This window comes from Chelonia mydas, chromosome 19, assembly GCF_015237465.2.
Source record: "Chelonia mydas isolate rCheMyd1 chromosome 19, rCheMyd1.pri.v2, whole genome shotgun sequence".
Classification (NCBI taxonomy): domain Eukaryota; kingdom Metazoa; phylum Chordata; order Testudines; family Cheloniidae; genus Chelonia; species Chelonia mydas.
Window position 1 is genome coordinate 18,172,324 of NC_051259.2, and position 72,089 is coordinate 18,244,412.

Sequence of the window (72,089 nt, forward strand, 5' to 3'; positions counted from 1 at the left end):
TCAGGGGAGCTGTCAAATCCCCAGGCAGGAATATGTCCTAGAACTCATACGACTCCACCTTCCTTCTGAGATGAGTTACTTACTGACAGCCCCATGGGAACAGTGTTTCACGGCGGCTTTTGCCTGTCTCTTTACCCAGTGGTGGGGGCAGCTCACAGAGAAGGGGAAGCATCCCCAAGCGCATTGCCTAGACACTAGCCAGTGCTCTCACTTCCTGACCCCTGTGAGTGCTCCACAGTTTCCCATTCCAGTACTCTGCACATACATCCCTTTTTCCTGGGGCTCGGGGGGGGGCGGATGCAGCCAGGCGGTCTCTCTCTTGTTGCAAGCTCTGAGGCCTGAGAGGGAACTCTTTGCATTGACTGGGGACGAGATTCGTACACTGCAGCTCTGTCATAGGGCCAGGCTTTCAGACATGCTCTGCTCCCAGGCTGATACTCATGGCTCAACGCCCAATGTCCTGAGTTCATAGGATCATAGAAGATCAGGGTTGGAAGAGACCTCAGGAGGTTCTAGTCCAACCCCCTGCTCAAAGCAGGACCAATCCCCAACTAAATCATCCCAGCCAGGGCTTTGTCTAGCTGGGACTTAAAAGCCTCTAAGGATGGAGATTCCACCACCTCCCTAGATAACCCAGTCCAGTGCTTCACCACCCTCCTAGTGAAATAGCGTTTCCTAATATCCAACCTAGACCTCCCCCACTGCAACTTGAGACCATTACTCCTTGTTCTGTCATCTGCCACCACTGAGAACAGCCGAGCTCCATCCTCTTTGGAACCCCCCTTCAGGTAGTTGAAGACTGCTGTTCCTGCTGTTCAAATCTCCCCTCACTCTTCTCTTCTGCAGACTAAATAACCCCAGTTCCCTCAGCCTCTCCTCGTAAGTCATGTGCCCCAGCCCACTCATCATTTTCATTGCCCTCCACTGGACTCTCTCCAAGTTTTCACATCTTTTCTGTAGTTGGAGGACCTAAACTGGACGCAGTACTCCAGATGTGGCCTCAGCAGTGCCGAATAGAGCGGAATAATCACTTCCCTCCATCTGCTGGCAATGCTCCTACTAATGCAGCCCAATATGCCGTTAGCCTTCTTGGCTACAGGGGCACACTGCTGACTCCTATCCAGCTTCTCATCCACTGTAATCCCCAGGTCCTTTTCTGCAGAACTGCTGCTTAGCCAGTCAGGCCCCAGCCTGTAGCAGTGCATGGGATTCTTCCGTCCTAAGTGCAGGACTCTGCACTTGTCCTTGTTGAACCTCGTCAGATTTCTTTTGGCCCAATCCTCCAATTTTTCCTTAGCCCATTGGCAAAAACATCCAGTGCCTCAGACTGCTCCCTGCCAATCCAGAGCATCAAACCCAGCACCTCCCTGCCTTGTGTTCTGTGTCTGTCCCATCTATGTCACAACTGAGCAGCTGGCTGTGAGGGGCCTGCCGCCTGACAAGTCCATCCCCCAGGAGCCCTTTCAGCTCCCTCGTCTTTCTCACTGTCACCTCTTCAGCCTGTGGTTTGTTTCCTCCCGTGGAGCCAGTAACCAGACTGTCACTCACATGGCCCATCAGGCGCCCGAGGAGACAGGACAGGAGCATTTTTCGGTGGAAGGTGTGAGACAGGACTCTCAAAAATAGACCCCTTCAGTCACTTCGGATTACAATAATAATGCTCAGCACTTGCATGTGCATGGAGCTCTTGGTCGCCAAAGTGCCAGGCAGACATCAGCGTGTTAAACAAATCTCCATTCAATATAAACGAGTGTGAGCAGATAGAGAGAGAGAGAGAGATGGATTGATGTGCAATTGGCATGAGTCTGGCATGACCACAGATCACTAATGAGCACTTTCTCCCATGTCACCCTGGCCTCTCTTCTGTATGTGCAATGCATGTTGCAGAAAGGCTTTTACAAGGGATATTTTATGGAGTTTTTAACTATTTTATTGGGACTGTTTTGTATCCTTCTATCTATAAAGCCAGGCACCTTAGCTTCCACGAGTCCAGCTGCACAGGGCTTAGGGGGACAGGAAAATTATTATTCCAATTTAAAACATGAGAATGTTACCATTTTATAGCCCGATAGCTGTGGTCATTCAAGGGCTGGGGACAAGAGCTGTGCTTCCTGCTGGGAAGATGGGAATCTCCTCTTTCCTAAAGAATCATGCTCCTATTTCTAGCTCCACACTGTCCAGAGATATCAGCCCTTGAACCTGTCACTGGCGCAGTGAAGGGGCCCTATACCCTTGTGTGTGACTAAGGGATTACATCACAATGGGACTGAAATGCAGCCATAGATGGAACTCAGCACCTTGCAGGGGGCCTCAGGACACGTCTCTTGGGCTCAGGCAGTGGGCAGGATCCTGACACACTTGACCAACTGAAATAACACCATTGGCTCCACATCCTCGGTTCCTGGGCTGCAAAATTCATTTCCACAGAAAGGGAAGTGTTTGCGAATTACAGGGTTGCCGTGAGCTTCCTAAATCACACACTCACCATCCATCTCCTCACTGCTCCCAAATCACCTGCTCACCGTCCATCTCCTCACTGGTCCCAATGCACCTGCTCATGATCCATCTCCTCACCGCTTCCAATGCACCCGCTCACCGTCCATCTCCTCACTGCTTCCAATGCACCCGTTCACCGTCCATCTCCTCACTGCTCCCAATTCACCCGCTCACCGTCCATCTCCCCACTGCTCCCAATTCACCCTCTCACCGTCCATCTCCTCATCGCTCCCAATTCACCCGCTCACCGTCCATCTCCTCACTGCTCCCAAATCACCTGCTCACCATCCATCTCCTCACCGCTCCCAATTCACCCTCTCACCATCCATCTCCTCACCGCTCCCAATTCACCCTCTCACCATCCATCTCCTCACTGCTCCCAATTCACCCACTCACCGTCCATCTCCTCACTGCTCCCAAATCACCCGCTCACCGTCCATCTCCTCACTGCTCCCAATTCACCCGCTCACCGTCCATCTCCTCACTGCTCCCAAATCACCCGCTCACCGTCCATCTCCTCACTGCTCCCAATTCACCCGCTCACCGTCCAACTCCTCACCGCTCCCAAATCACCCGCTCACCGTCCATCTCCTCACTGCTCCTAATTCACCCTCTCACCGTCCATCTCCTCACTGCTCCCAAATCACCCGCTCACCGTCCATCTCCTCACTGCTCCCAAATCACCTGCTCACCGTCCATCTCCTCGCCGCTCCCAATTCACCCGCTCATGATCCATCTCCTCACCGCTTCCAATGCACCCGCTCACCGTCCATCTCCTCACCGCTCCCAATTCACCCGCTCACCGTCCATCTCCCCACTGCTCCCAAATCACCTGCTCACCGTCCATCTCCTCACTGCTCCCAAATCACCCGCTCACCGTCCATCTCCTCACTGCTCCCAAATCACCCACTCACTGTCCAACTCCTCACTGCTCCCAAATCACCCGCTCACCATCCATCTCCTCACTGCTCCCAATTCACCCGCACACCGTCCATCTCCTCGCCGCTCCCAATTCACCCGCTCACCGTCCAACTCCTCACCACTCCCAAAACAGCCATACAGCTTTTGAATGTAGCATCTTGTTGATCCAGTCATTGACGAGGAGCTTGCTGTGCTAGACGCCTTCCTTTAAAGCATCTGGTGTTCGCCATTGTCAGAGACAGGCTACTGGACTAGACAGACCTGGGTCTGATGGGTCTGTCATTTCCTCTGGAAATCGTGCTGTTATGCTCTAGGAACAGTACAATATGCTGTTTTCCAGAGCAGGTCTGGCCATCCCTATCATCTGGAAGCAAGGCCGGCTCGGGTTCCAGTGAGCAGCATGAACACCTCAGTTTGTCCTTTTTTCCCAGGATAATGGTTATGGCACAGAACAGGACTAGCACATGGCAGACATGGGGCATCACTTCACAGCTGGCCCAATTGGGAAGCATTGAGTCAATACAGGAGTTTTTGGAGCCTCCACACAAAGAAACTGAAACAATGGTGGCAGTGGCCAATCCAGCACTACATGCCATGTTCATTGAGAACCAGGGAGGCTTTCGCTCCATTTTTTTATAGAATAGTCGTAGATTTATAGGTTTACTTGCTCCTGCCACACCACAGGGGGCTGGGCCTGATGACTTCTCAAGGTCTCTGCCAGCCCAACATTTCTATGATTCTAAGGCCAGAAGGGGTCACCGTGACCAGCCAGTGTGACCTCCTGCACAACACAGGCCTCAGGACTTCCCTAAATTAATTCCCGTTTGAACTAGATCAGGTCTGTTAGAAAAACATCCTATCTTGATTTTAAAATTGCCAGTGATGGAGACTCCACCACAACCCTTGAGGGAGAGTAGCTTCAGTGGTTAATTATCTTCACTGTTAAAATTTGTGCCTTATTTCTCGCTTGAATTTGTCTAGTTTCAACTTCCAGCCATTAGATCTTGTTATACCTTTGTCTGATAGACTGAAGAGCCCTCTCTTATCAAATTTCTGTTCCCCATGTAGGTACTTCTAAACTGTGATCAAATCACCTCCTAACCTTCTCTTTGTTAAGATGAATAGATTGAGCTATTGAGTCTGTTGCTAAGGAATGTTTTCTGTTCCTTTAATCATTCTAATAGCTCTTCTTTGAACCCTCTCCAATTTATCAAGAGCCTTGAATTGTGGACACCAGAGTGCCAAATAGAGAGGTAATATAACCTCCCTCCTCCTACTCAAAGATCCCTTGTTTATATATCCAAGGATTGCATCAGTTCTGTTGTGCAAATGGCATTGTATAATGGAATGCTAAATACACAACTGTTCAGATATTTATCCCAAGACACACTGAACATGAATGGTGTTGCCATGGAAAGCAGATAGCATAGGTGTGTGATGTGAAAACAGGGATCATCCAAACAGCATACACCAGATACAGCCATTGCTATGGAAATCATAGAATCATAGGGTTGGAAGGGACCTCAGGAGGTCATCTAGTCCAACCCGGACCAATCCCCAATTTTTGCCCCTGATCCCTAAATGGCCACCTCAAGGATTGAACTCACAACCCTGGGTTTAGCAGGCCAATGCTCAAACCACTGAGCTATCCCTGCCCCCAAATCAACACTAGAGACAGAGCATCTTAGGCTGTGTCTACACTGACACTTCCAGAGCTAAAACTTTTGTCGTTCAGGGGTGTGAAAAAACACCCCCCTGTGCAACAACAGTTTTAGCGCTGAAAAGCACCAGTGTAGACAGCGCTTTATCGCCAGGAGCTGGGCTCCCACTGCTCGTTTGGGGCGGGTTTTTATGGCTGGGAGAGTCTCCCCCTGTGATAAAGCGTGTCTATACTACCCACGTCACAGCGCTGCCGCGGCCGTGCTGTAACATGGATAGTGTAGACATACCCTTAGACACACACATTGCGCTAAACAGGCTCTTTACGAGGGTGGCTCATCGTCCCTGCAGGAGCTCTTTGAACTGTCCTGTTTAAACAAGATCCCACTACCTGATCCTGTCACCAAATAAGGCCCCGCTGTGACGCCAGCAGACCAGGTGCCAGCTCATGCCAAGGCCCCAAGGCCCCACTGAACACGGACAAATACATGGCTGGAAACCCATCTGGCTAACCTGTGTGTTGGCACTGTAAGAATGTGCCTAAGGTTTAGACATTATGAAAAGCTTGTAATGCATTCTTCTCACTTCTAATATCTGTTGTCCCATGCTATAAGGTAACACTGAAGTGTCACTGCAAATCACCAGACAGGACAGAAGCATTAATGAGAGAGAAATGTGAGTCTCCAAGAAGTAGGTGTTATCTCCAGCCCAGCAAAGCAGGCCCAGGAGAAAAGACTTTGTTAACTGCTCCCTCCCTCCCCTCCCCAAGATGAGTCTTGCAAGTGAATTCCTCCCAACAGCTGAATTTGCCACTCCAAACTGAACAGGGAAAGAGTATAACGCTCTAACGAGGAGGAACTGCATTTTTTATGTTGTATGACGATGAGGGGCCAGGATTACTAGGCATAAGCAAAAGATCCCCAGTGCTTCTCACGGGTTAGCCCTTAAGGACATAAAGAGCTTGCTTAGCACAGACGCTTCTAGTAATTTTTTTAACTGAAGATTGGAACTCATCTGTGTTTATGTATGGTTACCGGCTTGACCCTTGTAAATAACTCACTAACTTCCTTTCCCTAGTTAATAACCCTTTAGATAGTTTATTACAGGATTGGCTACAAGCGTTGTCCTTGGTGTGAGATCTAAAGTGCAATTGACCTGGAGTGACTAGTCCTTTGGGACTGGGCAGGGCCATTCGTAACGGGGTGCGGGGCCCGGGCCAACCCCCACCTCTGCCCCAGGCGCCACCCCCATTCCACCGCTTCCCCCAAGCCACACCCCTGCCCTGCCTCTTCCTGGCCCTGTCCCACCCCCTCCCTGCCCCCATTGCACCCCTTCCTCCAAGCCCCTGCCCCTGCCCCCGCCCTGCCTCTTTTCAGCTTGCACCCCCTCACCTGAGCGACACCAGGAGCTGGAGGGGCAAAGCAGGGTGGAGCAGAGCTGGGTGGAGCGGAGCGGGCTGGGGCCAGGTCGCTCACTGCTGCCCACACCAGGCCCCCCGCTAACCCTCCAGGCCACCCAGGACCCCACATCCCCTGAAGCGCGGGGCCCCCCAAAGCACGGAGCCTGGGGGGTCGCCCCAGTCCGTCCTATGGACAGGACAGCTCTGGGACTGGGAGTAACCTAGACAGTGCTGTGATCCTCAGTGTAAGGGACCATCTATCACAAGGGCTCACCTGAGTGGGGAGACAGAACAGGGTGCCCAAGGGGACTGTCTGTGACTCCATGTCAAGGCTGTTACGGTGCCTGAGGAGTTCAGTCTAAATATAGAACTCAAAATTAGTGTGGGGTTTGTACTCTGCTTCTGCAGAGTCTGCCCTGAGGTTGGCACTCACGCTCGTGAGTCTCTGCAGGACAGTTTGACACCAGCTGTTCAGCTCTTACTCACGTCAGTAGCACTTATTCACAGGAGGAATCCCACTGGTTTCAGTGGCACTCCTGACACATGTGCTCACCAACATAAGGGATGCCAGCTGGGCCCATGGTAATGCAAGAGGAAGCAGGGTCTGGTAGACATTGGGTGTTGCTCAGAGAACAAACTGGTTGGATGTGCACACACAGAGGTCACAGAGGTACCTACTCCCAGCCAGTGTGAGCATGGTGTGGAAATAACTGAGGGACAGCCCTATTCTGAGTCATTGCCCAGGGGGAGCCTGCCTCTTGTTGTCTTTTCAACTCATCTCTTTGTAGCCCCCTCCTCCAATTGTAACCTCTGATTGCACCAATTATCTGTTTGCTGGAACTCCTCTGATTATTTTCCCCCAGGCTGTGGGAAAGTAGCCAAGACTGCATTGCTGCCCAGGCCAGGAGGCCACAGCGGAAACCAGAGGTGGAGAGCTGAGCATGTCTGTGTAGAGCAAATTAACATTTCAAGGGCCCATTAACAAACACTAAATCAGAGTTGGGCCACTTCTGGAAGTGTGTGTGACTCTCACATGAATACAGAGCAATTCATTATCATCAGGGCTGCTGCAATGAATAACAAATGAACTAGTTCACATCCCCTTCTTGGCCAGGTGAGGAAGGGTTTGCAATAGACACTGTGGCAAGACACACAGCATCGCACATGTGCACGCACACACACACCCATTTGTATCAAGAAAGAAAAAAAGCCAGCCATGCATTTACTAAATTAAATCCAAGAGAAATGTCATTTCTCAGCTGCAGGGTTGTGTTGAGGCTGAGAGTAACTTATAGCGCCTACAATCAGGCAGTACAGCTTTGAACTGGAAATGCAAATACACATATAATTTATATTCAGTAATGCAGTTGATGCATTGTGTGGCCAGTAAAGGACCACCTGACTCGACAGAACATTTGCTGAGGATAAATACTGTGTGAGGGGTAATGGAGCTACTTGGAGTGGTGTGTTAATAAAAATGCACACGTAGCTGAATGCAGAGCTCTCACAGCTGGAAGAGACGAGGACATGGCAAGTGCTGGGTTTGCTTTGGAAACATGCCATCAGTCAGGCCCCAGAGTATTGGGAAATCTGATGTAACCCATATCAGCTCCAGTTACTGAATGAACCAGCTCTGCCAGTACCCAAGAGTAAGGAACTTGACAGGACAGAGATTCTGCTCCGTTCAAACCAGTCACCCTGGGAATTAAACAGCTGAGAAACACTGGCACTTTCCCCATGTTCATATGAGCAACGGGTACTGGATCATAGGTGGTGCTGGAAGTTTTCATGGCAATGGGGCCCAAGGTGGTTTTAATTTAAATGGTTCGTGTGCTTTGAAACATGCAGTGAACGGTGTCTGCACAGATTTTTCACACCCCCAACCGAGAAAGTTTCAGCACTGTAAAGTGGAAGTGTAGACAAGGCCTCAGTCTGCCAGAGCTGTATAGAACAGCCATACTGACAGTCAGACAAACATGCAGACCTGATTACTTATCTAGCCATCTCTATAGCACCCATCACTGTAACACGTATACACTGATAAGGATCTAAATAATAGATAGAGATCTACTTTGACATTACCCTGCTGTAACCACAACAGAGAGCTTTCTCCCGGGCGTGCTTAATGGCAAACATTGCATAGAAGATCAGTGACATGAATTAAGGATAAATAAAAGAAACATTTTATGCTGTGTTTGAATTCCAATGAGTCAACAACACAGATCTGAATCAATGGCAAGACACACCGCTGAATACACCCACGGTCACACACAGACATCAGCCCATACCCAGACACACACTAATTCACAAATAAACACATCTTTGCAGCAAACAGTCAGCTCAAATACTGCACTCCCCTTTGTGCACAAGGATGAAGGGCAACCCAGTATATGGCTGCAAAAGTCCATAAATGGCTGACTGATCTAGCTGTTGGGGTGGTGGGCTCTGGCCTCAGCTGGCTGGACAGTCTTCTTCCTGTAAGACGCACCGTGACTTGAGGGGATCAGGAAACTACAGCATTGGGCAGTAGGTGTGCTTGTGACCGCCTGCCCTATGGAGAACTTCAGTAAATGGGATTTGTTGTAGGAAGAGTGAGAGCCCAGGTGCAAGTGCAACTACATACCCAGGTTTCCCTGAGAAGCCAAAATGTTTTTTCAGAAGTTTAATATTCTTCTTCCATCTTCTTCTGATGGCCACTCGGACACTAGGCTTCTTTCTTGTTTGTGCCCTGCACACCAGTAGGCAGCTGCTGTAGTCTCTGCATTGGGGTGTGGGGGTTAAACCGATTGGTCAGCTCAAGGTTTTTAGCCTAGACCAGGTAAAAAACTATTTTAAGGGTGGCCTGCCAAGGGGAGGGGCATGGAGGGTGCTCTGCAGCACCATGCAAGAGGTGGTCAGTAGCTTGCTGGCTTAGGAGCCAGGAGTGGAGGCAAAAGCATTGTGCCCAGCCCGGATGGAGTGTGATCCAGTAAACAGGGTAGAGGAAGAAGACCTGGGTTCTGCTCCCTACTCCTCTACAAACCTTGGCTGTGAGCTTATGCTAATTCTCCCTCTTCTCTTTGCATAGGTTTTCCTAGTTGTAAAATGGGGGGAACTCCTCCTGGGTAACAGGTTTCAGAGTGGTAGCCGTGTTACTCTGTAACAGCAAAAACAATGAGGAGTCCTTGTGGCACCTTAGAGACTAACAAATTTATTTGGGCATAAGCTTTCATGGGCTAAAACCCACTTCATCAGATGCTTGGAGTGGAAAATACAGTAGCAGGTGTATATATAAAAATATATACACAGTACATGAAAAGAGGGAAGTTGCCTTACCAAGTGGGGGGTCAGTGCTAACAAGACAATTAAATTAACAGTAGAATACCAAAGGAAGAAAATCACTTTTGTAGTGATAATGAGGGTGGCGCATTTCAAACAGTTGAAAAGAAGGTGTGAGTAACAGTAGTGGGAAATTAGTTTTTGTAATGACCCATCCACTCCCAGTCTTATTCAGGCCTAATTTGATGGTGTCCAGTTTACAGTTCTGCAGTTTCTCGTTGGAGTCTGTTTTTGAAGTTTTTTTGTTGAAGAATTGCCACTGTTAAGTCTGTTATTGAGTGACCAGGGAGATTGAAGTGTTCTCCGACTGGTTTTTGAATGTTATAATTCCTGATGTCAGATTTGTGTCCCTTTATTCTTGTGCGTAGACTGTCCGGTTTGGCCAGTGTACATGGCGGAGGGGCTCTGCTGGCGCATGACAGCATTAAGCCATAGGAAGGAGTGGTGTGGGCTAAGAGATGAGTGGAGCTATCTATTGTAGCAAAATGGCACTTGAGGCAGTGGAGAAAATTGTCTCACTTTTTTTGGTCCCATGGAAAGCAAAATATCTGGTGTATTTTTCTTAATGTTCTTAATTAATAGACCCGGGATCTGGGGAAGCCAAATCAGGGCCCCGCCAGGCCACCCCCTGCCTTGGGTCGGCACAGAATTCACCCCCATTGTCCATTTCCCAGGGATTTGTAGAACTGGCTCTTTCTTATAAGAGTGGGAGGAGATGCTAGTAAGTAGAAATGGCATGTGCAGGTTACGGAGGGGGCAGCGTACAACTGGGACAATGAGAAGTTCTTGCATGGGGTATATTTTGATTCATTCCGGGCCAGAATTGTGCCAGTTTTTACTGGAAATTGGTCAGAAATGGGGGAAGGGGCTCTGGGCTGGTTGCCGTGCCTGTGGTGGTTGTTTTCTAGGGCTCCATTGCACCGTTCAGACAGCCCAGCATTGGAGGCTACTTGCTCCATTGGCCAGCGTGGCAGAGCCATGGCATCTCTTCTTCCCCCTCTCCCCCGCCCCTGGGGGTGGCACACTGTCTCACTCCCTGTGCTCCCTTGAGGATCTTGTGCGCTCAAGGGGGGATGGGAGGGAGGGTTCCTTGTACCTTTCCCCTGCTGCACACCTGTGAACGGGCCCAGCAGAATTTGATCCTTAGTGACCATTGTACTGGAGAAAGGGGCTGGACCGGCAGCTCTGGGGCTCACTGTTCTCTGCCAGCAACAGAAGCAGAACAGAGGCTGGGGTGCCCCTAGCAATGTGCCCAACACTCACTAGGGTTGAAAGGGGAAGTCATTCCCCTATGGTCCCTAAGCGCTTGGCCTCTTTGCCAACAAGGGGGCCAGTTTGTGCCGGGGATGGTGACAGTCTGTGTGATGTGGGCACTTGTCCCATTTGGAACTTAATGGAGGCTCCCAGCTCCTATCACTCTGGCTCTCAGGGCTGGCCCTGAGTTACAAGGGACCCACACATTATCCAAACAGGGTGCTCTGCCCCCTCCACACTCCTGTGAACGCGATGCCTGCTCTGAGCCCTGCTCTCATCACAGGACCTCTGCAAACTGTCAAAGCCCTGCACATGCCCTGCTGGACATGCGTCAGTTGGCACCAGGCTGGGCCAGTTCACAGTGGCCCGCACCCGTTACCATGTCCGGGACACACATGCACGTTCTTTTGGAAACTCATCTAAATCTTCATTTTCATATATAATAATTGTTAATTTCCTGCAGCTCCATCAGCACCCAGCCCAGATGGCACCTTTCCCAGCCCTTAACTAGAGGGACCCTCTCCTGCTACCAGAAAATAAACCCTCCTTGTAAGAAACCCATGAGGCTGAGCTAAATGAGGGGCAGGCCTGGGACCACTCAGTGTTCAGATCAGCTGGAAACCAAGCTGCCCTAATACAAACCCTTCTTGTGCCCTTGACTGTGGCTCATCTGCTGAGATCCCAGTGTCCTCATTTATATCACTTCAGGACTGCTCATGCACAGCGGGGAGGGAGGAGCAAGCCTGTTGGCCTTGGGAAGATCATGGCACATAGGGGAGGGAATGGACCAAGGGTCTGAATGCTACTTTCTAGGGCTGATTGAGTGTGAACTGGCCATTGAATTTAGCCCTTTTTTTTACCACCTGATCCTAATGTCCATGAATGGATTCCTCAGTCATAAGCACTCATCCAAGAGTCTGGAGAAGCTATTCTCAGCCTAAGGGGTAGCCATAAGCTATTCACTTGGACTACTGACTCTTCAGGGTGTGTGACTGGTCACTGCAGGCTCATGTATGTAGGACAGATATTGAACCCCAGGTAGCCTCTTTGGGGACCACATTGTATTACGTTTGCTGATGGTTTATGTACCACTGTGGGCCAGGGACTGTGTGCAACTTCAGCGGAGAGAGTTACTACAGCTCCTCCGGGAACCAAAAACAGGGTGGGGAGGGGGAGTGTGATCATGGTGAATCACTTAGATTGTAAACACCTCCAGAGGGGTGCCACCCCCTTGAGTGGTTTGCATAGATTGGTTTAAAGTCAGTTGTCCAGAGACCAACAGACAGATAAAGAGCTTCTGATATAAAAAAAGGTTTGAACTGACTCAGGACCTTCTTTCTGGTCCAGCAAATGGACAGGACCTAAACCTTGTGGATGGGTTGGAAAGACTTTGACCTACTAGGGCCCCATAAGGCTGATGGGTGAGCTGTGTGAGCTTTTAGCATGTGTGTAGGCACTTTGATTGTTCTGTTTCTTTGTAATGCTTCTACCTTAAGATAAATGGTGCTTGCTTAGAAAATGCCGTGTGAATCACTTGCAACTTCATAGCCCTTGGGTGCTGGCTTGCTGGGGATATCACAGTGTAAGGCAGGGAGCTGTGTAGCCTTTAAAGCCTTGATGGGAAGGAAGTGGGACAAGGGTGCCTGCCTGGATGGCAGGAGACCTGGGACCTGACTGGGCCTCCTGCAGTGGACCACGAGCAGGGATACAGGTGCAGTTACCCTGAAACTCTGACAGTATAGATTTGCTTCCCTGAGTGGATGGCTGAAACTTTTCAAACAGGAGAATAACAAGTGGTGAATAACAAATAACCAGTAGCAAATGCTCCATCCTTTGTTCCCAGGTGAATACAGTTGTTCATACAAAGAGAATCCCAAGTATTTATATGACTGCTACTCTTCCTAAGAACATCCATACTGGGTCAAATCAATGGCTCATCTAGCCCAGTATCTTGTCTTCCAACAGTGGCCACTGCCAGATGCTTCAGAGGGAATGAACAGCACAGAGCAATTTATCAAGTGATCCATCCCCTGTCTGGCAAACAGAGGCTGAGGGACACCCAGAGCAGTGGGTTACATACCTGACCATCTTGGCTAATAGATTGGCTACCCCTTCCTGCTTTTCCACGTGGGCACCAATGATACTGCCAAGAATGACCTTGAGCGGATCACTGTGGACTACGTGGCTCTGGGAAGGAGGATAAAGGAGTTTGAGGTGCAAGTGATGTTCTCATCCATCTTCCCCGTGAAAGGAAAAGGCCGGCGTAGGGATCGTCAAATCATGGAAGTCAATGAATGGCTACGCAGGTGGTGTCGGAGAGAAGGCGCTGGATTCTTCGACCATGGGATGATGTTCCAAGAAGGAGGAGTGCTAGGCAGAGACGGGCTCCACTTAACGAAGAGAGGGAAGAGCATCTTCGCGAGCAGGCTGGCTAACCTAGTGAGGAACCAACTAGGGGCAGAGCTCTTCTTGACCTGCTGCTCACAAACAGGGAAGAATTAGTAGGGGAAGCAAAAGTGGATGGGAACCTAGGAGGCAGTGACCATGAGATCATCGATTTCAGGATCCTGACACAAGGAAGAAACGAAAGCAGCAGAATACGGACCCTGGACTTCAGAAAAGCAGACTTTGACTCCCTCAGGGAACTGATGGGCAAGATCCCCTGGGAGAATAACATGAGGGGGAAAGGAGTCCAGGAGAGCTGGCTGTATTTTAAAGAATCCTTATTGAGGTTACAGGGACAAACCATCCCGATGTGTAGAAAGAATAGTAAATATGGCAGGCGACCAGCTTGGCTTAACAGTGAAATCCTTGCTGATCTTAAACACAAAAAAGAGGCTTACAAGAAGTGGAAGATTGGACAAATAACCAGGGATGAGTATAAAAATATTGCTTGGGCATGCAGGAATGGAATCAGGAAGGCCAAATCACACCTGGAGTTGCAGCTAGCGAGGGATGTTAAGAGTAACGAGAAGGGTTTCTTCAGGTATGTTGGCAATAAGAAGAAAGCCAAGGAAAGTGTGGGCCCCTTACTAAATGAGGGAGGCAACCGAGTGACACAGGACGTGGAAAAAGCTAACGTACTCAATGCTTTTTTTGCCTCTGTCTTCACAAACAAGGTCAGCTCCCAGACTCCTGCACTGGGCAGCACAGCATGGGGAGGAGGTGGCCAGCCCTCTGTGAAGGAAGAAGTGGTTCGGGACTATTTAGAAAAACTGGACGTGCACAAGTCCATGGGGCTGGATGCGTTGCATCCGAGAGTGCTAAAGGAATTGGCGGATGTGATTGCAGAGCAATTGGCCATTATCTTTGAAAACTCATGGCGATCGGGGGAAGTCCCGGAAGATTGGAAAAAGGCTAATGTAGTGCCCATCTTTAAAAAAGGGAAGAAGGAGGATCCTGGGAACTACAGGCCGGTCAGCCTCACCTCAGTCCCTGGAAAAATCATGGAGCATGTCCTCAAGGAATCAATTCTGAAGCACTTAGACGAGAGGAAAGTGATCAGGAACAGTCAGCATGGATTCACCAAGGGAAAGTCATGCCTGACTAATCTAATTGCCTTCTGTGATGAGATAACTGGTTCTGTGGATGAAGGGAAAGCTGTGGACGTGTTATTCCTCGACTTTAGCAAAGCTTTTGACACGGTCTCCCACAGTATTCTTGCCAGCAAGTTAAAGAAGTATGGGCTGGATGGATGCACTACAAGGTGGGTAGAAAGTTGGCTAGATTGTCGGGCTCAACGGGTAGTGATCAATGGCTCCATGTCTAGTTGGCAGCCGGTATCTAGCGGAGTCCCCAGGGGTCGGTCCTGCGGCCGGTTTTGTTCAATATCTTCATTAATGATCTGGAGGATGGTGTGGATTGCACCCTCAGCAAGTTTGCGGATGACACTAAACTGGGAGGAGTGGTAGATACGCTGGAGGGTAGGGATAGGATACAGAGGGACCTAGACAAATTGGAGGATTGGGCCAAAAGAAATCCGATGAGGTTCAACAAGGACAAGTGCAGAGTCCTGCACTTAGGACGGAAGAATCCCATGCACCGCTACAGACTAGGGATCGAATGGCTCAGCAGCAGTTCTGCAGAAAAGGACCTAGGGGTGACAGTGGACGAGAAGCTGGATATGAGTCAACAGTGTGCCCTTGTTGCCAAGAAGGCAAATGGCATTTTGGGATGTATAAGTAGGGGCATTGCCAGCAGATCGAGGGACGTGATTGTTCCCCTCTATTCGACATTGGTGAGGCCTCATCTGGAGTACTGTGTCCAGTTTTGGGCCCAACACTACAAGAAGGATGTGGAAAAATTGGAGAGAGTCCAGCGAAGGGCAACAAAAATGATTAGGGGACTGGAATACATGACTTATGAGGAGAGGCTGAGGGAACAGGGATTGTTTAGTTTACGGAAGAGAAGAATGAGGGGGGGTTTGATAGCTGCTTTTAACTACCTGAAAGGTGGATCCAAAGAGGATGGATCTAGACTATTCTCAGTGATAGCAGATGACAGGACAAGGAGTAATGGTCTCAAGTTGCAGTGGGGGAGATTTAGGTTGGATATTAGGAAAAACTTTTTCACTAGGAGGGTGGTGAAACACTGGAATGCATTACCTAGGGAGGTGGTGGAATCCCCTTCTGTAGAAGTTTTTAAGGTCAGGCTTGACAATGCCCTGCCTGGGATGATTTAGTTGGGATTGGTCCTGCTCTGGGCAGGGGGTTGGACTAGATGGCCTCCAGAGGTCCCTCCAACTCTGTTATTCTATGATTCTATGATTCTATGACCTGTCCTCTAGGAGCTTATCTCATTCCTTTTAGAACCGAGTTATACTTGTGGCCTTCATGACATCCTCTGGCAATGAGTTCCACAGGTTGACTGTGTGTTGGGTGAAGAAGTACTTCCTTTTGTTAGTTTTAAACCTGCTGCCTGTTAATTTCATTGGGTGACCCTTGGTTTGTTTATTATGTGAAGGGGTAAATAATTTTCCCTATTCACTTTCTCTACACCAGTCATGATTTTATAGCTCTCTCTCACATCCCTCCTCACCCTTCTCTTTTCCAAAATGACCAGTCCCAGTCTTTTTAATCTCTCCTCATATGGAAGCTGTTTCACAGCCTTAATAATTTTTATTGCCCTTCTCTGTACTTTTTCCAGTTCTAATATATCTTTTTTGAGATGGGGCGACCAGGACTGCATGAAGAATTCAAGGTGTGGGTGTACCATGGATTTATAGAGTGGCATTGTGATGTTTTCTGTCTTATTACCTATCCCTTTCCTAATGATTCCCAACATTCTGTTCACTTTTTTGATGGCCGCTGCACATTGAGCAGATGTTTTCAGAGGACCCACAATGACTCCAAGATCTCTTTCTTAAGTGGTAACAGCTAATTTAGATTCCATCGTTTTGTATGTGTCGTTGGGATTATGTTTTACTTTGCATTTATGAACATTAAATTTCATCTGACATTTCTTGCTCAGTTACCCATTTTTGTGAGATCCCTTTGTAATTCAGTCTGCTTTGGACTTAACTATCTTGAGTAATTTTGTATTATCTGCAAACGTTGTCATGTCACTGTTTAACCCCTTTTCCAGATCATTTCTGAATATGTTGAACAGCACTGGTCCCAGTACAGATCCCTGGGGGACCATGATATTTACCTCTCTCCACTGTGAAAACTGACCTTTTATTTCATAGATTCATAGATATTTAGGTCAGAAGGGACCATTATGATCATCTAGTCTGACCTCCTGCACAACGCAGGCCACAGAATTTCACCCACCACTCCTACAAAAAAAAAAACCTCACACCTATATCTGTGCTATTGAAGTCCTCAAATCGTAGTTTAAAGACTTCAAGGAGCAGAGAATCCTCCGGCAAGTGACCCATGCCCCATGCTACAGAGACAAGTGAAAAACCTCCAGGGCCTCTTCCAATCTGCCCTGGAGGAAAATTCCTTCCCGACCCCAAATATGGCGATCAGCTAAACCCTGAGCATATGGGCAAGATTCATCAGCCAGATACTACAGAAAATTCTTTCCTGGGTAACTCGGATCCCACCCCATCTCATATCCCATCACAGGCTATTGGGCCTATTTACCATGAATATTTAATTACCAAAACCATGTTATCCCATCATACCATCTCCTCCATAAACTTATCGAGTTTAATCTTAAAGCCAGATAGATCTTTTGCCCCCACTGCTTCCCTTGGAAGGCTATTCCAAAACTTCACTCCTCTGATGTTTAGAAACCTTCGTCTAATTTCTAGTCTAAATTTCCTGGTGGCCAGTTTATATCCGTTTGTTCTTGTGTCCACATTGGTACTGAGCTTAAATAATTCCTCTCCCTCTCCAGTATTTATCCCTCTGATATATTTATAGAGAGCAATCATATCTCCCCTCAACCTTCTTTTAGTTAGGCTAAACAAGCCAAGCTCCTTGAGTCTCCTTTCATAAGACAAGTTTTCCATTGCTCGGATCATCCTAGTAGCCCTTTTCTGTACCTGTTCCAGTTTGAATTCATCCTTCTTAAACATGGGAGACCAGAACTGCACACAGTATTCCAGGTGAGGTCTCTACCCTTTGTTTCCTATCTTTTAACCAGTTACTGATCCAGGAGAAAACCTTCCCTCTTATCCCATGACAGCTCACTTTCCTTTGGTGAGGGACCTTGTCAAAGGCTTTCTGAAAGTTCAAGTACAGTATATTAACTGGATCACCCTTGTCCACATGTTCATTTACACCCTCAGAGAATTCTAATAGATTGGTCAGGCATGATTTCCCTTTACAGTTGCCATGTTGACTTCCTTCACATATCGTGTTCATCTACGTGTCTGATAAATTCTGTACTTTACTATAGTTTCAGACAATTTGCCTGGTACTGAAGTTAGGCTTACCAGCCTGTAATTTCCAGGTTCTCCTCTGGAAACATTTTTAAAAATTGGTGTTACATTAGCTATCTTCCAGTCATCTGGTACAGAGGCTGATTTAAGTGATAGGTTATATACCACAGTTGGTGGTTCTGCAATTCCATATTTGAGTTCCTTCAGAACTCTTGGGTGAATACCATCTGGTCCTGGTGACTTATTACTGTTTAATTTATCAGTTTGTTCCAAAACCTCCTCTACTGACACCTCAATCTAAGACAGTTCCTTAGATTTGTCACATAAAAAGAACAGCTCAGGTGTGGGAATCTCCTGCCCATCTTATGCAGTGAAGACTGATGTAAAAATTCATTTAATTTCTCTGCAATGGCCTTATCATCCTTGAGTGCTCCTTTAGCATCTTGATCATCCAGTGGCCCCACTGGTTGTTTAGCAGGCTTCCTGATTCTGATGTACTTAAAAAAAATATTTGCTGTTACTTTTTGTGTCTTTTGCTAGTTGCTCTTCATATTCTTTTTTGAGCTGCCTAATTATAATTTTACACTTGACTTGACAGCATTTACATTCCTTTCTATTTTCCTCAGAAGGGTTAGACTTCCAATTTTTAAAGGATGCCCTTTTGTCTCTAACCGCCTCTTTCATTCTGCTGTTTAGCCATGGTGGCAGTTTTCTGGTCCTCTTACCATTTGTTTGTTTGTTTTTTATTTGGGGTATAAAGTTTGTGAGCAGCCGAGAAAAGAGGCACAAACATGGTCAAACCAAAGAGCCCCTTGGGATTCAGAGGAAAGTACCAAACCCTGGTTTGCAGAATTCAAAACTCTGTTAGTTCTTTTGACATCACTGATGGTATCAGCACCTGCTTTGGTGTATGAGAAACAGAAAGGGAACTGGCAACATAATCCCAGAGAGTGTGTTCTAAGCAGCTGATGGGTAAGAAGGCCAGGAGAGCTGGCTGTATTTTAAAGAATCCTTACTGAGGTTATGAGCACAAGTCCATGGGGCCGGATGCGCTGCATCCCAGAGTGCTAAAGGAATTGGCGGATGTGATTGCAGAGCCATTGGCCATTATCTTTGAAAACTCATGGCGATCCGGGGAGATCCCAGATGACTGGGAAAAGGCTAATGTAGTGCCCATCTTTAAAAAAGGGAAGAAGGAGGATCCCGGGAACTACAGGCCAGCCAGCCTCACCTCAGTCCCTGGAAAAATCATGGAGCAGATCCTCAAGGATCAATACTGAAGCACTTAGAGGAGAGGAAAGTGATCAGCAACAGTCAGCATGGATTCACCAAGGGCAAGTCATGCCTGACAAACCTAATTGCCTTCTATGACGAGATAACTGGCTCTGTGGATGAGGGGAAAGCAGTGGACGTGTTATTCCTTGACTTTAGCAAAGCTTTTGACATGGTCTCCCACAGTATTCTTGCCAGCATGTTAAAGATGTATGAGCTGGATGAATGGACTATAAGGTGGACAGAAAACTGGCTAGATCGTCGGGCTCAACGGGTAGTGACCAGTGGCTCCATGTCTAGTTGGCAGCCGGTATCAAGTGGAGTGCCCCAAGGGTCGGTCCTGGGGCCGGTTTTGTCCAATACCTTCATTAATGATCTGGAGGATGGTGTGGATTGCACCCTCAGCAAGTTTGCAGATGACACTGAACTGGGAGGAGCGGTAGATATGCTGGAGGGTAGGGGTAGGATCCAGAGGGACCTAGAGAAATTAGAGGATTGGGCCAAAAGAAATCTGATGAGGTACAACAAGGACAAGTGCAGAGTCCTGCACTTAGGATGGAAGAATCCCATGCACTGCTACAGACTAGGGACCAAATGGCTCAGCAGCAGTTCTGCAAAAAAGGACCTAGGGGTTACAGTGGACGAGAAGCTGGATGTGAGTCAACAAGTGTGCCCTTGTTGCCAAGAAGGCTAACGGCATTTTGGGCTGTATAAGTAGGGGCATTGCCAGCAGATCGAGGGACGCGATCGTTCCCCTCTATTTGACATTGGTGAGGCCTCATCTGGAGTACTGTGTCCAGTTTTGGGCCCCACGCTACAAGAAGGATGTGGAAAAATTGGAAAGAGTCCAGCGGAGGGCAACAAAAATGATTAGGGGACTGGAACACATAACTTATGAGGAGAGGCTGAGGGAACTGGGATTGTTTTGTCTGCAGAAGAGAAGAATGAGGGGGGATTTGATAGCTGCTTTCAACTACCTGAAATGGGGTTCCAAAGAGGATGGATCTAGATTGTTCTCAGTGGTAGCAGATGACAGAATGAGGAGTGATGGTCTCAGGTTGCAGTGGGGGAGGTCTCGGTTGGATATTAGGAAACACAATTTCACTAGGAGGGTGGTGAAGAACTGGAATGCGTTACCTAGGGAGATGGTGGAATCTCCTTCCTTAGAGGTTTTTAAGGTCAGGCTTGACAAAGCCCTGGCTGGGATGATTTAATTGAGGTTGGTCCTGCTTTGAGCTGGGGGTTGGACTAGAACCTCCTGAGGTCCCTTCCAACCCTGATCGTCTCGGGTTCTATGACAGGGAAGTACCAATACTGCTGAGGAATGACCTCAGCAAAGCACAGCAAGGGAAAGTCTGCGGCTCCACAGACAGCTCTGGCACCCAGGGAACAAGGATGCAGGGACCCTATTCTTGAGCTTTCATCACTGTTGATAAAAGCCCCACCACATGACTCTCCCTGCTGGGCCCAAGGCGACAGGGCTCTGCCCCTCCTACTTCCGTGCCACTGGAGCCTCCTAGGTCATCTCCCAGAGATGAATGAGAGATCTTTCGGGACTTGAAGTTCCAGGGCCTGTGTCTGATCTCACACTAGTGCAAGTGCGTGGATTTCAATGGGGTTGGTGTAACTGAGAGGATAATCACATTAGAGAATGCCTGTGAAGTTCGGATCTCTCCCAGTACCAGCTTTGTAGCTCATCTTTCTTCCTCCAGCTCTTTTCTTTTCCAGACACTTGAAGAAGGCTGATAAGTGACCTTCCCAGGAGAATCCATTCATGATTTCCCATCACAGCCCAAAGATGTCACCAAAGCCCAGCCAAAGCCCTCACGCATGGAGTATCTAGCATGCTTGTCTTTATTTCTTGGCCAGTTTATCTCCACACACACACGCAACTTCTCAGCCCGGCTCTCAGAGTAAAGATGGAAAAAACAAGCTGGCAGAGTTAGGACATGACCTTCAGATCCCACTGCAAGATGCAGACCAACCTCCTGCATCGCCTAATCTGTGTGACCCCATGGGAGATCAGGGAGGCTTTCCACTGTGCAGTTTGCTTGCTGAAGGGAGCAAGGCTCTGTGCGTGAATCTTCAGGAGTGCACAAGTTGTTACCATCTTCTAAAGGCTGTGTCCCCCTCTGCTCTGCTTCCTGGTAACACCCTAGATCTCTGGTGCCCCAGGGCACTGGCAGATTCTTGAATCAAAGCATGCCAACCAGATACTAAAGTAAATTACTATCAGCCTTGTTGAACAGGGGTGTGCACTGTGCTATCTATGGGTCTGATGCACGCAGCCAGGGATCACAGAGCTCAGTGTAAAGCCAGGGATGAAGTCTTTGTGGGTATCACTCTCTCTGATTATTCCAAAATTCTGGCCACGAATTTGGCAGGGATTATTCCAGGACAGCTTTCATGCTGGTCCAGCCTAACCTGCCTGTACGCCAGAGAATTCTTCATGTATGAGTTGTTGTGCTCAGAACAGGAATTGCTGAGTGCGGCTCTCTGGCCTGTGTTACACACAAGGTCAAACTTAACGGTCCCTTCTGGCCTTTAAATCTGAGACAATATCAATCAGGATGTTACAGAGCTGTGAGCTCTGCAAAGGGGAGTCACTGATGTAAAGTGGGACGCTGGGATTCCTGCCTGTGCTGTGACTGGGAATGTCTTCTATGATCGTACAGTGACCAGACGAATGGGGTCTAATCTAATTGGGGTCACTGGGGGGGCACTGTAATAAATAATCATGATGATAATATATTGAGATGGAAAATTCTTGTATCTCCCACCTCATCAGTCCCGAAATCTGTCTTGTTCTGGCTGGGATCCTGGGTCTCTCTGCAGGGCTAGGCCTAGTGGGGGGCTGTTACATGATAGCTCAGCTCTCTTCCCACTCAAACTCTGGACATCATGGGAAGCATCATTTTCCTCAGGATCGACTCTCCAGTTTCTGAGGCAGCCCAGTGGAAAAGCACCAGGAGCCGGCAGTGCATTCACAGCATTGTGCTTCCCTTACAGGTCAGGACAGAAACAAGCACAGTCAGAGAGTGTGACCGCCAGTCAGAAGGTTGTAAACCTTGGCCTAGCTCAGTCTTGACACCTTAACTCCACCCATCCCACTGCCATGACGCCCACAGGGACTGCCCACCCTGCATCGCCTCTACCCAGAGAGACAAACCAAATGGAAGAAAGACTCTTTAAAGGCTAATGTGTCCCAGTCCAGAGCTTCCAGACTGGACTGCAGAGCATGCTCCTTGCATCTACTGCTACATTCAGTAAAGGGAAGTTACAAATGCCAGGAGTACTAGCCTACAGTTACCGCTGGGGCAGTTGTGGCAGAGATGTTATTCAGCCACCAATGTGGGGAGGTGGGGCTGGGAGATGGCGAATGGGAGGGGAGGTGGGGCCGGACAATAAGCTACTTAGTGGTTAGAAAAGGAGAAACTGAGGGTCCGGATGCCTGGGTCTTTTTCTTGGCTTTTTCACTGACTTGCTGTGTGACTTTGGGTAAGTCACTTAGGCACAAATTTTCAGAAGTGGCTTCTAATTTGGGGAGCCTCCATTTCTGAGTGTCCAGTGTCAGCTGCCAGGTGGCTCACAAAAATGAAGGGTCTCACAATTAGAGGCGACTTCTGAACATGTGGGCCGAAGGCTTTCTGCACCTCAGTGCCGCCGCTGAGGAGCTGGTGTAATCCTCCCTGCCTTGCCAGGCCGTGACCCTTCACTGAGCACTCGGCCTCAGGCCTGGAATCCGCTTCACGTGGGCTGTCCCTGCCACCCAAGCACAGGGTCAGGGGCTCCCCACCTGGAGCTGATTGTAGGATCGCGGCCTTGGGTCACTGACCCCTTTGAGATCATTGGCTGAGAAGTGCTGTAGCAGCCCAGTGTTCGGATGACATCTTGGCAATCCCTAAGCAGGCCCAAACCAGCAAGCAAGTCGCACCCTCTGTATTTCGGTATCTGCCCCCTGCTCTGTGTGTGACAGAACAATGGGATTTCCCCAGTCACTCACACCTCACCTGTGCCATCCTGCTATTTCAGAATGGACCCTGGACTTCAGGAAAGCAGACTTCGACTCCCTCAGGGAACAGATGGCCAGGATCCCCTGGGGGACTAACATGAAGGGGAAGGGAGTCCAGGAGAGCTGGCTGTATTTCAAGGAATCCCTGTTGAGGTTACAGGGACAAACCATCCCGATGAGTCGAAAGAATAGTAAATATGGCAGGCGACCGGCTTGGCTTAATGGTGAAATCCTAGCGGATCTTAAACATAAAAAAGAAGCTTACAAGAAGTGGAAGGTTGGACATATGACCAGGGAAGAGTATAAAAATATTGCTCGGGCATGTAGGAAAGATATCAGGAGGGCCAAATCGCACCTGGAGCTGCAGCTAGCAAAAGATGTCAAGAGTAACAAGAAGGGTTTCTTCAGGTATGTTGGCAACAAGAAGAAAGCCAAGGAAAGTGTGGGCCCCTTACTGAATGAGGGAGGCAAGCTAGTGACAGAGGATGTGGAAAAAGCTAATGTACTCAATGCTTTTTTTGCCTCTGTTTTCACTAACAAGGTCAGCTCCCAGACTGCTGCGCTGGGCATCACAAAATGGGAGAGATGGCCAGCCCTCTGTGGAGATAGAGGTGGTTAGGGACTATTTAGAAAAGCTGGACGTGCACAAGTCCATGGGGCCGGACGAGTTGCATCCAAGAGTGCTGAAGGAATTGCGGCTGTGATTGCAGAGCCCTTGGCCATTATCTTTGAAAACTCGTGGCGAACGGGGGAAGTCCCGGATGACTGGAAAAAGGCTAATGTAGTGCCAATCTTTAAAAAAGGGAAGAAGGAGGATCCTGGGAACTACAGGCCAGTCAGCCTCACCTCAGTCCCTGGAAAAATCATGGAGCAGGTCCTCAAAGAATCAATCCTGAAGCACTTACATGAGAGGAAAGTGATCAGGAACAGTCAGCATGGATTCACAAAGGGAAGGTCATGCCTGACTAATCTAATCGCCTTTTATGATGAGATTACTGGTTCTGTGGATGAAGGGAAAGCAGTGGATGTATTGTTTCTTGACTTTAGCAAAGCTTTTGACACGGTCTCCCACAGTATTCTTGTCAGCAAGTTAAGGAAGTATGGGCTGGATGAATGCACTATAAGGTGGGTAGAAAGCTGGCTAGATTGTCGGGCTCAACGGGTAGTGATCAATGGCTCCATGTCTAGTTGGCAGCCGGTGTCAAGTGGAGTGCCCCAGGGGTCGGTCCTGGGGCCGGTTTTGTTCAATATCTTCATAAATGATCTGGAGGATGGTGTGGATTGCACTCTCAGCAAATTTGCGGATGATACTAAACTGGGAGGAGTGGTAGATACGCTGGAGGGGAGGGATAGGATACAGAAGGACCTAGACAAATTGGAGGATTGGGCCAAAAGAAATCTGATGAGGTTCAATAAGGATAAGTGCAGGGTCCTGCACTTAGGACGGAAGAATCCAATGCACCGCTACAGACTAGGGACCGAATGGCTCGGCAGCAGTTCTGCGGAAAAGGACCTAGGGGTGACAGTGGACGAGAAGCTGGATATGAGTCAGCAGTGTGCCCTTGTTGCCAAGAAGGCCAATGGCATTTTGGGATGTATAAGTAGGGGCATAGCGAGCAGATCGAGGGACGTGATCGTCCCCCTCTATTCGACACTGGTGAGGCCTCATCTGGAGTATTGTGTCCAGTTTTGGGCCCCACACTACAAGAAGGATGTGGATAAATTGGAGAGAGTCCAGCAAAGGGCAACAAAAATGATTAGGGGTCTAGAGCACATGACTTATGAGGAGAGGCTGAGGGAGCTGGGATTGTTTAGTCTGCAGAAGAGAAGAATGAGGGGGGATTTGATAGCTGCTTTCAGCTACCTGAAAGGGGGTTCCAAAGAGGATGGCTCTAGACTGTTCTCAATGGTAGCAGATGACAGAACGAGGAGTAATGGTCTCAAGTTGCAATGGGGGAGGTTTAGATTGGATATTAGGAAAACTTTTTCACTAAGAGGGTGGTGAAACACTGGAATGCGTTACCTAGGGAGGTGGTAGAATCTCCTTCCTTAGAGGTTTTTAAGGTCAGGCTTGACAAAGCCCTGGCTGGGATGATTTAACTGGGACTTGGTCCTGCTTCGAGCAGGGGGTTGGACTAGATGACCTTCTGGGGTCCCTTCCAACCCTGATATTCTATGATTCTATGATTCTATGAATGGGGTTACATTCTGTCTGCTTAGCCTCCTGCCCCTCTAAAATCCAGAGTGGCAACCCAGAGCCAGGCCCCCCACGAGCAGCAATCCAGCTTGGCTTGGTTTGGGCAAGGTCCTAGGATTTCCCTGCACCCAACTCCACTGAGCATCCCGAGCTGGGGTCCACCCTGTCTCGGAGCTGGGAAGTTGGGATCTGTTCCCATCTTGGCTCCAAGGCACCCAGATGCAGTCCAGCACACAGATCCACTTGTGGCTGAGCCTTGCACACAATGCACGGGCTATTGAAGCTTTCAATAAAGGCAGCTCTCATTAACAGGCCACACGCCGGCCGGCCGGCGGAGGACAGCTCCAATCGCATCAGATAACAGTTCAAAAGCCGAGGGCTCTTTCCCTCTCTCACCCTCTTTTAAACAGCAACAAAGAGAGAAAGAAAAACAGACAATAAAGAGGCTCCCTGTAGCAGGGCAGTAAAATGCCATCTGTCTCCCTGCTGGGGGCTCGAGGTCCTGGTGACAGACATCCCGCCAGTTAAAGCCTGAGACAAAGGCACATGGCAGACAGCCACTCCAAGCCAGGGAGTCTCTGCTTCTCTCTGCTCTCCAGAGGGATAGAATCATAGAATCATAGAATCATAGAATATCAGGGTTGGAAGGGACCCCAGAAGGTCATCTAGTCCAACCCCCTGCTCAAAGCAGGACCAAGTCCCAGTTAAATCATCCCAGCCAGGGCTTTGTCAAGCCTGACCTTAAAAACCTCTAAGGAAGGAGATTCTACCACCTCCCTAGGTAACGCATTCCAGTGTTTCACCACCCTCTTAGTGAAAAAGTTTTTCCTAATATCCAATCTAAACCTCCCCCATTGCAACTTGAGACCATTACTCCTTGTTCTGTCATCTGCTACCATTGAGAACAGTCTAGAGCCATCCTCTTTGGAACCCCCTTTCAGGTAGTTGAAAGCAGCTATCAAATCCCCCCTCATTCTTCTCTTCTGCAGACTAAACAATCCCAGCTCCCTCAGCCTCTCCTCATAAGTCATGTGCTCTAGACCCCTAATCATTTTTGTTGCCCTTCGCTGGACTCTTTCCAATTTATCCACATCCTTCTTGTAGTGTGGGGCCCAAAACTGGACACAGTACTCCAGATGAGGCCTCACCAGTGTCGAATAGAGGGGAACGATCACGTCCCTCGATCTGCTCGCTATGCCCCTACTTATACATCCCAAAATGCCATTGGCCTTCTTGGCAACAAGGGCACACTGCTGACTCATATCCAGCTTCTCGTCCACTGTCACCCCTAGGTCCTTTTCCGCAGAACTGCTGCCTAGCCATTCGGTCCCTAGTCTGTAGCGGTGCATTGGATTCTTCCATCCTAAGTGCAGGACCCTGCACTTATCCTTATTGAACCTCATCAGATTTCTTTTGGCCCAATCCTCCAATTTGTCTAGGTCCCTCTGTATCCTATCCCTCCCCTCCAGCGTATCTACCACTCCTCCCAGTTTAGTATCATCCGCAAATTTGCTGAGAGTGCAATCCACACCATCCTCCAGATCATTTATGAAGATATTGAACAAAACCGGCCCCAGGACCGACCCCTGGGGCACTCCACTTGACACCGGTTGCCAACTAGACATGGAGCCATTGATCACTACCCGTTGAGCCCGACAATCTAGCCAGCTTTCTACCCACCTTATAGTGCATGGCGCTGAGCAGGACAGCGGGAGGGAAGCACCTATTACAAAGCATTTTATTTGGGGGATCAGAAGAGGTTTTGAGGCCTGATCTAGATGCAATTCAAATGGGAAAGCCTCTTGCTGTCCCCTGCCCCGCCCTGCCATAGAGCCAGAGTCCCCAGGCCTCCACAGACAGGAGCTGCCCTGATGACCAGGTAACAATGTCGGAACTATCTGTGTAACCTGACTTTTCATTCGCTTGGGATCCCTGCAGACCCACCTATTTTCCTCTTGAAAGCAATGCTCCTGGGACACAAAGGACTCTCCCGCTAGCTCTCTGTGAATGGAAATCCCCCAGCCCAGCCTTTTAATTACCTCTTGGGAAAGAATTTCTAGGACCCTCCTAAGCTGAAAGATCAAAACAAGAAAGCTGTGTTAGGAAACAGCGAGCTCTTAGCCCGGCTCCCTGCTGCACTGCCCCTCCTCCATTAGGTTACTGATCCCTGGCTTCCAGCTAGCCGGGCTCCCCCACCCAAGCCTGCTGCTCCCATCTGACGACTGCCCTGGCCCTGGGGGACCTGTGGGCTGGGACTATGTGCCACACCCCAAGTGTCAGAATTTACCATCTCCTCACCTAACATCAGAAGCTGTTGACACTGCTTGGAGCTGTGTAGAGCAACCCCTAGGACTGCACGTCTGCACAGGGCCATGGGGCAGAGTAATGGCTCCCCTAATGCCTCTGCCCAGGCTGCCTGGACCCTGGGTTGGCATGCTGGAGCGGGCAGGTGCTGTGCACTCCCAGCTCCTCCCCAGAGCAGAAGAGTATGGAAGTGCTGCAGGGTGTTGGCTCCACCCCCATGTGGCAGCTGACCCCAGGGACATTGCAATTGGCCAGTGGAATAGGCCACAAATTACTATGCCTTTCCCATGGGGAGCAGCAGGGGCCTGTGACTTTCCTTCCCTGTGCTTCTCATTTGACACAGCCCTATGTGCCCGATGAGTGTAACCCTCTGAATCAGGATTGGCAAAGCCCACTAACTGGGCAAATCTGCTCCGCCCCTCGCTGAAAAGGGGCAGGCGAAGGGAGCGAGTCCACCGCAAATACTCCACGCAGCATCCCAGCCACTCTGGGGTGCAGCAGTCGCCTGGCTCTGGCCAGAGCACACAAGCCGGGCCTTTTAGACGCCAAGGGGCTTTGGAAACACAAAGCAGACAGGCCGTCTGAGCAGATGCACTGGGAAAGAAGCTGCCCGCAAAGCAGCAAACACACTGAATGTGAAAGCGTCACCGTGGAAAGTCTGAAGGGACCCGTAAGAGCAGTTTGCAACAGGAAAAGCAGCCGTTGAGTCCTGGCTGACAGGTGCAGGCTGGCTGGGCACACTCCCACTGTGCAGCATCATACCTGCTGCGGAAGGAACTAAGGCACACTGGGGCCTCGCGGGTTCAGTCAATGTGTCATCATTGGGTACAACAACAGTAGCTCATATTGCTAATCCCCTAAACTTGGGTCCCAAGGAGGTAGTTATAAAAGGAGTGATCAGCCATGCACACACCTTTACCCAGGGACAGAGAGGGACGGCTCTGCAGCCATGGGAGGGAGTGACAAGTGCGTCATTGATACGGGGCACCAGAACCTGGGGATAAGCAAAATGTAGCTGGATTTCTTGATAAGGTCTGGGGCAAAAAAGCTTTGGAAACAGGACCCTGCAGTGGCTGGACCAGCTGGGCTTAGGGGAAAGTGGGACACTGTCATGCAGGAGGGCAGGGGCTGGGCTAATCCTCTGTCTTGGGTGGTTCGTGGGTGGCTCTCCAGGAACCCACATAAAGCCTGAGTCAGCATGGTGCAGCTGGGTGTCCTACCTGGCTGCCAGCCTGCTCTTCCAGCATTTCAGACCCCCGCTGCATCCAACCCTGGCTGCCAGCTCTCCCAGATTCATCATGTATATATTTCACTAGGAGGGTGGTGAAGCACTGGAATGGGTTCCCGAGGGAGGTGGTGGAATCTCCTTCCTTAGAGGTTTTTAAGGTCAGGCTTGACAAAGCCCTGGCTGGGATGATTTAGTTGGGGTTGGTCCTGCTTTGAGCAGGGGGTTGGACTAGATGACCTCCTGAGGTCCCTTCCAACCCTGAGCTTCTATGATTCTATGAGGTGTGTGATATTCGGGGTCGGGGGAGTCCTACATCCCCAGCTCCTGGTGGCGTGTGACTAGGTGAGGACCTCAACTTTTTTCTTTTTCTTTTTCTTTTTCTTTTTTTTTTTTCAGTATGTTTCTAGCCATCAGGGCTGCAGAGAAAACATGTGAATATGACCCAAGAGCATCCTAAAGACTCAGAAACCAGACAACAAATAAAAAGACCCCAAATTCACTATTTTTTAAAACCTCCTGACTTTTAAGCTGCTGTCATGATTTTGGAGTGTTGGTGTTGGCAGTCATGCGCTGGCCCTGACCCTCGGGCCCAGCCTTGCTGTACTGAGCACAGGACACGTGGGGAAGCAAAGGTGGCCCTATGGCTCCTTTGTGCATCCCCAGCCCTGGGTCTGGCTCTAGACCAGTGCAGCCTCCAGCACTACTTAGGGCAGCCAAGGTCTGAACTGGCCCCAAGGCATGCAGCCTCTACTCCTCTTATGACTCATCCCCAGCCTGGGGACACCCCTCTCAGGCTGGCTGTTTAAAGCCACATGATGGACCCATCCAGAGGCCCTGGAGCACTCCTGGTGTAAGGAAAGCGACACAGAAGCAGAAGCCAGGCGCTAGCACAGGATAGGAACAAGCACAGCAGAGAAAGCAAAGCCTTGATGAGGGGCTGCAGCACGATGCCGGTCGGGGCTCAGTTTGAATCACTAGGGTGATGCCCAGAGCTGGACAAATAACTGAGTTTCCAGTTTGCTGGCCGCACCGAAAAATCGACAATAAGCTGGTGTGAGTCTAACAAACTGCTTTGTTCGACCCAAAATGAAACGGGTCCTTTTGTTTTTGAGGGCCTGTTTACGTTTTTTTTAAAAATGAAATTGAAGCAAAATTCAGCACAAAGCATCGTTTCAGATCAAAACCTCAAAATGTTTCAATTTGTTGGGAATTATTTTTTTTCTGTTTCAGCCAAAACCACCTGGTGAATGTGACACAAAACCGTGCACCGGGTCAAGTCACCCCAAAGCTGCATTTTTTGGGTAAAAAACATTTTGCCCAACAAATTTTGCCCAACTCTAGCAACATGTTGCACTGCACAAGCAGCCTGGCAAAGCAATCAGGGCTGGGTAACCTGAGACCCCGCTGCTGCAGCCGCTACACTGAGCCGAGGGGCGTAATTTCATTCTGGTAGGAAGTTTGTGGTTTCGTGAAGTGTGGCCTGTGAGGCTCCTCGGTGCCAGCTGTCATCCCCAGGCCTTCAGAAATCCAGGACTTAGAATCGAAAGCAAAGACGCACACTGGATTGTTTTTCTTTTGTTTTTAATGTAGATTCAGAGATTTCAAGGCCGGACAGGACCATTCTGCTCACCCAGTCTATCTTTCTACATAACACAGGCCAGAGAACCTCACACAGCAGTTCCTGCAGCCAGCACAGAACTTCTGGCTAAGCAAGAGCAGAGCTGTTAGAAAGCAACATCCAACCTCTATTTCCGGCTATCAGATGGGATGGGCAGTCACTACTGACAGTGGCCTGATTCCACATAACCCTGCACTGGGTGTGCAAAGCGAATGGCACATGCTGTCTCTCTGAGCCGCTGGCGTGGCTACACTAGGGTTGCCAACTTTTTGATTGCAGAAAACCGAATACCTCTGACCCGCCCCTTCTCCAAGGCCCTGCCCCCGCTCACTCCATTCATCCTCCTTCCGTCACTTGCTCTCCCCCACCCTCGCTCACTTGCTCATTTTCAGGGGGCTAGGGCAGGGGGTTGCAGTGGGGAGGAGGGAGGGCTCTGGCTGGAGGTGCGGGCTCTGGGGTGGGGCCAGGGATGAGATATTTGGGGTGTAGGAGGGGGCTCCGGGCTGGGGGATGGGGCTGAGGGGTTCAGAATGTGGGAGGGGGTCTGAGATGGGGCAGGATGTTGGGGTGTGGGAGGGGGTGCGGGCTCCGACTGGGAGTGTGGCTTTGGGGTGGGGCCAGGGATGAGAGGTTCAGAGGACGGGAGGGGGCTCAGGGCTTGGGCAGGGGGTTGGGGTGTGGGAGGGGGTGAGGGCTCCGGCTGGGGGTGTGGGCTCCAGGCTGGGGCCAGGGATGAGAGTTTTGGGGTGCAGGAGGGGGATCCAGGCTGGGGGTGGGGCTGAGGGGTTCAGAGTGTGGGAGGGGCCTCCGAACTGGGGCAGGAGGTTGTGGTGTGGGAGGGGGTGAGGGTTCCGACTGGGGATGTGGGTTTTGGGTGGGGCCAGGGATGAGGGGTTTGGAGGGTGGGAGGGGGATCAGGGCTGGGGCAAGGGGTTAGGGTGTGGGAGGGGGTGAGGGATATGGGCTCCAGGCGGCGCTGGCCTCAGGTGGCTCCTGGAAGTGGCGACATGTCCCTCTGGTTCCTAGGGGCAGAGGCAGCCAGGGGCTCCGCAGGCTGCCCCCATCCACAGGTGCCACCCCTGCAGCTCCCATTGGCCATGGTTACCAGCCAATGGGAGCTGCAGAGCCAGCGCTCAGGGTGGGGGCAGCGGCAGAGCCCCCCGACGGCTCCTGCACCTAGGAGCCGGTGGGACATGCCGCCGCTTCCAGGGGTCGAGTGGAGCCGTCCGCTGCGGCCAGCTGGACTTTTAGCAGCTGACCAGAGCCACTAGGGTCCCTTTTTGACCGGGGGTTCTGGTTGAAAACCAGACACCTGGCAACCCTAGGCTACACAAGGGGCTATGCGGCTGAGACTCAGAGCCTGGCTCTTTGCAAGTGTGCCGTCCAGGAGGGGGCTGATGTGCAGGACACTGAGGGTTGGGAGGTGGTAATAAGACTAGGCTGAAACTGGAAGAGTTTGTAGGTTGTGTCCTTGGGAGGCCAGGAGCCCGAATCCCAGAGCCTGCCTCACTCAGACATCTAGAAGTGAGCATTGCAGCAGAGCGTTAGCACAGCCTGGAAACAGAACTGGCTTCGCAAGGCGAGATGCGCAAGGTGCTGCCCTGGCTCCCCTCCCCCCAGGAGGAGGCAGAGGCCCGTGCAGCCCTGGGCTGTGAGAAATGCTGGCACAGCCTGTGAGTGCCTGCTGTGTTTAACCTTGGTAATGATTAGCCAGGTAGAACCTTCCTGCTCAAGGACACCCGGTGGAAACAGCCCTCCCGGCTTTGCTTACACAGCATACACAGCTGGGCCCTTCCCCACAGCCTGCCCTGCACTACCCAGGCAGGGCAGGAGCAGCCTCCCCCCGCTGCGGGCTGCATTTGGATCCCCCAGGTTTCCCCTCTACTTCGGGCAGTGCAGGGGTTCCGAACGCAGCTGGTGCCATTTGGATGCCGGCGGCAGGGCCAGGACTGCGGCTGAGGCGCGAACCTGCCCAGCCCGGGCCTTTGCCCCGAACGGCAGTGAAATCCGCACTGTCTGCAGAGGCACACAAGTCTGGAGCAGGTTTTGGTTCTGCAATAGCAGGAGCCAGAAGCTCAAAGAGCGAAGTACCTGTGACCGGCCGGGCCAGTGGGCAGGTGCTTGGGCTATTCTAAGCGGACCCCCAAGCATTCGCTGTCACTCATTTTCTCCCGGAGCTCGATCCTCGGTGCTTTCAATGGCTGAACCGGCCCCTTTGAAGTCAATGGAAACGTTGTCATTGGCTGCAGTAGGGCTGGATTTGGTCCTCAAAGCTCAAAACCAGCTGGGAGCAACAGGTGCAAAACATCCGTTTGATGTGACTCATTCTCTTGTTCTTTCTTTCCTTGTGCTCGTGCCAAGAACTCGCCCTGGCAGCATCTGGACATGCAGGAGGAGCTCACAGCACAGGCTGCATCAGCTATCCACTGGGCCCAGAAGTGTGGCTCTGACCCCCTTCGCACAAGTGGCTGTGGTGAGGGCTCGGGTGCTCGTGCAGCATATCTTGCAGCACGCGGATCATGCGCTATTCTCTGCAGTGACAGCCACGCTGCCCTGCTCACCCGCTCTGCTTGTGCTTGATTATCGATGTCTCACGGGAGCTCTCCTGGAGAGGCACAGCCTGTCCTCAGCACCCTCAGAGGCCGCAGGAGCTGGGTACTCAGTGCTGTTTGTTCCCTTACTCTAGAATTCATCGCCAGCCAGTAGTTCCCAGTCAGTCACGCGAATTCACCAGGTTCTGGTGCCATTCAGCTCCCAGGCTGCCAGCAAATTGTCGGCATCGAAACCAGGGAATGGGAACAGCCCCAGCCAGTTCTGTGGACACAGATCAGAGGAGAAAGATCCAGGTAGCAACTGAAGTGAGCCAGCCGCAGTGGCAGGGCCCAGCATGGGGCTGGAACAGCTCTGGGCAAGGGCAGAGCAGGGGCAGGAAGAGCTGGGGAGCCAATCTGAAGGCCCAGGGCACTGGGCGCAAAGAGCGGTGGTGCCACAGGAGGTCGCCCTGCCGTCATCTGAGCGCGGCGCCCCAGGCAGCCACACGCTGCCGAGGAACCGGCAGCCCTTTCTCCACATCCCGGAGCGCATGGCAGTGCGTCCACAGGCCTGCCCAGGGGAGTCTCAGACAGGCACTGGCCACAGCAGGGGAGGCAGCAGAGCCCCAGGACGTGGCACAGCCAGAACCCGGGGGCTTGTTGCCTCCTGACAGCCAAGGTGCCAAAGCCCCAGGGGCCTCCCAGTTCATTCCTCTCTGACTTGCTGCCCATGAGGCGATGGGGTCCCCAGGGAGGGTCCACAGGGCTTGCTACAAATTCATCCTCCAGTATGTCCTCCTGTCCAGACAGCCAGAAGCATCCTCCCTTCCACATCTCGTGGAAGGTCACTAGGGCCCAGGTTGATTCAGATCAAACGCACCTGGTTTCACCTCTGAATTCAACCCCCAAATTAGTGTCCCGGGTCTCTGCAGCCAAATGGTTGCACGGCATTGACCACACATATGGCAGACCCTGGGGAAGGTTGGGGCTGGAGGGGGCAACCCCTGCCCTTTGTGAGATGACGGGGTGTTTGAAAGCCATTCAGAAATACAGAGAGAGCAGCCAGAGCTGAGTGACTCCCTAGCTGGCCAGGAAAAGGCACATCCTGTAGAACCAGCTAGAGACACACTCCCAATAGCAAGTGAAACACCTTCCACAGGGGCTAGCTCCTTAGAAGAAGCCGGCCCCGGGAGCCCCTCGGCACAGGGCCCTGCACAGCCAGCATCCAGGAGCTTGGGACACTTGTTTGCATTTTAGAGCCTTCCCAAACTAAACAAGGAAGTGAATTCCCCAGCTGCCCGGTATAACCCAAGCTGTCTGTGTCCCCAGCCCTCCCTCACTGCCAGGTCTGTCATGCACAAAGGTCATGCCACATCCCACACCCACCTGCTCTTATCACAGGGTTCACTCCACTCCCTCACTGACAGGAGATAGGAGGGGTGTGCCCATGCTGTCTCCAGCCCCTGCCCTCCCCTCAGGGTCTCCACTGGGGCACTCTGCTGGCAGGCTGTTGCCCTGGGACGGAGGGCTCCTGGAGGACGCAGAAATTGAGGGATGAAAGCCAAGCGGCATTTTTACAAAAACTAGAGGTGGGAGAACATGAACCCACTCAACATCCTGGGGTCAAGAGTTCAACCCAGCCCTGCGTAGGCGGGACTGAAAACCGGAACAGAGAGAGGAAGGGAGAAAGTCAGGAGGGAATAAATATTCAATTGTAAGCTCCGTGAGGCAAGGCCTGTCTTTTTGTTCGGTTTGACGGGTTGGATCACAGAAACCCCCTTGGGAACTGCCAACTGATGTGCCAAGACTACTTCTGCCCCTGCTTTCCTGCCCTGGCAGCTTGGGACTTCAGTGACGTGCCTGGTTTGAGTCAGACCCACTAGCCTCCTACAAACCCAGACCCAGGTTTGAACCACGTCCCTAACAGCTGTAGGCTTAAACCAAAAGCAGCTTAAGAAGTGTTCCTGTCTTTAACACTCAGATGCCCAACTCCCAGTGGGATCCAAACCCCAAATAAATCTGTTTTACTCATAAATAGTTTGCCCTCAATAACACTGATAGAGAGATATGCACAGCTGTTTGCCCCCCCCCCCCCCAGGTATTAATACATGCTCTGGGTTAACTAATAAGTAAAAAGTGGTTTTATTAAATACAGAAAGTAGGATTTAAGTGGTTCCAAGTAGTAACAGACAGAACAAAGTGAATTACCAAGCAAAATAAAATAGAACACGCAAGTCTATGTCTAATACAGTGAGAAAACTGGATACAGATAAAAACCTCACCCTCAGAGGAATTCCAGTAAGTTTCCCTTTACAGACTAGTCTCCTTCTAGTCTGGGTCCAGCAATCACTCACACCCCCTGTAGTTACTGTCCTTTGTTCCAGTTTTTTTTTCAGGTATCCTTGTGGGTGGAGAGGCTATCTCTTGAGCCAGCTGAAGACAAAATGGAGGGGTCTCCCATGGGCTTGAATAGACTTTCTCTTGTGGGTGGAGACCCCCTCCTCTCTCCTGTGCAAAGTCCAGTTCCAAGATGGAGTTTTGGAGTCACCTGGGCAAGTCACATGTCCATGCATGAATCAGTTTTTACAGGCAGCAGCCATTGCTCCCATGCTACCTTGAACGTCCTCATGTAGACTTCTTATGTGGATTGGAGACTTCCAAGATCCATTGTGTGTTAAGTGCTTCTTGATTGGGCACTGAACTTGCAAATTCCTTTCTAAAGAAACTGACCAAATGCCTTACTAAGGTTATTTCATAGAATCATAGAAAATTAAACAAGTATACAGCCAATATTCATAACTTCAAATACAATGATGACACATGCATACGAATAGGATGAATATATTCAGTAGATCATAACCTTTACATAGATATGTTACATGGCATATGTAGCATAAAACATATTCCAGTTATGTCATATATATATATATATATTCATAAGCATATTTCCATAAAGCCTTAGGGGGTACACCGTCACACTTAGCACAATGGGGGCCTGGGCTTTGGCCGGGGTCCCAAGATGCTACTATAGTAAAAATATATAGTATATATATATATATATTTTATAATCATAAATATATGAAGAAATCAAAATAACTGTTGTTCACAGGGTACCCGTCAGTGCCAGCCGGTGATAAAGAGGCTGTTTTCTCCCTGTGACACAGCACCGGCTGCCACGGAGTGACCTCCTCACCCAAAATTGATTCCACCTATATTAAAAATTACAGGGATAAAAGGAGGTCGCAGACTGGGCCTAACTCTGTGAACCCAGGAAACAGGATCATCAGACTGCAAACCCCAGGAGGTCTTGCCTGTTTCACACCAAGTGAAAGCTCTTTCCAAGTCCAGGGTTTCAGCGGTGAAGCTCAGCTCAGGGATCTGAGCAGCCTGCCCCAGGTGGGCTCAGTTCACAGGGAGCTCAGAGGAGATGGTTCTGTTGAACAAGGAGGAATACTAAAAGTTATAATCCAGTTTTAAATGAACTAGATTATGGAGTCACAGCAGAGAGTCCAAGGTCAAGGCTGAAAGACTGTCACCTGCTGTACATGTCCTTTGCACCTGGAATTAGGGAATATGTCTGTGTCAGCTCCTGAATTTCCTTTTGCTTTGAGAGTTTTTTAGAATTGTGCCCTGCATTTTAGACAAGAACCTCCTGATGTTTCTGCCCCTCCTTCGTGCCCTGTGTTGAGAGCCAGTTGAACTGATCCATGCACAGCCTGGTATGATGTATACACCAAGGAGGGGTGTTTCTCTCCTTGTGGACAGCAAACACAGGAAGGGGCACCCCCAGGACTCCCAAGGACCATTGACTGGCTAATGACTGTGAGCTGCCTTCCCACTCCCTGTGACACCAAGGTGATGGACACAGTGTTGGAGCAGGGGGACTGGACCCTGGCTGAGAGCTCTGACCTCGAGGCTATAGAGTCATTCTCATGGTTATCTGTGCTCCCTCTCTCTCCCTCCGCAACTCCAGTTATTTATCCGAAGAGCAACTGTGTCAACAGGAGAGACGAGGGAGTCCCAGCCCATAGCACAATGGTTAGAGCACTCACCTGTGGGGGGGGGGGGCAGACCCCTGTTCAAATCCTTTCTCCCCATTAGGTACTGGGGGGACTTGAACCAGGGGATCTCCCCCATCTCAGGTGAGAGCCCTAAACACTGGGCTCCTAAATCAGAGTAGGCACCTGACTCCAGGAGAGGGCTCACCATGGGGAATCACAAGCAGAGGGAGACACTTCCCTGCAGCCTGGACTTAGGCACCTGTCTCGGTGGAAAGGGTGGGGCTTAGCTCCCTGCCTAGCACGCTGACTGCTGTGAACACAGGCTAAGGCCTGGCCCACGCTACAAGGTTAGGGTGACATAAGCTGCCTTGCATCCCCCTGTTTGTGCGTGTGTCTACACTCAGATTTGTCTCCGAGTGATGCAAGTGCCTTGTTATGGTGACGCAGGAAAACCACTTCCTGTGGCACCTATCTCTGCCCATTCATTGCATAGGGAGTCTAGGTACCTGACTCAGGCTTTGTGAATCACAGTGATCCTCCTGGTGCCTAAAAGTTTCAACACTGAGCTCCTTGGTGCACCCAGGCCTTACTGTATAGCAATGGAATGCACTGATGGGAGCTGACAGAAGCTTGAAATTACCAAGACCCTTGTGAGTCCCAGCCATGCCCATGGCTGCACCAAATGTTCTCTCTCCAGCTGGGCAAACCTGGTCTTGGAGACTTCCAGTCATTTCAGGAGCACCGCAGTGAGAGCTGTTGGCATTTGAGGAAATGGCTTGGTAACGCCATAAAATGACCATGCGGGAGATGTGATCAACACTCCTTAGATTCTCCAGAGTTCACGCCTTTGCCTGATCCCAGAGCCACAGCAGCTCCTGCTGAGCATGGCTTAGGAAGGAATTTGCTCCAAATCAGAGCAGCCTGAGTTCCAGTACATTTGTAGGAGCTGCATTTGGGCAGTAATTCTGACTCACTGTAGACCTGCCCTTGCCCCAGTGCATCAGCCAGCAATTCCTGTGCCCTCAACCTCCAGATGCAGAGCAGCGCAAAGGTTATTTTCCATACACTGGCTGCCCTTCCTCTCCTGACACCTCTTGGTAGCCTTCCCCACAGCTCATTTGTCAAGCCCATCACCCCAAGGGTGATCTTCCTTGCAGCCAGATTGGCAGAGTATTGTCAGGATGCAGGTCCTCTGAGCTGGATATGCACAGGTCTGAGTTGGATGTTCATTGATTCATTCATAGATTCCAAGGTCAGAAGGGTCATTGTGATCATCTCGTCTGACTCCTTATAATGCAGACCACAGAACTTCCCCAAAATAATTCCTAGAGCAGATCTTTTAGAAAAACATCCAAACTTGATTTTAAAATCGTCATTGCTAGAGATAGTCTCAGATGGCTACGCACAGGTCTGTACGGATTCCCCCTTCTCAATGTGCAGTGCTGTGATCTGTGTGCAAACAAAGGGTTTTCTTTCTTTCTTTCTTTCTTTCTTTCTTTCTTTCTTTCTTTCTCCGCATTCATTTGAATGACAAAGGTTTCCAATTACAGGCCCCCTGGGGAATCAAACAGCAAGGCTTGATGCTCATGAAGCGACTGGCAGATTAAGACAGATAAAGATTGAGATTTGTATATTGACTCTGCGTTTGTGTAATTCATGTGGGGGAGCCTGGCCAACAGCCAGGCTGGCTCTGACCCATATAAATAATAACGAGCAGCATTTTTAAACTAAATCATCTGGAAAATTCACAGCAGACTCTGTCAGTTCCTTCTCCTGTTGTATTGCTAGAGGGTCATAAATAATTCAGCTTCACTCAAATATTTATGGAAATCAACTTAGCCCTGGGTCCTACGTCACCTCTCAGAACACACAGCTTCCTGGAGCATCTCCAGTGCAACCTGATTCCCCGCCCTCCAGGAACCTTTCAGGGAGATAGCACCTGTTACTCCCTAGCTTCACAAACAGGGCTGGTGGCTGGGGCTGCCTTGCCCATCTGGGGTCCTAGTGTGTCCAGACTGTGCGGTTTGGCAGAGACATGCGGGAAACTCATCTCCCTGCGAGGAGCAGGCAGCTTGAGGGCAAGTTCCATACCGCCAAGTGCTTCATCACAGAACACAGTCATGGGCCCCTTGCATCGCCCCCTCCAGGAGCAGCCCCCAAGCTCCATAACTATTCCTAGTTCAAAGGGGTAGGGGCTTTTCTCAGCTCCAGGATGGTTGACAGCTCCACTCGGCAGGTGCAGTGAACCTGTCCGTGGCCAGGGTGGCTCCTCAGTAACGTTTCTTGCCCAGCCCACCTGACAAACCTCCCCACCATGCACTCCAAGTGCCAGGTGTACTTTTTCAACTGGCCTTCTCTAATATATTGTTTGCCCTTTGACCCGAGTGGTTACTCAATCATCAGGGCCCTCCTGGGTCATTTCTGTTAGGAGGAGGAGAAATCGATGGGAGTTAGGTCTAGCCTTTGGTGCAATCCTGTTTAGTTACAAAGAATGAACAAAGTCCTGTTTCTCTGAACACAGCAGGAGCCAACAACACCTAGCAGTTTCCTTGCTCACAATTTCCCAGACTGTTCCTCCAACCAGTCCTGTGCGCAAGGATCTCTGTCTCTGCTCCCTCTCAGGACCTCGCTCATCACTGCTTCTCTCGCTATCTGCTGGCTTCCTGCTTCTCCCACTGTCCCACAGCTTGCCAAAACTGTCCCTAGCCCCTGCGTTTGCAGTCAGGCAACCCCACAGCTCACCATGCTTAGATTCTCAGCTGGCTTTGACATGGGACACTTTGCCTTGGGCGGTGGCCTCCTATTGTTTCCAGGCTAGCTACTACTACATAAAGGGGCAGTTTGCTGCTTCCCCCATTTAGCCTGAACAAAGGATGCTTTTAGCACACACACTGGTTTTAACTAGGTCTACAATTGTCTGTAGCCACTTGATGGCAGCCATTGGCACCTTCCAGCAGAAGAACACACAGAGACCAGCATTTTCATATAATTTATAAACACAAACAAAACAAAGCCCCATGCTCACACAAAGTTCATCCCCCTGGGACGAGGATGAGAGTAAGAGGGAACCACACTTGACAGATGTTAGCCACTTAAGTCACTAATGGAAAGTGCTCAGATACTAATGCAGAACAGAACAGAAGGAAATTCTCATTTATCTCAGGCTTCAAAGCAGATCACCCAAATCCAGGCATATCCAAGATATTTCAGCATGTGGAACCCCCTTCTCTTGATACGGTTTTCCTTGGCAGCCTGATTAAGGGTTAGTGCTCAGTAGTTGCCCTTGGGGCTGGAGCCCCATGAGGCTAACCTGAGCTGGAGAACCAGAGAGGCTTTGTCACACCAAGCAGTGCAAAGCATGAGCATCTCCATGATCCCACCAGGCTCTGGGATAGGGCCCTCTGGATGTCACTGGCTGGTACGGTTGGGTAATACTGAAATTGAGGAGGGATAGGGGAACTTCCTGTCCCCCTCCCAGTTATGCGCATGTGAGTGGTGTGAAGGAGAGCACAGGGCCCAGGCACGGCAGAGTGCCTGAGTCAGCAGGGCCATGTCTCTTTAAAGAGGTGCCAAGGGAGGGAGCGCAGCCCATGGCCATGCGATGGTCACTGCTATGATCTAGCTGTTGCAGAACACACGTGCCAGGCGCTAAGCTGCTCAGGACAGGGGCTGTGTCTCGCCCAGTTTCTGTAAGGCACCGGCCATGCTTCCAGGTGCACAGCCATTATAGTTACTGATAATGGAGGTGAAACACACAGAAAGGTGCCACTCAGAGCCATATACAGCAGCAGGTACCAGTCATGCTGCATGTCCTGTGATCATCGCTGCCACTGAAGACTATGGAAGTTACCCACCCAGGCGCAATTAGCATTTTCATAGATGACTATTTTGTGCTTTTTTTTTTTTTTTTGCCTCTCATGAGAGGGAGCCACATGTAAGCCCCAAAGCCACTGGGAGCAGAGCTGGAGCTCAAAAAAGCCCACCCTGGGAATCTGCCCCAGAAACCAGGCTTGGAAACATCCCCTTGGCTCTTCCCCAATTTCCATCCATCTTGGTGCTCCCTGATTCTGCCCAGGACCGAAGGTGGTGGGATTGAAATACTTCAGGAGCCTGCTCTTGGGGTTTCCAGCCCAGTTCTTTAGAGGCTCAAGCACTCAAGTGTCCTGGAAGCCCTGAGCCTTTGGAGGCTCTGCCAGACCTGGGCAGGAGGCAGACTCGTGCAACGAAGCTTTGCATGAAGCTCTGGGTCTCCCCGCGACTCTAGTTTTCATGTCTCTGTCTCGGTTCCCTCTTCCCGGGGGGTGAACATGGTCAGTCATTGCACCAGTCTTTCCCTGCGAGAAGCCGTCGTGGGGGCTGAGTGATGGGAGTTCAACTGGGGCTCTGCATGTTCTGCTCTGTTCCCAATTAGTAGGGAGACCCTCCCTTCAGTCCTGCTGACTGGCTCCATTACAAAAGCAAAGGGGAATGGTAGAAAATCCCAGGCCTGAGCTTCCCAGAGCTTCTGGCTGCATGGAAACTGAAGCCAAACATCAGAGCTGGAGCCACTGCTAACTGAAAGGCAGCTCTGTTGGCAATGGGGAACGCCCGTGCTGACTGCACCCCTCTTTTAGCTGGGCTGGAAGTAGGCGAATCACAGGCTCCAATCTGGTCAACCTCAGAGAAGATGGCACAGCCAGTGACGGCCCTGTGGTTTGTCTGACCCCTGGGGTTTGCTGCTGACAGACACTGGGCCCCTCAAGAAGGGATGAGAGGCAATCCAGGCAAGCCTGCAAGGGAGCGCGTAACATTAATGAGATCCAAGTGGCTGTGCATTATGAGTGAGATCCAGGCACCCTGACCCACCCTGCCAGGTGCACACAGTGAAGTGAATGGAGCTGCTTGCAGACAGGTGCTACCTGGTGTGGGTGAGGGCTCTGCAGTAAGACTCCAGCAGGTGTCCGTGCGCCTTAGAGACACTACTGTGACCAGACACAGAACTCCCTGTCACAGAGTCAGGAGATCATCTCAGTGCAGGTGGTTCTGAGTCAGTCATTCAGCATGGGGGGAAACCTGCCTGGTTTGCATTAGCTTGTCCTGACCCCAGTGTGCCAAAGCCAGGTGTGAGCTAGCAGCATGCTGGACCATGCACTGGCAAAGCCATGTCTCCGAGGGACGGGGAGATTCGGGTGGCTGGGATGTCTGATGCTGTGGAGTCCCTGCAGGATCAGGCCCTCCACCAGAGGATTCACTGTGTCAGCAGCAGGGCGGAGCAGGCATTACCCACTCCGCTGCTCCCAGAACGCACAAGTGCGTGGAGGCGTTTGAGCAACGCTCCCTCTGCTCTATTATCTGCTCTTTACATTAATAATTAGAGGGTGGATGGCAAAGGCTTTGTTAAAACTGATGTGTCCATTAGCATATCCCTAAATGTCCATTAGAACACGGGCCGGGCTCCCAAGCGAGTGTTTGCTCTGATCAGTGCTCTGCGCACTGTTCCCTGGAGAAAGGGAGGAAGCCGCTGGGACAGTGGGAAGTGTTTGTGATCAGGGAGCTGCCAGCCGCAATGCATCCTGGGGACTCTGCCACAGCCATCTAGCCTGGGAGAAGGAAGCCTCAGCAACTTGTGAGCTAGATCCAGCCAGGTTCACTCCCCCTATTTGGTTGGCTCCTCCTTGGGGGTCCTGTATCTCAGGGCAGGCAGGGCTGTTACACAGGCCTCCCAAACCCCTCTTCACTTGCAGATTTTATTTTCTTGTACATGCCAAAGGCCAGGTTGCAGTCAGCCTCTGCATCACGAGAGTGCTCTGCAGCGGTAGACATGTAACTCGTCAGTCAATAGATAACGGTATCAGTAGATGGCGCCCAAGAGTATGCAGCAGACTTCCTGGGCTTGGGGGTGGTGGGCACCTCAAACGGCGTCCCCTAGCTCCTCAGAATATCCGCCCTAAGCACCTTGCATACGCTTGCCAGTGCAGAGAAGGGTGCAAAGAAGCTTCCTTCATTCGCCCCCTGTGGAGATGGGCCATAACTGCAGTCTCTGTGGTGCCGTGAATGCAGGCTTTGCTCCCTGCTAGTACCTCCTGGGGGTCAAAACACCCCAAAGGGAAATGGAGAGGGGGGGCAAGACCCTGCATAGGGCAGATGTATCAGGGCACACAGGCCACAGCCCTGTGGCAGACATACCAGTAACTGCACGCTGCCTGCACCCCGGGAAGTTCCAGAGGCCATTGAGCTGTTCTGAGGCTCCCATTGGAGGGACATCTCTCTTCTTCACCTCAATCCAAGCCTCAGCCTGCATGACTCCTACCCCAGCCAACAAAGGGACAGTGATGGATACGGAAGCTGCTTGCAAAGAAGAGCCTAGAAGATAGTTTGTAGGCTGTCTAGATGCTGGGTCTGGACATTACTTAAAGATCCACATTGCAGCCAGTCCCTGTGTTCAGCTTCAGGACATCACCTGTTCACTCTGCAGCCCTCCTTCAGGCATGTGCTTTAGTTTTGTTTTATGCATACCGGGGTACATTTCCAGCTCTCCTCCCTCACGCACAATGACACAATCAGTCTCACAAGGGCTGCTTAGCTCTCACCTTTCTTCTCCAGCCGTCACTTCTTGGTTCTTAATAAATTATTCAGCTTTCCTAAATATGCATAGGAGGCTCATTAACAACCAATTTTGCTTATTTAAAACAACTGCATAATCAAACCACTCTACTGTTTCTCCTTTCCTAGAGCCATGAATTATTCATGTGCTGGGAATTTGCGTAGAAAATTATTGATTCTTAAAAGGCACATTTTTCACAGCTTGAGAAAAAGAATCAGTTGTTCTGATTTTGAACATTTTGGGGCCAAACTTGTGTTTATAATGAATGTTCTACCTTCCTGGGAATAGACAGTGCGGCAAAGCCAAGAGCCAGGGCACCACTAAATGCAACTGCAGTTCCTGAGCCGCAATGAAGGAAGCATTTTTCTGAATTGCAATTAGCAGCCTGCACTAACACAACCTGCTGTGCTTTCCAAGCGCTCTTTGCCTTTCTGTTGCACATGGAATCATAGAATATCAGAGTTGGAATGGACCTCAGGAGGTCATCTAGTCCAACCCCCTGCTCAAAGCAGGACCAATCCCCGATTTTTGCCCCAGATCCCTAAATGGCCCCCTCAACAATTGAACTTACAACCCTGGGTTTAGCAGGCCAATGCTCAAACCACTGAGCTATCCCTCCCCCGAATAATCCATCTACATAAAGAAATGACGTGAACCATCTTGTTTTGGCTTCTTGGAACCTTTGAGCACTATTTCAATATAAATATGAAATAATAGTGATTAACTGGGAAGAAAAGGGGGTCTTGTGAGAGCCATTGGTATCATCGCACAGGGTCAGCTCTCCTCCCATCTGGGTTTAGTCCTAAGGAAATGAACTGAAGAGGAAAATGTGGCCTGCACCATATCCCAGAACTGCGGGAGAATGGATGCCGAACTGTGCTCACAGGCTCCTAACAACCCGGCCCTGTGACGGAATGCATCCCTGTGTTCACACCCTACACACTGTTGTAATAATCTTTGTACACGGTATGCCTTGTGAGGTAGCATTTGAGAACTCATAACTTGCTGATCAGTAATGGTAAAATGTGTGTAACAGCATGATGGCTAAAGTTATAAATTTCCCTTTGTTAAAAATCAGACTCACGTAGCGCCAAACCGGTCAAACAGACCAGTCTTGAACAAAGGAGTGTATGCTTGTCTTAATTTGCATTTAAGCAGTAAACAGAGTCACCAAGCAGGAAGGGAAAGCAAAGGAAGAAACCCAGCAGGGAACATCCTTCCACATAGATTCTTCATCTTCTGGTTCTCAACTGGAAATACTTTTCAAGAGGGGGACTGAGATTATAAAAAGGAGGGACAAACGTCCCAAGGACCACCTCTCTCTCTCTCTCTCTCCCCCTGTCCATCACATTCTCTGCACCTGAGAAGGCAAAAGAAACAGCTATTAGACTCTGGGGGACGGTGTGTCCGTAAGGCTGCAGGGAGCATGTGGGTAAGAGCGTTACCTTGAATTAAATTAAGTCTGTCGAGTTTAGCAATAGAAAATGTTTTATCTTTTTTTTAGGTACCCATTTCTGACTGCACTGCCTATGCTTATTCTCACTTAAAATCTCTCTCTTTGCAGTTAATAAGCTTGTTTTATTGATTTATCTAATCCAACGTGTTTACGTTGAAGTATCTGGATAACTCCATTTAAGGTGGCAAGTTGTATATTATTCCCTTAAAGGAATAATGGACTTAATAGATTTGAACTGCCCAGGAGAGGGCTGGGCAGTACAGGACATACATTTCTGGGGGGAAATCCAGGACTGGGGGTGTGTTGGGGTGCCCCTGCAATCTAACGAAGGCTGGTGAGAGCTGGGTGTGACTGGCAGCCTGTAGTTATTCAGACATATCAGGGAGAGTCCAACTGCTGTAGACTGTTTGTGAGCAGCCCAGGTGGGAACTGTGATGGGTTGAATCACAGAACCCCCTTGGGACTGCCACTTGATGTGCCAAGACTACTTCTACTCCTGCTTTCCTGTCCTGTCAGTTTAGGACTTCAGTGCCCTGCCTGATTTGAGACAGACCCGCTAGCCTGCTGCAAACCCAGACCCAGGTCTGAACCACATCCCCTAACAGCTGTAGGCTTAATTGAAAGCAACTTAGAAAGTTTTCCTGTTCTCGACATGCAGATGCCCAACTCCCACTGGGGTCCAAACCTAGATAAATCCGTTTTACCCTGTATAAAGCTTATACAGGGGAAACTCATAAATTGTTTGCCCTCTATAACACTGACAGAGAGATATGCACAGCTGTTTGTCCCCCGACCCCCAGGTATTAATACATACTCTGGGTTAATTAATAAGTATAAAGTGATTTTATTAAATACAGAAAGTAGGATCTAAGTGGTTCCAAGTAGTAACAGACAGAACAAAGTGAATTACCAAGCAAAATAAAATAAAACACGCAAGTCTAAGTCTAGTACAACAATAAAACTGAATACAGATAAAAACCTCACCAGTTCCAGTAAGCTTCCTTTTACAGACTAGTCTCCTTCTAGTCTGCGTCCAGGAATCACTCCCACCCCCTGCAGTTACTGTCCTTTGTTCCAGTTTCTTTCAGGTATCTTTTGGGGTGGAGAGGCTCTCTCTTTAGCCAGCAGAAGACAAAATAGAGGGGTCTCCCCGGAGTTTAAATAGACTTTCTCTTGTGGGTGGAGACCCCCTCCTCTCTCCTATGCAAATTCCAGCTACAAAATGGAGTTTTGGAGTCACCTAGGCAAGTCACATGTCCATGCATGACTAAGTTCCTTACCAGCCAAGCCACATTCCTGGGAAAGCCTAGGTGTGGATTGGCCTCTCCAAGTTCATTGTTGGCTTAAGGGATTCTTGACTGGGCACTTACTGAGAATAGTCTTTTCTCAAGAAGATGACCAACTGCTTCACTAAAACCTCCTCAGAATCAAAAAGTATACAGCCAATATTCATAACTTCAAATACAAAACTGATATATGCATACAAATAGGATTGATAGATTCAGTAGATCATAACCTTTACAGAGATATGTTACATGGCATATGTAGCATAGAACACATTCTAGTTATGTCATATATACATTCATAAGTATATTTCCATAAAACCTTATGGGGGGCACAGTCACAGGAACTACAGCAGCAGGTCATTGTGAGGAGACCAGGGTTGCAGTGCAGGGGTGACACAGCCCCCCACTGGTCTGGATTGCACCCCATATGTCACAGACCCCTCCTTAGTTACCTTCACTAATGCTTCAGTGAAAGCACTGGGGGGACAGTTACCTTTGCCAGGCTCACCTCATCTTATCTCAGCTGAAATGGTAAGATCTCTCTCATTTGCTGGATGTGAGCAGGGGGATGGTTCTGGAGGTAAGGTCTGGATTGCGACTCACGGGGTGGGGCTCCCTGTGTGACCTTGAGCAAATCACTTCACCTCACTGTGCCTCAATCCCCATCTGTACCTTGGGGATCCCAGCGCTGCTCTACCTCACGGGGTGTGTGAGGCTCAGATAGTGCAGGAACAAGGCCCCGCAGCACCTTGCCATATGGATTTGTGCAGCGTCCAGCATAATGGAGCCCGATCCTGTCTGCACCTCGGGTACTATGCCAATGTTAATAATAATAATTAATATGTGATCAAACGTTAGGTCTGACCTGTGCACACAGGGTCTGAGCTCTGGGATGTATGGACCACCTCATACAGGCGGTTGCTGCTGGGTGCAATTAAATATACAACATCCAGTCTCATGAGATCTGTCATTCCCCTGCAGTTCTCCCCCAGAGGCTCTGCTCAATGGACATCACTGCCAGACCATGCTGAGGGGGAGCCCTGGCCTGGGATGGGCACCTTACACCCAGCTCTGAGGGGGAGCCTTGGCCTGACAGAGCCATATTATGCCCCACCATGCTATGACCCATAGGGGAAGCAGAACTTCCAGTTCTGTCTTTGAGGGGCACACAGAATCCACTAATGCAGGAGTTCTCAAACTGGGGGTCAGAACCCCTCAGGGGGTCACGAGGTTATTATATGGGGGGATCACAAGCTGTCAGACTGCACCCCAAACCTCGCTTTACATCCAGCATTTATAATGATGTTAAATATATATAAATGTGTTTTTAATTTATAAGGGGGGGAGGGGTCGCACGCAGAGGCTTGCTATTTGAAGGGGGTGACCAGTACAAAAGTTTGAGAACCACTGCACTAATGCTTCGTCAGTGCCCTGACTCTTTGATGACATAAGAACCTGTGAGGAACGGGGGGGCAGGGGGGAGAATAAACATGGGGAAATAGTTTTACTTTGTGTAATGACCCATCCACTCCCAGTCTTTATTCAAGCCTAAGTTAATTGTATCCAATTTGCAAATTAATTCCAATTCACCAGTCTCTCGTTGGAGTCTGTTTCTGAAGTTTTTTTGTTGAAGAATAGCCACTTTTAGGTCTGTAATCGAGTGACCAAAGAGATTGAAGTGTTCTCCGACTGCTTTTTGAATGTTATAATATTTGACATCTGATTTGTGTCCGTTTACTCTTTTACGTAGAGACTGTCCAGTTTGGCCAATGTACATGGCAGAGGGGCATTGCTGGCACATGACGGCATATATCACATTGGTAGATGTGCAGGTGAACGAGCCTCTGATAGTGTGGCTGATGTGATTAGGCCCTGTGATGGTGTCCCCTGAATAGATATGTGGACACAGTTGGCAGCGGGCTTTGTTGCAAGGATAGGTTCCTGGGTTAGTGGTTCTGTTGTGTGGTGTGTGGCTGCTGGTGAGTATTTGCTTCAGGTTGGCGGGCTGCCTGTAGGCAAGGACTGGCCTGTCTCCCAAGATTTGTGAGAGTGTTGGGTCATCCTTCAGGGTAGGTTGTAGATCCTTAATAATGCGTTGGAGGGGTTTTAGTTGGGGGCTGAAGGTGATGGCTATTGGCGTTCTGTTATTTTCTTTGTTGGGCCAGTCCTGTAGTAGGTAACTTCTGGGAACTCTTCTGGCTCTGTCAATCTGTTTCTTCACTTCAGCAGGTGGGTACTGTAGTTGTAAGAATGCTTGATAGAGATCTTGTAGGTGTTTGTCTCTGTCTGAGGGTTGGAGCAAATACGGTTGTATCATAGAGCTTGGCTGTAGACAATGGATCGTGTGGTGTGGTCTGGATGAAAGCTGGAGGGGCATGTAGGTAGGCATAGCGGTCAGTAGGTTTCTGGTATAGGGTGGTGTTTATGTGACCATCGCTTATTAGCAGCGGAAGTCTCTACGTAAAAGTACAAGTACTCCTTTTCTTTTTATTGTACACAAAGTGTCTCATGTAAGGTGTCACTGGAAAAGTTACAATATATCAAGTATGATTATCCTGATTAACTGCATGTGTCATCTTTGAATCTGGAGTTCTGAATATTGGCCATGTATTTCTATCTCCGACCTGTGTGTTGTTCCAGGATGAGACCCGCTAGATACATTTACAACAGGGCTAGACAGCTAGGTGTTGATGGCCCATCAAGGCCACTCAGCTCACAATGGACCATTGAAGAAACTCATACAGTCCAGTACGTCTCCCTGCGGATGCCTCAGACAGTGAGGAGCCAATGGCCACCCCCTCTGATTCAGCAAAACTCAGAGAGGCAAGTGATATCCTCAAGTGTCCCTGGACTCCATCTTGGGACAAAGGCTGTGGGCTTTGTTTGGGACAGTAAACTTCCATGCACATGGCAAAGGACGCCTGAGACCCCTCCATTTTGCGTCTTTCTTGCTCTAATTCTCTGGACTGTGGATTTACAACAGAAAGGAGCGTCTTGAACTATGGACAGAGCACCTTCCAATCTTTTGGAAATTACCAGAGAGACTTTTGCAGGCCAACCGTCTGTTCCATCACTGCTACAAACCCAATATAAGGACTTTGCAATCACTTGTATGTTTATGATTCCTTGACCATTTATAACGAGGAGTCCTTGTGGCACCTTAGAGACTAACAAATTTATTTGGGCGTAAGCTTTTGTGGGCTAAAACCCATGTGGCAAAGTTTTAGCCCACGAAAGCTTATGCCCAAACAAATTTGTTAGTCTCTAAGGTGCCACAAGGACTCCTCATTGTTTTTGCTGATACAGATTAACACAGCTACCACTCTGAAACCTTAACCATTTATAACGCTCTGCTTTTCTTTGATTATTAAATCTTTAGTTAGTTTACTAAGGATTAGCTGACAGCGTGATATGTGGGTAAGATCTGAATTATATATTGACCTGGGAATAAGTGTCTGACCCTTGGGATCAGTAGAAACTCACAGATGGTGAGTTGGGTTTTCAATAACCCCTCACTATGTTAGACCCTGTTTGCCTGGATGGGAGCCAAGGGCTGCAATGCCTAACGGGGACTTTGTTTGGCTTCTCATTAACCAGTGCGGTGTTACAGAAGCTATTGGGTTACTGGCCTGGTGAATCTAATTATAGAACAAACCACCAGTTTGGGGGATAGTCTGCCCTGTTTCTTGCAGTCTGCCCTGAGTGTTGCATTCTCCGTGTGGCCCATCCAGGCACCTGATCACAGACCCCCACAACCCTTTCTCCAGTCCCTCACCTTCAAGGGGAATGCTGCATCCTAGACTCGATGGGCGTCAGTTGGCCCCACATGGGCAGCTTTGGAAGGCCTGCGGATCAGGCTGCTGCCTGCCCCCCTCCCCCTGTGAGATCCGAGGGAGCTGTAGCTAACCCCAGTCTGCCCCTGGCCCCCAACACACACGCAGAGATGGCAGCAGGGAGCAGCATTCCGCTGTCTGCTGCCACCTCCAACTACAGCTGGTTGGAAAATGGATTTTCCATCCCGTGAGAAATTGCAAGCTTCTGGCGCTTTTTTGGGGGGCTGAATTCCAGTTGAAAATCCAACATTCTGACACAACATTCTAGGGGGGAAATTGTTTTGTCAATCAAAATGTTTTATTTCACTAAGTTCAGAAGGTTTCATTTCTATTTTGACCCTTTTTTGTTTTTAATTTTTACATAAAATACATTTCTGTACAAAAAGTCATTTCAAAATGAAAAATTGATACTTCTCAAAATGGTTGAAAAAGCATCTTTTGATATTTTTGAAAAAAAATCCAATTATTTTTCAAATCAACATTTTGACAGAATTGATACAATTTCATGAATAAATTCTGTTTCTGTGAACCAGCATTTTTCAGTTTGAAAAGATCTGCTCTAGTTCAAATGGGAATTATTTTGGAGAAGTCCCCTGGACCATGTTATTCTGGTGGTCAGGCTAGATAAACACAGTGGTTTCTTCTGGCCTTGGAATCTATTAATCTAATTCCCATCTGGGAGAGATTCTTCACACAAGTCCAGGTTCTGACCCCTCTCTTGAATAGAGGACATCAGAAAGGTGTCTGGCCAGATCCCCAGCAAAGGCAAATCAGCTGCACTGATGGCTACACCGATGTACTCCAGCTGAGGATGTGGCCCAACATCTCTGTGAGCAGCTTCCAGCTAAGATAAGCTCCATAAAGCTCTGACCACCTCATCTCTCGGGAAGTAGCTCCCAGCTCAGCCCAGCATTAACTGGCATTGCCATGGGGAGTCTTGCTTTCACCTCACCTGATATAGCTGTAGCTGCTGCTTATGCTCCTAGTCCCTGTTCAAGCCTTGGTGGCTGTAACCCAGAGGATGAATGCACAGCGATCTGTGGTCCAGTCACCAAAGAAAGGATTCTGCCAGTGGGCCTAGTCCACTCTGGTGGACACAGCAACACACCAAGTGCATCAGTATTTACAATGCTGTGGTAAGTGCCACTTGGGCAGGGCTGAGGGAGAGGGAGATCCCACATGTCCAGGTGCTCAGTAGCCCTTTCTAAATCCATGTGTGTATCAATCCAAAAACACATCCAAGAACCATTTGATTTCCTTCCATTCTAAAGAGGCTTGGAGTAGGTGTTGCATGGGCAGGGCACATTAATGTGTTCATTTCTGTACCTTTCCTGGAGCCCCTTTGCAGGGAATTTAAAAAGCTGAGGCACTTTTCTTTCATTTCAAATAGACAAATCTTGTTTTAAACTTTGTCTAAATCTTGGTGGGTTTCCTGGCTGGACAAACATCAAATAGTTCAGCCACACTTTACTTGTCTCTTGGGGATTTGAAGGATTTTTTTGTTGTTAGCTTTTTAAAGGACTAGGTTGCTGGGTTTTAATTGTTTCATCATCTTTCATAATAAACATCTGTTAAAAGGGGACACATGAATATGTAAATGGTGTTTTAACAAGCTGGAGTTCTGTGAGAAGGCAGCTATCTATCAATTGATTGATCTGTCTAGCTACCATTTCTACAGCGCCCATTGCCAGAGGCTTAGAACTCTGCAGAGCCCCTGTTTTCCGTCAGCCCTTCTACAACAGGAGCCAGGTAGGGACACTAGGAAAATGAGACAGGAGAGCTTGAGGAGGAAGCAGTGATCTGTGCAGATTGAACCATTGCACAGGGACGTGCCAGGGATAGTAAGGAAGCTTCACTCTCATCTGACTGTTTATTTTAAGGACCTGACAGACTAACCCAAAATTACTTCTGAAGAAAGGAACAGATTATTCTCCTGATGTGTGATTCACAGCCTGGGTGAAGTGCATCTGCCTGCACGTTGCAACACATCAGGTCACATTGTAGTTTGGTAAATTACATGGGTAACGATGCACAAACTGAGTCACACCAAGTCTAGTAAAAGGTCATTAGATAGGAATGGAAAGGGAACAGCCAGTTCAAACTGGACTCAGGTTAACCTTTGAGGATTGAGACACCAAGAGGAAGCGACGGGTGCCTTGAGTTATCTCTGGGTGGCTTAATTTGGAACTGTTGCAAATACCTATACCTAAAGGCTACAGACCCCATTCCATTAGGGATGTCACATCATACAGCATAACCGTGTGCATTCTCACTCTGGATCCCTGCCCAGGGACTGTAGCTTTCCTCACTGCTCCACCACCCCCTCTTCTCAGGACAGAGCTAGATCCCAAAGACAGAAGGGACCATTGTGATCACCTAGTCTGACAAGCCAGACGCCTGCCCAGCACAGGCCAGACACCTGCCCCACAATCATCCCTAAGCAGAGCTTTTAGAAAAACAGCCAATCCGCATTTGAAAATTGCCAGTGATGGAAAATTCACCACCAGCCTTGGTAAGTTGTTCCAATGGTTAACTACTCTCACTGTCAAAAAGTAGTCTGAATTTCTGCAAATCTTATTTCCAGTCTGAATTTGTCTAGCTTCAGCTTCCGGCCATTGGATCTTGTTATCCTTTCTCTGCTAGATTGAAGAGCCTGTGACATTGCACTCCATAATGTTTTATGGAAATATGCTTATGAGTGTGAATATAATGTAACTGGACTATGCTTTATGCAAAAGATCTCTTGTAAGGTATCATTACAAAGCTTATAATCTACTGAGTGTGGTCATCCTATTTGTATGAATGTATCATTCTTGTATCTGAAGCTAGGAATATGAAGTATAACTCTGAGGTCCTATTGTAATTATGCAAAGCGTGGGCCATTAATGGTGGTTTGGAAGCTTGATGGCTCCCATTGACTAGGACAATTGGTTGTAGATGATCTGTTTACGTGCAAATGTTCCTGGGTGTGTGCGGGCCAGCCCTGAAAGAATGAAGGCTAGGGTCTCACGGGACATGTGACCATGTCACGGGATACTGAAATCCATCTTAAACCTGGTGCCTTTCCATTTAGAAGGAGGGATGGGGATCCAGAGAGTCAAAGGATTCCCACCTGGGGTCAAAGCTATAAAAGGGGATGGAGCAGAACAAGGGCTGCAGTCATGAGAACACCCCTGCTTTCCACCTAAGATGTCTGCTGGAACTAACAAGATCTGTACCTGGGAAAGGATTGGGCCCAGACTAGGAAGGAGTCTAGTCTGTGAAAAAAGTTTATTGGAACATCTCTAAGGGTGAGATTTTACCTGTTTCTTCAGTTTCTTAATGTATTAGGTTTAGACTTGCATGTTTTGTTTTATTTTGCTTGGTAACTTACTTTGTTCTGTCTGTTATTACTTGGAACCACTTAAATCCTACTTTTTATACTTAATAAAATCACTTTTGTTTATTAATTAACCCAGAGTAAGTGATTAATACCTGGGGAAGCAAACAGCTGTGCATATCTCTCTATCAGTGTTATAGAGGGTGGATAGTTTATGAGTTTACCCTGTATAAGCTTTATACAGAGTAAAACAGATTTATTTGGGGTTTGGATCCCATTGGGAACTGGGTGTCTGGGTCCTGGAGAGAGGTGACCTGCTGAGCAGTTTTTGGTTAAAGTCTGCAGCTTTGGGGGGTGTGGACCAGACCTGGGTCTGTGTTGCAGCACGCTAGCGTGTCTGGCTCAACAAGGCAGGGTTCTGGAGTCTCAAGCTGGCAGGGAAAATGGACTCAGAGGTAAATTCAGCATGTCAGGTGACAGTCCCAAGGGGGTCTCTGTGACCGAACCCATCACAGATCCCATTATCAAATATTAGTTCCTCTTATAAATTGTGATCCAGTCCCCCCTTAACCTTCCCTTTGCTGATCTAAATAGATTGAGTTCCTTGATTCTAGCACTATAAGGCAGGTTTTCCAATCATTTAATCATTTGCATGGTTCTTCTCTGAACTCCAATTCATCAGCCTCCTTCTTGAACTGTGGACTCCAGAACTGGACACAGGATCCCAGCAGCAGTCGCACCGGTGCCAAACACAGCAGTGAAGTAACCTCTCTGTTCCTATCTTAGAATCCCCTGTTTCTACATCCCAGGATACATTAGCCCTTTTGGCCACAGCATCACTTGACTTTAGCAAAGCTTTTGATATGGTCTCCCAAGTTATTCTTCCCAGCAAGTTAAAAAAGTATGGATTGAATGAATGGACTATAAGGTGGATAGAAAGCTGGCTAGATTGTCAGGCTCAACGGGTAGTGATCAACGGTTCGATGTCTAGCTGGCAGCCGGTATCAAGCGGAGTGCCCCAGGGATCGGTCCTGGGGCTGGTTTTGTTCAGCATCTTCATTAATGATCTGGAGGATGGTGTGGATTGCACCCTCAGCAAGTTCACAGATGACACTAAGCTGGGAGGAGAGGTAGATATGCTGGAGGATAGGGATAGGGTCCAGAGTGACCAAGACAAATTGGAGGATTGGGCCAAAAGAAATCTGATGAGGTTCAACAAGGACAAGTGCAGAGTCCTGCACTTAGGACAGAAGAATCCCATGCACCGCTACAGGCTAGGGACCGACTGGCTAAGCAGCAGTTCTGCAGTAAAGGACCTGAGGATTACACTGATGAGAAGCTGGATATGAGCCAGCAGTGTGCCCTTGTTGCCAAGAAGCCTAATGGTATATTGGGCTGTATTAGTAGGAGCATTGACAGCAGATCAAGGGAAGTGATTATTCCGCTCTATTTGGCACTGGTGGGGCCACATCTGGAGTATTGAGTCCAGGTTTGGGCCCCGCAACTACAGAAGGGCTGTGGACAAATTGGAGAGAGTCCAGTGAAGGGCAATGAAAATGATCAGGGGGCTGGGGCATATGACTTAGAAGGAGAGCCTGAGGAAACTGGGCTTATTTAGTCTGCAGAAGAGAAGAGTGAGGAGGGATTTGATAGCAGCCTTCAACTACCTGAAGTGGGGTTCCAAAGAGGATGGAGCTCGGCTGTTCTCAGTGGTAGCAGATGACAGAACAAGGAGCAATGATCTCAAGCTGCAGTGGGGGAGGTCTAGGTTGGATATTAGGAAACACTATTTCACTAGGAGGGTGGTGAAGCACTGGACTGGGTTACCTAGGGAGGTGGTGGAATCTCCTTCCTTAGAGGTTTTTAAGGCCCAGCTTGACAAAGCCCTGGCTGGGATGATTTAGTTGGGGTTGGTCCTGCTTTGAGCAGGGGGTTGGACTAGATGACCTCCTGAGGTCTCTTCCAACCATAATCTTCTTTGATTCTATCACCCGGGGAGCTCACATTCAGCTGATTATCCACCAAGACCCCCAAATCTGTGTCAGAATCACTGCTTCCCAGGGTAAAGTCCCCCATCCTGTAAGTATGGCCTATATTCTTTATTCCTAGATGTGTACGTTTACATTTAGCCATATTAAATCACATATTGTTAGCTTGTGCCCTAAGTTACTAAGTTGTCCAGATTGCTGTATATCAGTGACCTGCCCTCTTCATTCTTTACCACTCCCTCAATTTTTGTGTCATCTACAGACATGATCAGTGATGATTTTATATTTTCTTCCAGATCATTCATAAAAATGTTAAACAGCACAGGGCCAAGAACTGATCCCTGTGGAACCCCACCAGAAACTCACTGAGTGATGATTCCCCAATTACAATTACACTTTGAGAAGAAATGAAGGCAAGTTATGGTAAAATAAGAGAAGGAAAGGGGTGAGGAAAAGAACATGAGAGGAGAGGAAAGTCTGGGAGAAAGAAGGGACTAGCAGACAGCAGAGCAGGGGGGTTCTGTTCTGTCACAGCTGCCTCTTCGTCGGGGGGATAGGCACTTCACTGACACAACTTGGCACCTTCCTAGATCTCAGCCAATTGCCTGGCACTAGAAAGTAGCCAAGAATCCAGTAGTCCATAATCATTGGCTCTCATTATGAGATAATTGCCTTTTTCTCCTGCATAATTTATGCCCTCCTTCATGTCCACAGCCATGATTTGCAGGCACAAATCTGAGTATTTGCTGCTGCAGTCCAGGATGCGGAGCTGTGGGTGGTGTCATTCATGCCTGCACTTGATTACAGATGCAAAATGCAGGCACAAATTGTGTGTGCGTCAAAGGGACCCTGTCATAATGAGGAACACAAGAATTACCATGCCAGAACAGACCATCAACTCTGGTGTCACGCCCCTCACAGTGCCCAGTGCTTGATGCTTCAGAGGAGGGGACATCTCCTAACACAACGTGCCTGACTGTTCAGCAGGGCAATGCTGTACCCAGAAGAGAACTATTTATTTAGTTATGTGTATTGCAGTAGCACCTAGTGGCCCCAGTCCAGGCCAAGAGCCCCATTGTGCTAGGCACTCTACAGACACAGAACAAAAAGTCCCTGCACCAGACAGCTTCCAATCTAAGTGCAAGACAAGAGACACCAGGCAAATACAACAGATAGATGAGGGAACACAAGGAAACAATGAGACAATATGGGTCACCATGACAGGCAGTTGTTTCAGTCTCACCCGCTGCATCACTGTCACTGAGTTTTTTGTAGGCACCAGGGCAAAGGGGAGTTTTCAGGAGGGATCGAAAGGAAGATACTGAGGTGCTTTGCGGATGGTTCTGGGCAGCTCCTCCCAAGTGTGAGGGGCAGCCGGGGGGACAGCCCAAAAGTGTGTTTGAAAGGTTACCCAGTGGGCACTGAAGGGCAGTATCGTGGGCAGAGCAGCATCGCCATCGCGTGACAGAGAATAGATGGGTGGGGGTAGGGCTTGAAGGGCCTTGGAAGTGAAGACAGTAGTTTGTGTTTGGTGCAGTGGAGAAGGGGACCCAGTGGAGGGATGCAGAGAGGAGTGACGTACTCGAAGCCATGAGCTAGGAAAATGATCTCTGCAGCAGCACCTGGAATGGATACAAATGGGGCAAGATGGGATTTGTCAGGTCCAGAAAAGAGGATGAACTGGCTGGAAGAAAGTCTATATGTCCTGAAGCATGAGGATGGATATCCCTTGTCACTGGTATCCAGTCCATATTATTTCAGGTGCTATTCTTCATCTGATCAATGTCTAATCCTTTCTAAACATTCTACCTAGCTCATTGATTGGCACTGCGAAGGAACTGTGTGGCATCAGTAATGTAGCGCACTAATAGGGTTCCATGGGGAAACAGAAAGCTACTACGAGGAGCAATATATAATTTCATAGTCATCTGTGGGCATGACACGGGGACACAAGAACTGCCCTGGGGGGGTTTGTCTCTGCTCACTGACTGTCACAAGGGCAAACAAATGAATAATCATCTGCACCTGGGTAAACCACCAACTTGCAATTTACATTAAATTCAATGGGCCTGACCTTCCATTCATTACTCCAGTTCAACCCTAAGCTAACCCTGCTGATTTCAGGCAACTTACCCTGCTGCAGGAGAAGGGAAGATCAGACCCATCTACTAGCTAGATAACTCCAAGGGGGAGTGGGCAGTGAACACTAAAGAGTGTGCTGAGCTAAGTTAAGCCTGGCATCAGGCCAGGAAACCAAATGACAGTCAAGACGTGAGTTCCCAAGGGACAGTGTCTAGATCCTGCCAGAGAAGGGGTAAGTGGAGGTCAGCAGCATCACCTTGGTCATAAAATGAATCATAGAATAATCATAGAATCATAGAATATCAGGGTTGGAAGGGACCTCAAGAGGTCATCTAGTCCAACCCCCTGCTCAAAGCAGGACCAATCCCCAATTAAATCATCCCAGCCAGGGCTTTGTCAAGCCTGACCTTAAAAACCTCTAAGGAAGGAGATTCTACCACCTCCCTAGGTAACACATTCCAGTGCTTCACCACCCTCCTAGTGAAAAAGTTTTTCCTAATATCCAACCTAAACCTCCCCCACTGCAACTTGAGACCATTACTCCTTGTCCTGTCATCTGCTACCACTGAGAACAGTCTAGATCCATCCTCTTTGGAACCCCCTTTCAGGTAGTTGAAAGAAGCTATCAAATCCCCCCTCAGTCTTCTCTTCCGCAGACTAAACAATCCCAGTTCCCTCAGCCTCTCCTCATAAGTCATGTGTTCCAGTCCCCTAATCATTCCCCTCTATTCGGCATTCGTGAGGCCTCATCTGGAGTACTGTGTCCAATTTTGGGCCCCACACTACAAGAAGGGTGTGAAAAAATTGGGAAGAGTCCAGCGGAGGGCAACAAAAATGATTAGGGGGCTGGAACACATGACATATGAGGAGAGGCTGAGGGAACTGGGGATGTTTAGTCTGCGGAAGAGAAGACTGAGGGGGGATTTGATAGCTGTATAAGCTGCATCATGCAGCTCTCTGTTGGACTCAGACAATGGAACACCTTACCTCTCTATCTTTGCTTAATCTCAGCTATCTTCTAGGGGGACTGCAGGGCCTTTTACCTACCAAGATCTGAATTCTGACTTCAGTGTTTCACTGCAAGAGACCCCAGGCACCTCCCAGGACACAAGCCCAACCAGTGACTGGAAGTCAGGAAACCTCATTCTGGTCTTGGTTCTATGGCTGACTTGCTGTGTAAACTTGGACAAATCACACTCCTGATCTGTGCCTCAGTTTCCCCAGATGTTAAATGGAGATAATGATACTTACCCAACTTTGTAAAGTGCTTTGAATTCTACAGGTGCCATGTGTTGATTTTCAACTGCTGCACATTAAAATCTCAGCCAGTCCTTAGCACTTATGCAGCACTTTTCACCTTCAAAGCACTACAATTTAATGAGCTAAACTACACTGACTAATAAATGTTAGGGATGCACAAAGATATCGAGTTGGGCTCATTAACAGCCTCCATTCCAAGGACTTTTTCAAGCACAGAGCTTCCTTCTCAACCTTTGCTCTTTAGGTAGCCATTCCTCCAGGGCCATGTTCCTCACAGCAGCAGTGGAGGGAAATCACCAGACATCATCTCTGGAGTCATCTTCCCCGGTCACTACCTACAGCATAGTTCAGATCTGCTCTCGCAACACAGGCAGAGGAGGTGACCAGCTTGCTCCTGACACCTGGAGTTTCGCACAGTCCTAATACACATGCAAGGCACAGTCCACTGTCACCATTCCCCCCTGGCCCAGGGCCCAGTCTGAACAGCTGGACATGGGAACATAATGAGACACAGGATCAAACACAACTGGTTTATAGTCAACTTCTCTCCTCCAGCTCTAGGTTGAACATACCACTGAGTCCATGCAGGGGTGTCCTTTCACATAACCCTCCCTGACAGTGTGGAGCAGGCAAAAGAGTGCCCTGTTACTCTGCACAAACCTGATTGGCCGGGGGGCATGCCACTCCTGGGAGGGCTGGAGCCAAAAAAACGGATGGGGACCAGCCCAGGAAAGATTGAAAGAGGAGAAAAAGGAAGCAACAGGGCAGGAGGCTGGAGCCTTAAACTAGGGCAGATCGGGAGCTGCTCAGAGAAGAGTCAGCTGCTCCTGGGAACCCCACAACAGCTCTCCCAACTTTCCCCACCCTCTCGTGGAGCAGCAGGGAATGTCTGGATTCCATAAGCAGCAGCAATGCTCCTATAGACATCATTAATTACAGCCTTTAACATTTAATGATAGGTTCCCTTGGTTTTCACTGTATAGTTAAAGCTCGAAACCCTGCCGAGCGCCTCTGTATTTCCATAGCTGAGATATGAACTCATACTCCAGTAATAGGAGAGACCATTCCTTGCAGCGCTGTTCACAGAGCTGCGAGAATGCTGTTCAGCAAATACTTTATTCGCCAGTAAAGTCGGTTTCAGGTTGACCAGAACTGACTGTGAATTGGTGTTGAATTTGGCAAGCAGTTTTGGCTGAAGACACTGGGGGAAAAATTCCCCAAAAGTCTAAATGTTTTGTTTTGACATTTTTGAAACAAAACATTCTGACTTTCATTTCAGAATGATGTTTCATTTAGAAACGTAACGAGATTTAACTAAACATTTTAAAAGGGTAAAAAAGGCACTGGAAAACAAAACATGCTTAATTTGACTCAGAATGAGAAATTGTTTGTTTTGGTGAGAAAAACCAAAAATTTGTCATTTTAGGTCCATCCAAAACAATTTTGTTTTCAGACTTTTTGGTTTGAACCTTTCAATTAAGGAGAATCTACAGATTGCCTACGGGAGGAGAAAGATACCCCTTTGTTCCCAGTAGCATGTCCCGGAAATGGGCCTGAGAACCTCAGGGATCAGGTAAGGCTACAGCAATCTCCAGGAAAGCTTGGAAGCTGCTGGTACCTTCACTGGCTAGTGACAATGTTCCAAGTAAAGGCCTCTCTTCCATGCAAGGTGTCTGACTGATAGGGCTGTCCTGTTTCATTGAATGTAACTCCAGGTTCCTGATCCTAGACCCACTTCCTCCATGGTTCTGACCCAAAGCCAGAAAAGATTTGCCTTACCCAGAGCATGAATCACATTTTCACATGCAGGCTCCTAAATTACTCCTCCAAAATATCCCTGTGCACACGTGCACAAATATGCCTATTGGTAATCATTCCTGGAAATCACCCATTCTCTGCACAGCTGTACACCTGAGTGTGCACAATTCCCTTTGCACGCCTACGGGTACAGACATAACAGGAACAACACAGATGCCTAGTTTTTCAAAACATAGCCCTATAAGTCATATAATTAAACATCCCTTTGTCCATTTATTTAAGCAACGCTGTTGCCCTAATTCAGGCTACGAGGAACATGGGTAAGGCAAGAGAGCCTGTCTGATCTATGATAGGGCACGGTGCTGGAGTTCAGGAAACCTGCCTTCAGTGCCTAGCTCTGCCACTGACCAGTTGTGGAACCTTGGATAAATCATTTCACCTCTGATTCAGTTTCCCCTCCCCCTTGGTCTGTCTTGTCTGTTGATAATGTGAGCTCTCTGGGGCTGGTACTGTCTCTCATTGTGTGTCTGACAGTGTATAGCACAATGGGGCCACAGGCATGGCTGCACTCTCTAGGTGCTACTGTAATACATAATAATAAGGAAACTTCCTCATTGCTACACTGGTCCCCAAACTCTTCCTGCAATCAGGAACAGCAAGGGCTGGGGCTGGGATCAGGGAATACTTCTCAGAATTGGAGCATCCACTTGGCCTTTCTCCAGCCAATCTCCATGACCAGTAAAGAGCACGTGCTTCCTCCGGCCAGATTATAGGGCTATGTAGCCAGGAGCAGGAGCCAAAGCCCATTGGGTAAGGTCTCCATTCTCCTTAGAGATCCTCTCCTCCTAATTCCTGCCAAAGGACTGGTCCAGCTGGACTGAGCAGGTGCTGAGAGACACCGACAGTTTCTAGGAACTCAATTAGAGCCAGGTAAGAGCTATTTAATAATAGCCTGTCCCTCCCTTGCTACACACAGATGGTCAAACCATGCCTCTCACCCACGGAGCCTGCTCCATGCCTTCCTGAGATCTGAGCAGCCATGCGGCAGGGACATACCCTGTGCACTGCTCTCCCATGCCTGACTCATAAGGAATCAGACCACAGGGCAGTGACGGAGTCTCGGTACCAATGCCTGCTCCCAAGGTCAGACCTTTATAAAGTGATAACGCTGAGCTCAACCTTAGAGCTGAGTGGGAGGACACTGAACACCGGTTGCCTCTTGAAGGCTGCCAGGACTGGCCCTGCCCCAGCATCCTGCACTCACTCAGCCATCTGTACATGAGCCTTTGTACATGAGCCCTGGGCTACTTTAAAACCTCTACTCTCCAAACTTCCTTCGACCTGTAACAATGTGTCCCCCAGCATCCTGGCCTGGAGCCTCCCGAGACTGTCCCCACCCTGGCCGGGGGCTGAACTCCATCCAGTATTATCGCATGAGTGGGAGACAAGCACGCACAGGATCCAGGGAAACAACAGTGGGATCCTGCCTCCAGGAAAAATTAGTATTTGAATCTGACCTGCTGTCACTCTGCACCCCAACATGGCCCTGCCTCCCACAGGAACCCCCACCCAACGCGGCCCTGCCCCCCACACGAACCCCACACCCAACGCGGCCCTGCCCCCCACAGGAACCCCCACTCAACGCGGCCCTGCCCCCCACAGGAACCCCGCACCCAACGCGGCCCTGCCCCCCCACAGGAACCCCGCACCCAACGCGGCCCTGCCCCCACAGGAACCCCGCACCCAACGCGGCCCTGCCCCCCACAGGAGCCCCGCACCCAACGCGGCCCTGCCCCCCACAGGAACCCCACACCCAACGCGGCCCTGCCCCCACAGGAACCCCGCACCCAACGCGGCCCTGGCCCCCACAGGAGCCCCGCACCCAACGCGGCCCTGCCCCCCACAGGAACCCCCACCCAACGCAGCCCTGCCCCCCACACGAACCCCACACCCAACGCGGCCTTGCCCCCACAGGAACCCCGCACCCAACGCGGCCCTGCCCCCCACAGGAGCCCCGCACCCAACGCGGCCCTGCCCCCACAGGAACCCTGCACCCCAACACAGCCCTACCCCCACACAGGAACCCCGCACCCAACGCGGCCCTGCCCCCCACAGGAACAATCCAGGAAGTTTTTGGAAAATGTAGGGGACAATTTCCTGGTGCAACTGCTAGAGGAGCCAACCGGGGGGGAGCTTTTCTTTACCTGTTCCTCACAAACCAGGAAGAATTAGTGGGGGAAGCAAAAGTGGATGGGAATTTGGGAGGCAGTGACCATGAGTTGGTTGAGTTCAGGATCCTGACACAGGGAAGAAAGGTAAGTAGCAGAATACAGACCCTGGACTTCAGGAAAGCAGACTTTGACTCCCTCAGGGAACTGATGGGTAGGATCCCCTGGGAGAATAACATGAGGGGGAAAGGAGTCCAGGAGAGCTGGCTGTATTTCAAGGAATCCCTATTGAGGTTACAGGGACAAACCATCCCGATGTGTCGAAAGAATAGTAAATATGGCAGGCGACCAGCTTGGCTTAACGGTGAAATCCTTGAGGATCTTAAACATAAAAAAGAAGCTTACAAGAAGTGGAAGATTGGACAAATGACCAGGGAAGAGTATAAAAATATTGCTCGGGAATGCAGGAGTGAAATCAGGAAGGCCAAATTGCACCTGGAGTTGCAGCTAGCAAGAGATGTTAAGAGTAACAAGAAGGGTTTCTTCAGGTATGTTAGCAACAAGAAGAAAGTGAAGGAAAGTGCGGGCCCCTTACTGAATGAGGGAGGCAACCTAGTGACAGAGGATTGTGAAAAAAGCTCATGTACTCGATGCTTTTTTTGCCTCTGTCTTCACGAACAAGGTCAGCTCCCAGATTACTGCACTGGGCAGCACAACATGGGGAGGAGGTGACCAGCCCTCTGTGGAGAAAGAAGTGGTGCGGGACTATTTAGAAAAGCTGGACGAGCACAAGTCCATGGGGCCGGATGCGCTGCATCCGAGAGTGCTAAAGGAGTTGGTGGGTGTGATTGCAGAGCCATTGGCCATTATCTTTGAAAACTCGTGGCGAACGGGGGAAGTCCCGGATGACTGGAAAAAGGCTAATGTAGTGCCAATCTTTAAAAAAGGGAAGAAGGAGGATCCTGGGAACTACAGGCCAGTCAGCCTCACCTCAGTCCCCAGAAAAATCATGGAGCAGGTCCTCAAGGAATCAATTCTGAAGCACTTAGAGGAGAGGAAAGTGATCAGCAACAGTCAGCATGGATTCACCAAGGGCAAGTGATGCCTGACTAATCTAATCGCCTTCTATGATGAGATAACTGGCTCTGTGGATGAAGGGAAAGCAGTGGATGTATTGTTTCTTGACTTTAGCAAAGCTTTTGACACGGTCTCCCACAGTATTCTTGTCAGCAAGTTAAAGAAGTATGGGCTGGATGAATGCACTATAAGGTGGGTAGAAAGTTGGCTAGATTGTCGGGCTCAACGGGTAGTGATCGATGGCTCCATGTCTAGTTGGCAGCCAGTATCAAGTGGAGTGCCCCAAGGGTCGGTCCTTGGGCCGGTTTTGTTCAATATCTTCATAAATGATCTGGAGGATGGTGTGGAATGCACCCTCAGCAAGTTTGCGGATGACACTAAACTAGGAGGAGTGGTAGATACGCTGGAGGGCAGGGATAGGATATAGAGGGACCTAGACAAATTGGAGGATTGGGCCAAAAGAAATCTGATAAGGCTATCCTAAGGGTCCTGCACTTAGGACGGAAGAACCCAATGCACCACTACAGACTAGGGACCGAATGGCTAGGCAGCAGTTCTGCAGAAAAGGACCTAGGGGTGACAGTGGACGAGAAGCTGGATATGAGTCAACAGTGTGCCCTTGTTGCCAAGAAGGCCAATGGCATTTTGGGATGTATAAGTAGGGGCATAGCCAGCAGATCGAGGGACGTGATCGTTCCCCTCTATTCGACATTGGTGAGGCCTCATCTGGAGTACTGTGTCCAGTTTTGGGCCCCGCACTACAAGAAGGATGTGGATAAATTGGAGAGAGTCCAGTGAAGGGCAACAAAAATGATTAGTGGTCTGGAACACATGACTTATGAGGAGAGGCTGAGGGAACTGGGATTGTTTAGTCTGCAGAAGAGAAGAATGAGGGGGGATTTGATAGCTACTTTCAACTACCTGAGAGGTGGTTCCAGAGGGGATGGTTCTAGACTATTCTCAGTGGTAGAAGAGGACAGGACAAGGAGTAATGGTCTCAAGTTGCAGTGGGGGAGGTTTAGGTTGGATATTAGGAAAAACTTTTTCACTAGGAGGGTGGTGAAACACTGGAATGCGTTACCTAGGGAGGTGGTAGAATCTCCTTCCTTAGAAGTTTTAAAGGTCAGGCTTGACAAAGCCCTGGCTGGGATGATTTAATTGGGGATTGGTCCTGCTTTGAGCAGGGGGTTGGACTAGATCACCTCCTGAGGTCCCTTCCAACCCTGATATTTTATGATTCTATGATTCTGCACCCCAACACGGCCCTGCCCCCACAGGAACCCTGCACCCCAACACGGCCCTGCCCCAACGTGAATCCCGCACCGAGCACGGCCCTGCCCCCCACAGGAACCCCGCACCCAACACGGCCATGCTCCCCACAGGAACCCCGCACACCAACACGACCCTGCCCCCCACAGGAACCCTGCACCCAACATGGTCCTGCCCCCCATAGGAACCCTGCCCCCGAACATGGCCCTGCCCCCCCACAGGAATCCTGGCCCCCAACATGGCCCTGCCCCCTGCAAGACTCTGCACCCCAATACAGCCCTGCCCTCTTCCTTCCCCACCACGAAATGCTGACACTGGAGATCCCCAGGGCACTACACACAGGGAGCGAGAAGAGTTCTCCTTGGAGCCCTTGGCTCTGAATCTGTTGACACCAGAGATGAGGCCAAACCAGCTACTGCGCGTGTAGCTGGGGTGAGCCCAGCTCTTGCCCCGGCCGCCTGGCACAGTAGTGCCCAAGCAGAGCAGCAGCAGCTCTCCTGGAAGATGGGCACCAAGGCTTATGCAGGGTGGCATGAGGTGGCAAAGCGGAGCAGGCTTCTGGCTCCTTTAGGGCCTGATCTGGCCAGGTGCTGGGAACCCTCGGTCCCCCTGATGCCAGCAGGGTGATGGCTCTGCCTTCGTTTGCATATCTGGGATCCAGCCATCCAGCCAGGTGTGTACGGACACCGAGGGGGAGAGCACGCCCAATATGGTTGACTGGTGACCATGGCCTCCTGGAAGTCCCCTGAGCTCTCAGGGGCGCCCCTGTTTGATACCCTACACGTCCCGGCATGGCTGTGCTGTGCCAGCAGCACTGATGGTTCCTTGTTGGCGTCAGCAGTGCCCAGCCCTGCCCACCTGAGACAGGTGCGGTCTAAGCCAAGGGCTTTACTTTAGCAGCAGCCCTCCCACTATACAAGGGAGGGTTCCCCCAGAGGGTTGCTGTCGCCTGTGGGACGAATGGCAATGCAGAAGCTGCAGATTGGGCCCAGTGTGTTCCCTCTAATGGGCTATTCAGTCCCCTCTGCTCACCTGCAGTGCTTCCCTCATTACACCACTAGCTAGCTCCTTGCCAGAGCAGGGAGGCACGTCATTCCCAGCACACGTTGGTCAGAGGAGATGCACCCTGCACTAGCCATGATACCACAGCACTTCCAAGGCAGCATAGTACAGTGCATAGAGCACAGGAGATGGAGCTCTAGTCCCATTGACTTGTTATGCGAACTTCCTCCCTCTGTGCCTCAGTTTCCCCCGCTGTAAAATAGGGACAATGCTACTCAATGGCCTTTGTGAAGCGCTTTGAATCTACAGATGAAAAGCTCTGCCTGTTGCTCTTACAATTCGTCTTGAAAGATGCCAAAGTACTTCACAAACGATCTCCAGGGCGCGGCGCACCAGTGCAATGCAGTTGCTTGTGGGGTGGAGCATGGCAGCCATTTGAAGCACAGCAGACGGGTCTGGGAAAGCCATGGCCCAGGACCCTGCAGCCATCCACAATACTGACAGGAAGGGCTGTGGATTCCTATAGCCACAGAGTGGACTGGTGGTTTTATTATCGAGACCCCTGCAACAAATTGCCCGGACCTCCATTTTTCTGAACAGCATTTGAACCTGTGCCTCTAGGTCAGGGGTGGGCAAACTTATTGGCTCGAGGGCCACATCGGGGTGTGAAACTGTATGGAGGGCCAGGTAGGGAAGGCTGTGCCTCCCCAAACAGCCTGGCCCCTGCCCCCTATCTGCCCCCTCCCACTTCCCACCCCCTGACTGCCCCCTCAGAGCCCCCGACCCATCCAGCCCCCACTGCTCCTTGTCCCCTGATCACTCCCTCCTGGGACCCCATGCCCCAAACCGCCGCCCCCCGGGACCCTACCCCCTATCCAACCCTCCCGTTCCTCAACCCCTGACTGCCCCAACCCCTTCCACACCCCTGACAGGCCCCCCAGGACTCCCACGCCTATCCAACCCGCTCCCTGGTCCCCTAACTACCCTCCCCCAGCCCTCCCTTCTTCCCCTTACCATGCAGCTCAGAGCAGCAGGAGGTCGCAGCCCCGCCGCCTGGCCGGAGCCAGCTGTGCTGCCCACATGCCAGTGTGGCTGCGGGGGCGGGGGAACAGCAGGGGAGGGGCCGGGGGCTACCTCCCCGCCAGAAGCTCAAGGGCCAGGCAGGACAGTTTGCCCACCTCTGCTCGCTGTCGTTGGCTCACTCCCAGCCAAGGCACCCTTCCACCCCAGCCTAGCACCTAACGGGGCTGCATTACGGCAGAGACTACCAGAGGCATGGCCTTCGTACGCCGAGACGAAGAGCTCCCGGCACCCAAGCCGACGCAGTGCAGCGACGTCCCGGACCAAGTGCCAGCCCAAGCCCATGGCCCAGCCTAGTGAGCTGCCCCAGCACGCGGGAAGAGACCTTGCCCGTTTCCGATAGGACAACGCCATTTCCTGGCAAACCAGACTCAGCGACTGAGAGGCCCCGCTCAGGGCTGGGCCTGTACTTCGCGCTGCTGCGGCCACCGGCCCGAAGGCTGCAGTCGCCGTGGTCTCTGGGAGGAGGCGGACGGGGCGAGATGCACACACCTGCCCTTGTTGCTGTCGAAGTCAGTGGGGCTTTCTGGACCCTTTGGCGCAGGCCCCCTTTGCCCTGCGCCCAGGCTGGCACCTGCAGCTGCCACAAACAGCTGGCACCATTGGCTTGGGAATGTGCCTGAGGTGACGGGCAGGGGAAACCACTTGCTGCCCCAGGCTGAAGAGTCTGGAAGGAAACCTGCCCCCGGGAAGCTGAGCCGCCTGGCTCCAGTGCAGAGGTCGAGCAAGCGCCGGTACTGAGGCAGCACCAGCCACACGATGGTGAAGAACATCAGACTCAAACAAAGAGTTCACCTTTTGGACATGCAGGGAGGGATTCTCCCCTGCACTCCAGCCCCTGTACTCAGCCCTCCCTCCCCACCACCTCACCTACAGTGGCACTGGGCACTTCACGCTATTCACTCAGGACGGGAGCATTTTGCACCCACTGGGCATTCATCAGCCAGCCACTCAGGGTGCAAGGGGCACCAGTCTTCATTTATGTGAACTCACCTGGCATTGGTGAAATGACCACCCAAGATGTGGGGCAGGGGAAAAGCAGGCCCAGGAGCTACACTCTGCTCTGATCCCCTTCAAGACTAACTCATGCAGGAGCTCACCTGTTTGCTGCTAAATCTCTTTGATAATTTCCTATACAGTTTTAAACTCTGGTCTCCATTCGCCCTCTAGCTCACAACTCCCTCTAATTAGGACTCACTCCATTTCTGCCTCGCTTCAGGAGGGCCCCCAGAGCACCCCACTGCACTGGTTGTAAAGGAGCTTTGTCTTAGCATGAAAGCCAAAGAGCTGGAATTCTGCCCTGTGCATGTTGCTATCCTGCACCATGGTCTCCTGGCTCCTCGGGATGTTGAACCAGCCAGATGGGAGGGATCACAGGAGAAACGTTGGATAAGGTCACTTTGTAAAGTTCTCAGCAGAGCTGAAAACCAAGCAAAAGTGCACTCCACCCTCCATGTAAATCTGCCCAAGGCAACTCCACATGCTACATGTTACAGCAAAACACGTCTCACAATGAGGCAATTGTGATGGGTTTATACAGGCTGGGAAGGAGCCAAAACCATCCAGCAATTTAGGCTTCGTCCACACCAACAGCAGCTAGCATGGTAGCTTCCCAGACTAAATGACCAAGAAGTCAGTGGGTGCTAACACTTATAGGCAGTAACTTAGAAACTGGGGTGGATTTTGAAATGTGCGTAAAGGCAATCGAGTAACCAGGGAAATTGAAGTGTTCTCCAACTGGTTTTTGAATGTTATAATTCTTGATGTCTGATTTGTGTCCCTTTATTCTTTTATGTAGAGACTGTCCAGTTTGACCAATGTACATGGCAGAGAGGCATTGCTGGCACATGATGGCATATATCACATTGGTGGATGTGCAGGTGAACGAGCCTTTGATAGTGTGGCTGATGTGATTAGGTCCTATGATTACAGACCTAAAAGTCGCAATACTACAACAAAAAAAGTTCAAAAACAGACTCCAACAAGAAACTGCTGAATTGGAATTAATTTGCAAAATGGACACCATTAAATTAAGCTTGAATAAAGACTGGGAGTGAATGGGTCATTACACAGAGTAAAACTATTTCCCTGTGTTATTTTTCCCCCTACTGTTACTCACACCTTCTTGTCAACTGTTGGAAATGGGCCATCCTAGAAAAGGTTTTTTTCTCCTGCTGATAATAGCTCACCTTGATCACTCTCGTTATAGTGGCTATGGCAACACCCATTGTTTCATGTTCTCTGTGAATATATATATCTTCCTGACTGTATTTTCCACTGCATGCATCTGATGAAGTGGGTTTTAGCTCACGAAAGCTTATGCTCAAATAAATTTATTAGTCTCTAAGGTGCCACAAGTACTCCTCATTCTTAAAGCAGAAATAGAGGAGATCAAGAGAAGGGAGCCAAATAAGCTTGAGATGGCTGCAGAGACTTCTGTAAAAGGAGAGATAGAAAAGACTGGGACTGTTTGGTTCAGAGAGGAGACAAATGAGAAGGACAGGCTAGAGGGATACAAAATCATGAATGGTCTGGAGAAAGCTGTGATCCCTGTGTCCCTGCATTTGCCCCAGAGGGAAACACTCTGTTTTTTCTCCCCAGCTTTTCACAGTTCTTCTTTTTCACTTTTCCCCCCAAAATGGATGTGAAAATGGGAAATGTTTGTTGTTCCAGTGTGAATTCTTCAGCATGGTCCCCAAAACCGACCAACTCTCACCCAGCCTGAGTGGGGAGCCGACAACAGTGGAAAGACCTGTGGCATCTGTCTGGCCTTGGCATGGTGGCTAACACCTTAGAATAATGATATATTAACTTCACATCAAACACCATGGCCATCCTAGAACGCCAATGGAGCTGGTCAGAGCTCCTGATGCTCCAATTAATCACAAGAGAGGTTTCATGTTTGGGACATGATTCTTTGAATGTGAGGCCCATGTTTTCTAGGGGGGATCTCAGTCTGATTCAAGCTTCCTGAGTCATAGGTACAGCAGAGTTTCTGTTGACCAAACACCTGCCAGAAGAAGGGACTCAATAACTTCATGGATCCTTCCCAGTCTTTGGAATGATACATAATGGAACATTTTGCAAAAGCTGGGGAAAGCCTGGTCAAACTCCAGGGTAGTAATTACATTCTGGTGCCCTAAATTCCTCCCACAGCCTCAACTGGATCATAGAATCATAGAATATCAGGGTTGGAAGGGACCTCAGAAGGTCATCTGGTCCAATCCCCTGCTCAAAGCTAAATCATCCCCAACTAAATCATCCCAGCCAGGGCTTTGTCAAGCCTGACCTTAAAAACCTCAAAGGAACGAGATTCTACCACCTCCCTAGGTAACGCATTCCAGTGCTTCACCACCCTCCGAGTGAAAAAGTTTTTCCTAATATCCAACCTAAATCTCCCCCACTGCAACTTGAGACCATTACTCCTTGTTCTGTCATCTGCTACCACTGAGAACAGTCTAGATCCATCCTCTTTGGAACCTCCTTTCAGGTAGTTGAAAGCAGCTATCAAATCCCCCCTCATTCTTCTCTTCCGCAGACTAAACAATCCCAGTTCCCTCAGCCTCTCCTCATAAGTCATGTGTTCCAGCTCCCTAATCATTTTTGTTGCCCTTCGCTGGGCTCTTTCCAATTTTTCCACATCCCTCTTGTAGTGTGGGGCCCAAAACTGGACACAGTACTCCAGATGAGGCCTCACCAATGTCAAATAGAGGGGAACGATCACGTCCCTCGATCTGCTGGCAATGCCCCTACTTATACATCCCAAAATGCCATTGGCCTTCTTGGCAACAAGGGCACACTGCTGACTCCTATCCAGCTTCTCATCCACTGTAACCCCAGGTCCTTTTCCGCAGAACTGCTGCCTAGCCATTCGGTCCCTAGTCTGTAGCAGTGCATGGGATTCTTCCGTCCTAAGTGCAGGACTCTGCACTTGTCCTTGTTGAACCTCATCAGATTTCTTTTGGCCCAATCCTCTAATTTGTCTAGGGCCCTCTGGATCCTATCCCTACCCTCCAGCGTGTCTACCTCTCCTCCCAGTTTAGTGTCATCTGCAAACTTGCTGAGGGTGCAATCCACGCCATCCTCCAGATCATTAATGAAGATATTGAACAAAACCGGCCCCAGGACCGACTCTTGGGGCACTCCGCTTGATACCGGCTGCCAACTAGGCATGGAGCCATTGATCACTACCCTTTGAGCCCGACAATCTAGCCAGCTTTCTATCCATCTTATAGTCCATTCATCCAGCCCATACTTCTTTAACATGCTGGCAAGAATACTGTGGGAGACCGTGTCAAAAGCTTTGCTAAAGTCAAGGAACAACATGTCCACTGCTTTCCCCTCACCCACCAAGCCAGTTATCTCGTCATAGAACGCAATTAGATTAGTCAGGCATGACTTGCCCTTGGTGAATCCATGCTGACTGTTCCTGATCACTTTCCTCTCCTCTAAGTGCTTCAGAATTGATTCCTTGAGGACCTGCTCCATGATTTTTCCAGGGACTGAGGTGAGGCTGACTGACCTGTAGTTCCCAGGATCCTCCTTTTCCCTTTTTTCAAGATGGGCACTACTTTAGCCTTTTTCCAGTCGTCCAGGACTTCCCCCGATCGCCATGAGTTTTCAAAGATAATGGCCAATGGCTCTGCAATCTCAGCCGCCAACTCCTTTAGCACTCTCGGATGCAGCGCGTCCAGCCACATGGACTTGTTCTCGTCCAGCTTTTCTAAATAGTCCTGAACCACTTCTTTCGCCACAGAGGGCTGGTCGCCTCCTCCCCATGCTGTGCTGCCCAGTGCAGCAATCTGGGAGTTGACCTTGTTCATGAAGACAGAGGGGAAAAAAGCACTGAGTACATTAGGGATAGCTCAGTGGTTTGAGAATTGACC

At 49.8% G+C, this 72,089-nt stretch overlaps 1 long non-coding RNA gene across 1 annotated transcript; it reads right to left on the reverse strand.

Annotated features, from left to right (window-relative positions):
- Positions 1–12,949: 12,949 nt before the first annotated feature.
- LOC122463355 lies at positions 12,950–26,066 on the reverse strand. Its single transcript, XR_006286621.1, has 3 exons — positions 26,055–26,066; positions 21,259–21,261; positions 12,950–13,081 (listed from the first exon to the last, which is right to left on the reverse strand). It is a non-coding gene; the product is annotated as an uncharacterized LOC122463355 (long non-coding RNA).
- Positions 26,067–72,089: the final 46,023 nt, after the last annotated feature.